This window comes from Helianthus annuus, chromosome 2, assembly GCF_002127325.2.
Source record: "Helianthus annuus cultivar XRQ/B chromosome 2, HanXRQr2.0-SUNRISE, whole genome shotgun sequence".
Classification (NCBI taxonomy): Eukaryota; Viridiplantae; Streptophyta; class Magnoliopsida; order Asterales; family Asteraceae; genus Helianthus; species Helianthus annuus.
Genome location: NC_035434.2, coordinates 124,956,374 through 125,028,462, shown reverse-complemented (window position 1 = coordinate 125,028,462; position 72,089 = coordinate 124,956,374). Strand labels below are relative to the sequence as shown.

General features: G+C 37.8%; 3 protein-coding genes across 4 annotated transcripts; 2 read left to right on the top strand and 1 right to left on the bottom strand.

Annotated features, from left to right (window-relative positions):
* Window positions 1–4,742: 4,742 nt before the first annotated feature.
* LOC110936945 ((-)-germacrene D synthase) lies at window positions 4,743–13,701 on the top strand. Of its 2 annotated transcripts, none has more exons than XM_022179352.2 (7): window positions 4,743–4,862; window positions 11,508–11,781; window positions 11,861–12,239; window positions 12,336–12,554; window positions 12,790–12,931; window positions 13,017–13,265; window positions 13,391–13,701. In XM_022179352.2, exons 1-7 carry the CDS (start codon window positions 4,776–4,778, stop codon window positions 13,685–13,687), a joined length of 1,647 nt encoding a protein of 548 aa, XP_022035044.1. In that variant the 5' UTR covers window positions 4,743–4,775; the 3' UTR covers window positions 13,688–13,701. The 2 variants fall into 2 exon arrangements, with proteins under 2 accessions (XP_022035044.1, XP_022035042.1); XM_022179350.2 differs by lacking the exon at window positions 4,743–4,862 and adding an exon at window positions 6,615–7,143.
* A 24,622-nt stretch (window positions 13,702–38,323) lies between these two features.
* LOC110936946 (kinesin-like protein KIN-1) lies at window positions 38,324–43,175 on the top strand. The gene is made up of 13 exons (XM_022179353.2): window positions 38,324–38,508; window positions 38,594–38,696; window positions 39,658–39,701; window positions 40,552–40,581; window positions 40,648–40,770; window positions 40,854–40,879; window positions 41,000–41,081; window positions 41,298–41,339; window positions 41,425–41,458; window positions 41,548–41,825; window positions 41,969–42,060; window positions 42,492–42,573; window positions 42,677–43,175. The coding sequence occupies exons 1-13, from the start codon at window positions 38,404–38,406 to the stop codon at window positions 42,818–42,820; spliced, it is 1,185 nt and encodes a 394-aa protein (XP_022035045.1). The 5' UTR covers window positions 38,324–38,403; the 3' UTR covers window positions 42,821–43,175.
* A 1,885-nt stretch (window positions 43,176–45,060) lies between these two features.
* Window positions 45,061–49,764, bottom strand: LOC110936947 (molybdate-anion transporter). The gene is made up of 8 exons (XM_022179354.2): window positions 49,353–49,764; window positions 48,556–48,700; window positions 48,285–48,453; window positions 47,617–47,887; window positions 46,812–47,077; window positions 46,059–46,274; window positions 45,542–45,644; window positions 45,061–45,445 (listed from the first exon to the last, which is right to left on the bottom strand). Exons 1-8 carry the CDS (start codon window positions 49,501–49,503, stop codon window positions 45,399–45,401), a joined length of 1,368 nt encoding a protein of 455 aa, XP_022035046.1. The 5' UTR covers window positions 49,504–49,764; the 3' UTR covers window positions 45,061–45,398.
* Window positions 49,765–72,089: the final 22,325 nt, after the last annotated feature.

The window sequence follows — 72,089 nt, the reverse complement described above, 5'->3', positions numbered from 1 at the left end:
ATGTTTAGCGGAAGCGTATTATTGTAAATCCCATAGTAAGTAAGTATCAAATATCAAAAGTGTTTAACAAGATGATCACGATCCAAGCCCCACAACGACCAGCTCCTCCGTGTGCAAGCTCCATATACCTAACGTCCTGCAAGGCATGTAACAGAGGGTCAACAACTAGTTGAGCGAGTTCACAGAAAGTAAATGCGTAATAGTAAGTTCGTTTGTAACAGGTGGCTCTACTGGGCCGTTATTACGTTCTATTGGTGGGGGCTTCCCATGTTGTATAACCACTAGACTACTCGTAACCATAGGTATCCTTCACAACCGAGGATAGTAATAAGCATAAGTATCCTTCACATCCGAGGATAGTAATGAGTATAAGTATCCTTCACATCCGAGGATAGTAATGAATATAGGTATCCTTCACATCCGAGGATAGTAATGAGTATAGGTATCCTTCACAACCGAGGATAGTAATGAGTATAGGTATCCTTCACAACCGAGGATAGTAATAAGTATATGTCTCCTTCACAACCGAGGATAGTGGTATGGTAGTCTAGTAACAGTATAAGTACAGTTCTATTCAATCCCAATCCTTCAATCCCAATTCCCGTGCCCTGGGAATCCCATGCCTTAGTAAAGGTGTGAACTCACCTTGGTTTGCTCGGTATGCTAGGTTATGCACTCACAAGTAATCAATCAAGTCCTATTGTATGCACGTATAACAAATCAGTTCATGTTCGCAATGATACGCATGTAATCTAATGTCACATAGTGCTTGATAGCCAATATCATGTATCAATCATGTATCACGTAACAGCTAACCCATTTATACAATTCACGTAATTCATGTGTCGTGTCTTTGATTACACAGTTTAACCTCACGTGGGTGTTAACCTAGTTACCACTGATAACGTACTTACATTTTATTATCGTTAATAAGCTTAACAGGTTAGTCATTATAAATCACACAGTTCATTGTTTCAAATTGAATATCACATAACATCAGACAGGGCCTTGCCCTTCTAAAACTCAGACAATATGGGGGGGGTCTCCCCTGTTCAAAACTCGGATAGCACATGTAATCATCATACAACCTCGGACATTAATCAACATATAAACTCAGACCTAGATTCTCATATAAATTCGGACATGGGTGGGTATAGCAAACTCGGTCCACCTTTAATCTATTAAACTCGGATCAATGGTGATCCATTAAACTCGGTCCAAGACAATCACCTTAAACTCGGTCCAAAGACAATCACATTAAACTCGGTCCATAACAATCACATTAAACTCGGTCCATGACAATCAATAAACTCGGACCATGTATATTCATTAAACTCGGACAATATACGATTCATTAAACTCGGACAATAGGCACTCCATTAAACTCGGTCCAATTGATAACTCATTAAACTCGGACCCTTATCAACAAAACTCAGAATCATTTGATTTATTAAGCTCGGACCCTTATTAACATAAACTCAGAATCATTTGATTTATTAAGCTCGGACCAATATCAAACACATTATACTCGGACCATATGTAAACATTATCTTCGGTCCAAAGAGAATCCATTAAACTCAGACTATCAAATCATGAATAAACTCAGATAGACAATTTCTCCTACGGTCATTGGGATCACAACAGTTACGTTTTGGTTTCTAACGTGATCATAAAACCCTAATACAGATTCCTACGGACGGCATGAACAAAGACCAATCAACCGGTGATTAACCACAACAATTATAACAAGAACAATCTATCAAGCATGTAAATCATCATCATGATCACCATTATCCATAATCAAATCAGAATCATAGGATATCATGTGAGGAACTAGGGTTTACAAACATGAATCAATCAACAATTAATCAAGAATTGATACGATCAAATAATCAACGCACAATCATTAACAATTACCTTGAACGATTCTAGAGGAAGAGGAATCAAGTGTGATGATTATCTTGTGCCAATGATAATGGTGATGATTGCTAGAGCCAAAGAAATGAAAGTACGTGCTTGAATTCTTGTGTGTGTGGTTTAGTGAATGATTTAGGGTTAAGTATAGTTTAAGTTCACTAATGGCCCTCTACACCCTTAACTAATATATTTTACAATAGTACACCATCTCAAATAGTTTCACAGTTTCACCACCAAGTTTATGCATTTGACAAGTTTATCACAATTAACACACAATTATGCAAAATCACGCAACATACTTCCTTGTAACAAAACATATACAATTCCATAACAACTAATTGTGAAACTAATCAACTATACAATACAAGAACGTGCAATAAACGCGAAATAGAAATCTTGAAATTTCGAGTTGTCACAGTGCAGACTCTGTTCGATCGATGAGCCACAACCCACAAATCTCGCTGCATAGTACCGCACACCGCACTCTTGATTTTGTAGAGGTACCTTAATTTCATTCTTCAGAAATCTAAATAAGGCTGTTGTAGAGTTGTTCCTCGGATCATCTTGATTATACTGTTTGAACTTTAAATATGAAGATTGAATATGAATTATGAAGATTAATAAGGCTGTTGTTGAACACAGCTTTAATTGTTTAACATTCAATAAAGAAATCTAAATATGATTAAATAATAAAGCCAGCCAAACCGCCTTACTGTTACTTAATGCCGTTCATTATTATAATGAAATCACTTTTTTTTATTTAATTAATTGGATCATTATTAATAGGCTTAATGAAATCACTATTTTTTGTTGATTTAATTGGTTCATTATTAATAGGCACAATGAGTAAGGATGTTAGTGCATGATTTCTCAACAAGAGGAAAGCGGTTGAAATTGGATAGAGAAAGACTTGTTTAAGAAAGAATTGCCTAAGGAAGTACCTCTAGATGATATTTTGGATAAATTTCAAAAAATGAAAACTCGTAGGGCGACATTTTAAAAATGTTTGTAACAACGTTTGACGTGTTTTTGATGATTATATAAATTTTAGTTTGATGTTCTTTTTTTACATGACCCGACCCGAACCGATTTTTTTTATGTATATATCTAGACGCCTAAATTTTTTTAAAAATTTTCCGCACCCCCATGGAAAAATTCCTGTGTCCGCCACTGCTTATGTCTGCGCCGCGCAGACCACGCGCAGACGTTTAGCTCTGAAGATCGTTTGTTTTTCAGAAGACATTTCATTAAAAAATGTCTTCAAACCTCTGCGCGTCCTCCTCCCCACGCAGACATGGTCCAATATCTTTCCACCTCTTCCAACTCTTTCGTACTCTCAAAACACTGTTGAATCAAAATCTTCATCACAGATTCGATTTCTTGTGAATCAAAGTGATTTCTTTAATCAAAGGTGAAGGAGAAACAGTATTGATTTCTTTAAACCAAAGTAATATGGTGATGTTGACTATGGTGGGGGTGGTGCTTGGTAGTTGCGGTGGGGGAGTGTGAAGAACATGCTGAGAGAGACGAGAGAGAATACATGTTTTTGGGTATATATCTTTTTCATTAGTTTACACGTAAATCCCTAGGTGTTAAATATTTATACGATGGTCCTTGTAATAGTGAATAGACAATATACCATCATATGCAAGTCACATGACCAAATTTAACAGAAACATCTAACTAGATTAGTGCTAAAGGACATAACATGCAAGATTTTCAAACATTAAGTGCAAAACTTGTCAACTTTAAAGATAAAGGACAAAACTTGCACTTCACTCATTGATTTATTGATTTTTTTGTGCTTTTAACGTAACGAACTGAACCAACATTGCTCTAACAACTTTGGTAGTAGCACTGGTATGCTTTTTTTTTTTTCAAAATCAAAAGCGTTAAAATGAAGTTGTATTCGCAATAGAGTATTTTTTTTTTTGTATTGTATTGTACCCGTGATGAACACCATCCCAATGTTATCACTACCGCATTGATCCATACAGAACAATTTCGATATCGTTATCGTGACATATATTCTTTTTTTTGGGGGGGGGGGGGGGGTTTCGGTTGCTTGTTGTAAAACACATGTTGATATTTTTTAAGCATCTCACGACCAATGTTTTAAAAACCGTTTTTTTTTTAATTGTAGTGGGTTAGGCTTAAAACCGGTTCAACCAGGTTGTACAAGACGGTTCAACCCGAGATGACTTATTAACTCTGTAATTCCAAAAAATACAATTTCAACTAAAAAATAATAATTATAAACAACGTCATTCCATAATCAAATTTCATTTTTTTCAACAAAGTTTTACTAAATAAAACTCTATAATAGGTTTATAACATTAGAGTATTGAATGCTTCAAGTTCATGACCACGTAAAAGATGAAATTCAAAATTTTAACATGGAAACGGGCGGTTCGAAGACTATATCGGAACCCTATTTATGCCGGGCTCAACCGTACCTGGATAATAACCGGTAGTTGATTCAACCGGTATAACCGGCGGGTTCAAACTGGTATTTAAAACATTGCACAAGAATGTATTTTTGGGTTTTGTATTTTGGTTACTATATAAAGTGTTGTTACCAAACTGGTACCACAATGAACTGAACAACAATCAAATTTCTGGTGCGACACATGGTTATTTGATTTCATATGATCAAGATATTTGAGCTTTGCAATGATGTTAATATGATTTTACATTTTTTGTTTTTTTTCCAGCACTGATCACAATAAAACTAATATATCACATGTGATATAGATTCAAATCTCACTCCCTCCTCTATATATACCCTTTAAACTCTTCCTAGCCTATACAGCAACTACCAGATCCTCTTACTCGTATCTTAAAATCTAGCGTAGGACATGGCTTCAACACAAGCCACGGTTAGTCGACCGACGGCTAATTTTCATCCCAGTCTTTGGGGAGATCAGTTTCTTATCTACAATGAGGTATGAATACTACAACAAAGCTTATTACTTTTAAATATTGAATCTTTCAAGAATTACATATTATGTCATGATAACACAAACATTCAAACCCAGTAAGATCAGTGGTGGATCCAGGTAGGGATGAGCAATTCGTTCCCGGTACCGGTACCGAATTTACCGAACCGGGTACTTTTTCGGTACCGACTTTTAGCATTTTCATACTGGTTCGGTATCGGTCCCGTACGGTACCTGTATTTACCGGTTTTTACCCTCAAATACCGGTACCGAACCGTATCGAACCGGGTATATTCGGTACCGGTACCCACTTTTGAGGATTTTCGGTACTGGTTCTTTCGGTACCGGACGGTACCGAGCTCATCCCTAGATCCAGGGTTTTTATGGTTCCCGGGAACCCCCTTAGTTTGGGAAAAAATGAAAAAAACAGTGGAAATTTTGTATGATTTAAAAAACAAAGTGAGAATTAGTGAAAATCTACCAAAAGGAATCTGGTTGGAAAAATTCCTGGATCCACGAATGAGTAAGATACTGATCCAGATAACATAAAACATGGTCGTGCCTTTAAACGATATGGTGTTCCAGTAAAGTATTTGTTGCGAAACTAGTGATAATGTTTTCAAGACATAGCGTTGCTAGATGCTGTGCTTCCATGTCATATATATTGACGAGATATTTTGTGACGAGCCTGTAGTTCATTTGACAGCCATTTTTGTTTTGGGATTTTCCTTATACATTTTATTATGGCAGTATATTACAATGGAAATGCTATGATATTATGATGACTAAAATGGGTTTTCATCTTATAGTTGTCATAGGATGTGTATACATGCTATTAAACAAAGGAGTGTCACTTTTTTAGTTATTTATTTATTTATTTTTAACGACGACTTTATTGTATTTGACTACCGCACTCTCTAAATTGAAGAGTCCATTGTCTCACTTCAGTCAGACTATGTTGTCTTAATCGGACCCACACTGGCTTCAGGGTTTAGCTTGGGCGTTCCCTCAGGAAATCATACCATTGGCTATCACTTGACAGTCGTTGTGTCACCACAAGATTAGAACTCTGTGGCGTAACACAAGGTGGGATGAAAACCCAGGTAGGCTTAAAATAGAGTTTGACACCTGTGCAAAGGCTAGACTCTATCTGTTATTGCCTAATCCACCAAAGTGACACAAGTGAGGATTGAACTTGGGTCTCCATTGGAGAATCCAAGCTATGAGCAATGTTTTAAATACCAAAGCAAATTTCGTTATCTTAACTAGGCCTGTCAATGAATGAATATGGAATGGATCGTGATCTGATGCATTAATGACCCGACTTAAATATATCATGATCCAATCAATGATTCAACATAATGGATCGTGATCCGATCCATCCAAATAATTTTAAATTGACGGATCACTATCCGTATCGATCCATATTAAAAAATATAATAAAAAAACTCTAAATAATTAAAAAAAAAATTTAAGCATCTCACTACCAATGTTTTAAAAACCGTTTTTAATTGTATTGGGTTAGGCTTAAACATTGGCCAACCAGGTTGTACAAGACTGTTCAACCGAGATGACTAGTTAAATCTGTAATTCCATAAAAATACAATTTCAACTAAAATTTTTTTTTATAAACAATGTGATTCCATAATCAAAATTCATTTTTTTCAACAAAGTTTTATTAAATAAAAGTCTACAATAGGTTTATAACATTAGAGTGTTAAATGTATCAAGTTGATGACCACGCAAAAGATGAAATTCAAAATTTTAACATGGAAACGGGTGGTTCGAAGACTATGTCGGAACCCTATTTATACCGGGCTCAACCGTACCTGGACAATAACAGGTAGTCGGTTTAACCGGTATAACCGGCCGGTTCGAACTGGTATTTAAAACATTACACACGAATGTATTTTTAGGTTTTATCTTTTGGTTACTATGTAGAGTGTTGGTACCAAACTGGTACCGCAATGAACTGAACAACAATCAAATTTCTCGTGCGACACATGGTTATTTGATTTGATATGATCAAGATATTTGAGCTTGCAATAATGTTGATATTATTTTACATTTTTTGTTTTTTTCCACCGCTGATGACAATGACTAATATATCACATGTGATATAGATTCAAATATCACTCCCTCTATATACCCTTTAAACTCTTCCTAGCCTATAAGCAACTAGCTAGATCTAGCGTAGGACATGGCTTTAACACAAGCCACGGTTAGTCGACCGACAGCTAATTTTCATCCCAGTCTTTGGGGAGATCAGTTTCTTATCTACAATGAGGTATGAATACTACAACAAAGCTTACTACTTTTTTTTTTTTTTTTTTTTGAACGGCCAACAAACTCAATCTCGAGCACTCTCGGGGCACCCACTGGACAAACGGAGTACTCCGAGAGTACCCGAGTCCACCACCAATTCCGGGGAAAACCCGGTAACCCACCCGCCCGTAGGCACGACAGTGAAATTACCGGTAAAACCCGTTTGGCTCAAGGATCCAACCCAGGTTTCCCTGGGTCTCCTATCATTGCCCACCAATGCCTCACTCTGCACCAAGTGGGAGTCGAACTTGCATCTCTCAAGAGAAATGCAAGCCCTCCACCACTTGATCTAGAGATCATTGGCTTGATAACTACTTTTAAATATTGAATCTTTCAAGAATTACATATTATGTCTTGATAACACAAACATAGATCAGTGACGAATCCAGGGGTGTTTTGAGGGTTCCCGGAAACCCTCTTAGTTTGGGAAAAAAATGAAAAAAAAAATAGTGGAAATATGGTATGATTTAAAAAACATAATGAGAATTAGTGAAAATCTACCAAAAGGAACCTGGTTGAAAAAATTCCTGGATTCGCTAATACGTAAGATACACTAATCTAGATAACATAAAACATGGCCGTGCCTTTAAACGATATCGTGTTCCAATAAAGTATTTGTTGCGAAACTAGTGATAATGTTTTCAAGACATAGCGTTGCTAGATGCTGTGCTTCCATGTCATATATATTGACGAGATATTTTGTGACGAGCATGTAGTTCATTTGACAGCCATTTTTGTTTTGGGATTTTCCTTGTACATTTTGTTATGGCAGTATATTCCAATGGAAATGCTATGATATTATGATGAATAAAATGGGTTTTCATCTTATATTTCTCATAGGATGTGTATACATACTATTAAAAAAAGGAGTGTCACTTTTCTATTTATTTATTTATTTTAACGACGACTTTCTTGTATTAGACTACCGCACTCTTCAAATTGAAGAGTCCATTGCCTCACTTCAGCCAGACTATGTTGTCTTAATCGGACCCATACTGGCCTTCAGGGTTTAGCTTGGGCTTTCCCCCAGGAAACCATACCATTAGCTGTCACTTGACAGTCAGTGTGCCACCACAAGAGCAGAACTCTGTAGCTTAACACAAGGGGGGACGAAAACCCGGGTGGGCTTAAGATAGAGTCTGACACCTGTGCAAGAGGCTAGGCTCTATCCATTATTGCCTAATCCACCAAAGTGACACAAGTGAGGATTGAATTTGGGTCTCCATTGGAGAATCCAAGCCATGAGCAATGTTTTAAATACCAAAGCAAATTTCGGAGTTAAATGCTTGGTTGGTCCCTGTGGTTTTCAAAAATTGCAGACTTGGTCCTAGTGGTTTACTAATTACACGCGTGGTCCCTAAACTTGTCAAAAATGCACTCGGTTGGTCCCCAGCCCTAACATCAGTTAAATTTCTCAGTTAAGTTCATGTTAAATGACCAAAATATCCTTCCTTATTAACAAACCCACTGAATCTTCATCACTATCATCATCTTCATCACCTGAGTCTCACCCTAACCATCATCATCCGACAGGTCTAGGGCCTGTCACCGCCGCCCCTCTTTCTTCCTCTCATCTCTCTCGTCTCGATTCCTCTCTCTCTCTCATTTCTGAACTGCGAGTGCGGGTTTTGTGGTGGGATTCACAGCAGGTTGGCAATTAGCACTTGTGACACTTGCTGTGGTGCCTTTGATTGCTATAATTGGAGCTATTCATATGACAACACTGGCGAAATTGTCGTCGAAAAGCCAAGAAGCTCTTTCAGAAGCTGGAAACATTGTTGAGCTGGTGACTTTCATCTGACTTCCCTTTAATAAAAAAAAAATGGTTTCAAGAAATTGGTAATTTTCCTCTGTTTTTTTATGAGATGAAATCAATCTTTAATTTGATTTATCAACCGGGAACTGGGCATATCCATGAATTTTAGCTATATATATAGCTGTGTGTTTTAGCTATTGGTAATTTAATATGAAGCCGCTCAATCAACCACGGCGGCGAAGCCTCAAATCTCATCGTCCTACCGTTCATTTCTCAAGTTCTCCGTTCGGAATTGCTCATCCGGAACTGATACCGATACCGACACCTCACGCAAGGTAATTCTATTTGTGTTTCGTTTCTTTTTCGATTAGTTTGTGATTTGATTGTGCATTGTTTGACTAGTGTCTTTATCTATGATTATCTTGCTTTGCTGTTGAATTTGATTGAGATTGTTGAAATCTTTTGGGGAGGTTTGTGATTCGTGAGTCTGCTGTTAAAGCACCGAGTTAACTGAGAAATCTTTTGGGTGGGTTGGTGATGAAGATGATGATGGTGATGAAGATGATGCAGAGGTTTAGGTTTTTAATTGTTCAAGGGTAATATAGTCATTTTACACATAGTTAACTGAGAAATTTAACTGATGTTAGGGCTGGGGACCAACCGAGTGTATTTTTGACAAGTTTAGGGACCACGCGTGTAATTAGTAAACCACTAGGACCAAGTCTGCAATTTTTGTAAACCACAGGGACCAACCAAGCATTTAACTCCAAATTTCGTTATCTTAACTAGGCCTGTCAATGGATGAATATGGATTGGATCAAGACCTGATCCATTAATGATCCGACTTCAAAATATCATGATCCGATCCATGATCCAATATAATGGATCGGTATCCGATCCATCCAAATAATTTTAAGAGTAAATTACTTTTTGAGTCCCTGTATTTTAGTGGTTTTAACCACTTGAGTCCAAAATCAAAAAGTTTAAACGTCCTGAGTCCCTAGCCATTTATTTTATAACGTTTTGAGTTCAATTTTGTTTATTTTATAACGATTTGAGTCCAAAAAATTGGACTCAAAAGGTTAAAATTTGGACTCAAAATGACTCAAATGGTTAATGAAAATGCTTATAGAGACTCAGGTCGTTAAACTTGTTGCTTTTGGACTTAACTAGTTAAAACCACTAAAACACAGGGACTCAAAAAGTAATTTACCCTAATTTTAAATTGACGAATCACTATCCATATCGATCCATATCAAAAATATAATAAAAAACTCTAAATAATTAAAAAAAATCACAAACGATTCTAAAAAAATAAAAAATGAAAAAACTCTAAATAAAAATTAAAAAAATTAAAAAATCAAAACGATTCTTAAAAAATAAAAAAAAAATCTAAAAAAATTCACAACAAAAAAAAAAACAAAAAGATTCTAAAAACCAAAAAAAAATACTAAAAAAATCAAAGAAATAAAAAAATTCTAAAAATTCTAAAATATCTTAAAAATTTTAAAAATAAAAAAATGTAAAAAACTAAAAAAAAAAATCATATTATTGTAAAAAATCAAAAAAAAATGAAAAAAATAAAAAAAATCTCAAAAAATAAAAAAAAACAGAAAAAATAAAAAAAATCTAGAAAATAAAAAAAATCTAAAAAATCAAAGAAATTCGAAAAAATTAAAAACAAATTGTAAAAAATGATAAATAAAAATTTGTAAAAATAAAAAAGTATCAAAAAAATTAAAAAAATCTCAAAAATAAGAAATCTAAAAATATTTCATGAAATTTTAGTTATTTTTTAAATTTTTTTAGAATTTTTTTATTTTGTTTATTTATTTTTAGAATTTTGTGAGTTTTCAGAACTTTTTGCTTTTTTAAAAATTTTCTGGTTTTTTTGTTGTATTTTTTTATTTTTCAGATTTTTTTGAATTTTGTGATTTTTAGGATTTTTTTTGAATATTTGAATTTTTTGTTTATTTTTAAAACTTTTTTGATTTTTATGGATTTTTTTGAATTTTTAGAATTTTTTAGATTTTTTTAATTTTTTTGAATTGTTTTATTTTTATGGATTTTTTTTTATTTTTAGAATTTTTTAGATTTTTTTTTTTTTTTGAACTTTCTTGATTTTTTTGGAAGGCTTTGAAATAAATTTTCCTTTCTCTACTTTAATTTTAATTAGTAGTGGATCGATCTGGATGTATCATGGATCCATCCATATAATTAATTGTATAAATTGATCGACCTATTGGATTAATTAATGGATTAGTGGATATTTTTTATAATGGAGTAAGTAATTTAAATGGATCAGATTGGATTGGATATGGATCAATATCGAACCCATTTACAGGCCTTACTTAACTACGAAATCCGCTGTAATATAAAAATAACTCCAACTGTCCAGATTTGGTTAGTTTTGAATGGAGCTTAATTATTCCCGTTGGAAAATCCACCAGTAATTGAGGATAAAAGTTTCGTTGGTAACTAGTAGAACCTAAATGTTTTTACCAAAAAAATATCTTAGAATTCATTTACAATGACTTAAATCATAAACTTTGAGTATTTGTACTTTGTAGCAAGATGGACAAGCTGAGGTAGAAAAAATAATCAATGATTTGAAAGAAGAAGTGAAGAAAGAACTATTGGTATCTTTGAATGATCCAGCAGAACATACAAATCTATTGAAACTGATCAATGCGATCCAACGCCTCGGCATAGCTTACTATTTTGAAAAGGATATTGAGCAAGCTTTGCAACATATATATGATGTCTATGGTGATGACTGGAAAGGTCATAACACATCACTTTGGTTCCGAATCCTACGTCAACAAGGCTTTTATGTTTCCAGTGGTTAGTGCATATAGATTTTCCTTACAAATCGTCATGTTTACGAACTACAGTAAATGACTGTACATATGAATCAATACAGATTGTTTTAATAAGTATAAGGACATGAATGGAAACTTTATTGAACCGTTAACCAATGATGTTCACGGCATTCTTGAATTGTATGAGGCGGCGTATATGAGGGTGCCAGGCGAAGTTGTACTCGATGATGCTCTTGTTTTCACAAAAACTCATCTTAATAACATAGCAAACGACCCTGGTTGCGAGGTTATTCTTTCGAATCACATAAAGGAAGCGCTCGAGAGGCCTATACGAAAAAGGTTGCCACGACTAGATGCATTATGCTACATACCTTTCTATGAACATGATGTTTCTCACCATAAGGCTCTACTAAAACTTGCAAAGTTGGGATTCAACCACCTTCAATCCTTACACAAGAAGGAGCTTAGCCTGCTTTCCAAGTATAAACTAACAACATTTGTTTGTCCTCTTCCACCTTAATTTCTATGCTCAATCCATCTCTTATTTGTTATGAAACACATTTATTGTTTTTGTAGGTGGTGGAAAGACTTTGATGTCCCAAATAATTTTCATTTCATGAGAAATCGATTGGTTGAAAACTATTTTTGGGTACTCGGTGTCTACTTTGAGCCTCAATATTCTCGCGCTAGAGTTTTCATGACAAAAGTGATGGCACTTTCAACAATTTTAGATGATGCTTATGATGCTTATGGTACTTTTGAAGAACTGGTTATCTTCACCAAAGCAGTTCAAAGGTATATATACACAAACAGTGGCGGATCCAGGAACTTCTTTCAATGGGTTCGTTTTGGTAGATTCTCACTATTTTTTCCGGATCATACAAAGTTCTTACTATTTTTTTCCAACCCGAGTGGGTTCATGTGAACCCATAAAACAGGGCTGGATCCGCCACCGTACACAATCTTGTTCTTGTAGCTTGATTACTTTATGATATAAAAGATGGCTTATTCTATTATATTAATATTACAGGTGGTCAATTACCTGCATGGATGAACTTCCAGCTGATTACATGAAACTGTTATACAAAATCCTCTTGGATGTTTATGATGAAATGGAGATTGTCATGGCAAAGGAAGGAAAAGCCCATCATGTTAACTACGCCAAAGAGGCGGTTAGATTGAATTAAGGCCTTTCATATTCTATTATCGACCACTTAATACATATATCGATTTCAATATTTAATTTCTCGTATATAGATGAAAGAGATGATTAGGAATTTCATGACGGAAGCAAAATGGAGAAATGAGGGATATATACCAACAGTGGAGGAGCATAAATCAGTTTCATTCATGAGTTGTGGCTACAAAATGCTTACAATAGCCGCTTTTGTTGGTATGGGAGATATGATCACAGACAAGTCATTCGAATGGGTTCTCACTAATCCTCCACTTATCAAAGCTTCAAGTCAAATTTGTAGGCTTATGGATGATATTGTTGGTCACAAGGTATATCCAATATCGATCTTAAATGTTTTATGGTACCATATTTAGTCTTTTATGATTATATTGCAGCCTAACATGCTTTGATATATACATACATATTTGTAATATTTTACAAATATGACTTGTAGGAGGAGCAAAAGAGAGAGCATGTTGCATCAGTGGTTGAATCCTACATGAAAGAACATGATGTCACAGAAGAGGAATATGTCTATGATGTGTTTAAACAACAAGTAGAAGAAGGATGGAAAGATCTGAATAAAGAATCACTTAAATGTAAAGATGTTCCTCTTCCTCTTTTAATGTGTGTGATTAACCTTGCACGCGTAATGGATACCTTATATAAATATGATGATACTTTTACGCGTGTTGGAGAAGAACTGAAGGGTCATATCAAATCCTTATTTGTTCATGCTATGAGTTTTTAACTTTCGAAACTTCATACATGGCGGGTTAAAAGATGGAGGATTATGGTGTCTTTACAACTAATAATATTTTGTGTTTGGTTTCCAATTACAGTGTTCGAATAAAGCTAGAAGAATTTAGCATGTTTGTAATAGGGTGCATCGTTGTATTTACTTTATTACTACTACATATACATTAAGATGAGGGAAGAGTGAACCAACTTATTTTTAATTTAATTTTATTTCTAGTTAAAAATTATGATTTCGTCCTTTGTTTAAAATTACATTTTTAGCCCCAGTTCAAAATAAAATTATAACTTTGCCCCTAGCTTAAAATTACGATTTTGCCCTCAGTTCAAAAACCCATTTTTTTCCCAGTTTAAAATTACGGTTTCGTCCTGCGATTAAAATTACGTTTTTACCCCAGTTTAAAATTAAATTATGTTTTTGCCCCTAGCTCAAAATTACGATTTTGCCCTCAGCTCAAAATTACGTTTTTGCCCACAGGTCAAAATAAAATTATGTTTTTCCCCTAGCTCAAAATTATGATTTCGCCCCCAGTTCAAAATATAATTACGACTTTGCCCTCAGTTCAAAATTATGATTTTGTTCTCATTTCAAAAATTACAATTTCTCCCCCAGTTAAAAATAAAAATTGTGATCTTGCCATCATTTTACTTTTTTTTTACAAAACTATAATAGTGTTTTATTTTGCTTGGTTGACTCAATATAACTTTTGTTGTGTCAAGCAGTTGTCTAACACTCGCTCATTGGTCCTGACAAATTAGTATTTTACCCCAGCTCAAAATTACATACATGTCATCGTTTTAATTTTTTTAGCAAAACTATGGTAGTGTTTTGGTTTAATTGGTTGTCTCGATGTATTTTTTTAGATCGTGTTATAAGTAGTATGTACAAGTAACCTAAATACATGCATACATCTTATGAAATTAAGAAATATTCAATTTAACGCCCCGCAACGCGGGCGGGCATAAGTGTAATTTTTATTCGTCCATGCATGCCTGGTACATGCTCATTTGTCTTGAAAAATTACAATTTTGCTCCCAATTTAAAATTATAGTTTTTCCATCGTTTTATTTTTTTAGTAAAAGTATGGTAGTGTTTTTGTTTTAATTGGTTGACTCGACGTAATTTTTTTTAGATCGTGTTATGATTAGTATGTACAAGTAACCAAAACATAGACATACATGTTATGCGAGAGAAATATTCGGCTTATTGCCCCGCAACGCGGGCGGGCAAAAACTAGTTGTAATACATATTCACGTTACAACTGTTTATTTTTAGTGTCTGCTGCAAATATGAAATCGTCGTTCAGCACGTTCACCTCACTCGGCTCTCAAAATTGAAATTTGAATCACCAGTTTCGAGTTCAAATTCTCAAAATTAACTAACGAAGTCCATTCATGAAATCAGTTCATCCCTTTATAGTAAATTGGTATTCATGATTCACGAAAATGAAACTGATTCAACTATTCAAAATCGAAACTGATTACATTGGTTCATTTGCAGAAGTTTGCCATCGTTAAGTTCTGATGGGCTAGGATCAAATTTTGGCGGATCATAGGGCTTTAGAGATGGAGCTAGATACCAGGTCAGTTTATGTTTTTCTTTTGTTAAGGTTCAATTTTAAAGTGTTTATGCTATTGTTTCTTAGCTATGTTTCGGTTGAACAAGTAAAAAGTCATTGATTACTTTTCTTTTTGTTTTCATTTATAATGACACGGTAATTCTTTTGTGTATTTTCTAATGATTATATATTTTATTATGTTATCTGCCCTGCCCAACTCGAAAATTCTAATATTTGGTTGAGAAATATGATCAGTAGAAATATATGACAACATAAGAAAAAAATCCAGGACCCGCCGCTGATCATCTTCAACCTTATACTAAACAACCACTACCACGATTACCATCTTCGTCAATCTTTTATAAAAAGTGTACATTGCCGCACCTCCTAACTTGTTAGATGAGCATCATAATTCACTTTGTTCACGAAGTCATTCTCGATTACACTAAAATATTTAACATCATACAGGCCCTTCGCTTCCTTATCACCATGATATCACCACCATCGTTACCAGATCATAACCACATCACCACCACTCTCCGTCTCTATTTCCGGGAAGGATGTCAGTGTAGGTGTCTGTCCGGGGGCCATGGCCACCCTTCTCTGACTCTCTCTCTGGTCTCTTTCATTTCTCTCTCTCATCTTTTACTTTCTCTCTCTAACTTTTAGAGAAACAGAAAGGATGAAGTATGGATGTCGGTAGGGGGGTAGTTCTGACCCAAAGTCTTTGATATGGGTCATTTTGGGTTATTTATAAGATACTATGGGTGGGTTTGGGTAACTTAATTTAAGTCAAAGGGTCAAAACTAGGTTATTTAAAAAAAACAAAGAAGGTATATACGGGTGAATCCGGGTTGAGAATTTTAAACGAATGGGTTCTTTAGGGTTTCTGTATCAACCACGGGTTAGTGAACAAACATCATCATTCATCAATCACTCATCAGTCATCAGCGACGCTCCAATCTCCACCCTCTCCGCCGTCTCCTCCGCCACAAACCCCCCACCGTCTCCGTCGTCTCCTCCGCCACAAACCCCCACCCTCCGCCGTCTGAACGACTGAACATCATCACTTCATCAGTGACGGCATCTTCGATTAATCATCCTTTTTCGGTGAAGATACCATCATCACTTCATGAGCGCCGTTGTAATTTCTTTTTCTCTTATGATGATGACTTAATGATTGAATATATGGTCATTGTTTAAAGAAATTTGATGATTTAAATGGCTGATTGTTTTGACAAACAAGAAAAACTGAATGCTGTAAAAACCTGTGGTTTGATAGTTCAATTCCGTGATTGATGTTTTATAAGTTCAATTCTCATGGTGACAAACAACAAAAACTGATGATTTCAATGGCTTTTCTTAAACAAACATTAAAAATTATTCTGTTTTTCTAATTTTAGTAACTGTTGAAGATCTAATGCCTTTTTCTTTGATGATTATGAATCAGTTGGTGAATATCTGTTCATTTTAAAAGAAAATCTTGATGATTTGGTAAATAGCATACAATGGGTATCTTTTTTAAGTTACATTGGGTGAATTTGGGTGAGGAAGTTTAGTTAAGGGGTTCAAATTGGGTTATTTAAAAAATAAAAAGTTTTATTTACGGGTTAAACAGGGTTGAGAAAATAGGACGGGTCAGTTAGGGTTGAAAGTTTAGTTAAGGGGGTCTAATTCGGTTATTTAAAAAATTGTCTGTTTGATGTGCGGTTTGAAAAGTAATTACAACTTTCATAATTTGTTCAATATTTTAGTTGTTTTGATGTAGGTAGTTGTAGTTGAAAGGTATGCCAAACAACTCAGAATTTGGACAACATAGTATAGAAGGGGAACAAGAGGATGAAGGCAATTCATATAGTTCGGGTAAACATCGTTCTTATGTGTTCTTATGTTTGGAACTATTTTGACCTATTACCAGTTGCACTCAATGGGGACAAAAAAAAAAGCAAAATGCAGTGCTTGCGGACAGGTGCATGTTACGAATGCAAGCTGGGGAACATCTAACTTAAGATGATATATCCCTAAGTGTTTTGATATTGATGAGCCTGGTCAGGTGGAAAAACAAAAACACGCCCCTTTAGATCAAGCGATGTACAGGGAGAAGTTAGCAATTTCAATTATCAAACATAACTACCCTTTCAGCTATGTTGAACATGAGGAAACAAGAAATTCGCACATATTTCTACATGGTTATGTGAAATTCAAAACAAGAAATACTGCAAAGGTGGATGTCTTAAAGATATACGAGCGAGAGAAGATGATTCTTAAAGACAAGTTAGAAAAGGTAACCGGTAGGATATGCTTGACTTCTGATTTATGGAGTTCGATCACGACAGATGGATTTATGGCATTGATAACTCATTATGTTGATGAGAACTGGAATCTAAGGAAAAAAGTGCTAAACTTTAGAGTTATACCCCCTCTACACAGTGGTTCCATTTTAGCAGATCAATTTTTTAGCGGATTGGGGCATCAAGAAAAAAAAAATTTACCATCACATTAGACAATGCAATATACAATGCAATATACAATGACATATTAGTAGATCGTTTAAAAGATCATTTGCGTTTGAATAACGCATTAGTATGTGAATGTGTGATGGAGATTTTACTCATGTGCGTTGTTCAGTGCACATGTTAAATCTTATCGTTCAAGCCGGATTGAAAGTAATTGAAGGGGCCATTGAAAAAGGTTCGAGAGTCGGTGAAATATGTGAGAGCAAGTGCTGTTAGGAAGTATAAGTTTGCGGAATGCATACAAATACTTTCACTACAGTGTGGGAAGCATGTTCTTCAAGATATTGTAACGAGATGGAACTCTACATATCTTATGCTTGATTGTGCATTAGCTTATCGACGGGCTTATACTCGGTTACCTTAGTTGATTCAAGTTTTAAAACTTCTTCATCAAAAGAGGAATGGGCAAGGGTGGAAATAATCATACGACTTTTGAAACCTTTTTATGAAATCACGACTTTGTTTTCTTGAAGCTCATATCCTACCTCGAACTTATATTTTCATCAAGTGTGGAGAATTCAGCTGTTTATTGAAGAGGAGATGTGCAATGCGGATCTTGTTATTAGTGACATGGCGAAAGACACGAAAGAAAAGTTTGATAAATATTGGAAAAGTTATTCCATGATTTTGTCTTTTGTGGCTATTCTAGATCCTCGGTACAAGGTTAAGCTTGTTGATTATTGTTTTTCGAAGCTTAACATGACATTTAAAGAGCGTGAAGTGAAATTGAAGCGTATTGTGGATGGTATGCATAAGCTATATGATAAGGAGTATAATATTCAATCGGAGACAATGCATGATTCTTTAATACCCGAGAGTTCAAATGTTGGTGACAATACGCTCGACAAGTTGGATGCGTTCGATACATTTCAAAGCCAATACAAAGTTGTTGATAATGAAAAGTCACAGTTGACATTGTATTAGCCTTAATAGAAAAGTAGAACTTGATGTTTTACAGTATTGGAAGGATAATCAAGTAAGGTATCCAAAACTGGTTGTAATGGCTCGCGATATATTAAGTATCCCGATTACTACTGTTGCTTCTGAATCATCTTTCAGTATCGGAGGTCGGGTGTTAAGTAAGTATCGAATTTCATTGTTATCATCAAATGTTGAGGCATTGCTATGCATACGTGATTGGTTATTTGATTTAGAAGGTATTAAAGTTCATTCTCTTTGCAACTTAATTTTTAGGAAAATTGGTATTTAATAAACCAACCTTTAACCAGTTGGTAAATAATAATCCTACCTACAGAATTGGTATAGAATAATCCTACGTTTTAACTTGTTGGCTCTGAACGAACTTCTCTGGTTAAAAGTTAACAGAGTTATTGTTTTTGATGATGTGGCTAATTTTTTTGATTATGTGGCTAATGGGTGATGACTATGCATAGCTTATGTGTTTAAAACATTACCTAGTCTTGAAATTACCATTTTAACCCCAACCCTTATAAATCCCCTTCTTCTTCTTCGATCACATAAACCCTAGAACACCCGATTGAAACAAATGCCTTCTTCATCTTCTTCAAACACATCTCAATCGCATAAAGCTAGGATTTTTAGTGTTGATTTGGAAGGCAATGTGTACTGCCATCATTATCGGCTGGCTGTCAGGAGGGTTGCAGGGCATCGTAGTTCAAGAGCAGGACATGAGTTTTATGGATGTCCACTTTGGCCTGTAAGTTTAGTAATTCTTTCTTCAATTTTTCAATTCTAGCAACTGACAACATTATTAATCCTCATAGAGAGAGGATTGTAAATTTTTCATATGGAAAGAACAGGTGGATGAAACACTATCATGTGGAGTGAACATCAGTCAAACAAACAGGTACATAATCCAAAAGAATGAAGCTTTCGAATTTGGAAATGGAGAAGTTGATGTTGGAAGAAGAAAACAAAAAATTGAAGCACAAGTTGAAAGTGTCAAAATGCCCTGCTAGCCCTTATGTGATAGTATTAGTTCTGTTGTTTGTTTGTTTTAAATGCATCTTTGGTCATTGAAGTGTATCACAATTAGGGAACTGAATATGTAATGGTTATGTAATGTATTTTGAAATGTAATGGTTATGTAATGTCTTTTGAATGGTAATGGTTATGAAGTGTCTTATGAAATGTATTGAATGTTGATGGTATATGAACAAATGTACATGTTAATTTACCACTTGAATGCTATATGACCAAATGTACAGGTTAATTACAACTTGAATGCTATATGACCAAATGTACAGGTTAATTACCACTTGAATGCTATATGAACAAATGCATGCTATATGACCATATTGACCAAATGTACATTAAACATCCAAAATACCATTCCATTAAACATCCAAAACATCGAAAACATCCAAAACATTACAAACATCCATTTGTTTAAGACATTAAATACCATTCCATTAAACATCCAAAACATCATGCAAGGTGAACAACTCCTTGACTAGGCTGCTGAGTGGACACAGTAGATTGTTGAGTACTGACCTGACCAGCAGCATTTTTCCTTGGCCTTCCCCTGCCTCTTTTTGTTCCAGCAACAGCATCTTTCCTAGGCCTACCCCTTCCCCTTGCCCTTTTTGGTTCACTAACTACCTTACCCTTTTCTGGACATCTCCTTTTGTTATGTTCCTTGCTCCCACAACCACTGCAAGTCATTGTCATACCATGCCTGGTCAGCTTCCCTGGTTTCTTTGGATTTTCATGTGGATCCTTTTTCCTGTTCTTCTTTGGTCTTCCTGGGCCTATTTTATTAGGTGGGGGGTCCAATGGAAGGTCAACTACAGGCCAGTATTTCTCTGATGGTAAGGGAGGTATTGTGTAGTCATATGCTTTGAGGTACATCTCCTTTTTATAGCTTTCATGAACAAATTCCTCAGCCTCCCTACCCAAGAAACCAGCAACAGCATACATATGGTAATATGGCAACCCAGTCAAATCCCACTTCCTACAGTAGTGCTCTTTCATTGACCCATGCAACTTCCTGTGTGCACTCCTCTTTGTGTTATAAGCAAACCAATTATTTACTATTACCTTGTACTTCTCCTTAACTGCATCTTGAATCTCCTTAGCTGGCAGATAGCTTTAAACACTTCCAAAAACTGGTCTGCTACAAATTCTGATGTTAGTTGTCTATTCTTGGCTATGTTTCTCTGACAAGTATGAGTGCTGGAAACAGTTCTAACCAAATAACAACCCTTCCTATCATAAGATGTACCATACAACTTAAATGGACAATTTTTGCTGCAAATCACACCTATCCTACCATGCCTTTTCTTATCACTGACAGATATTTTCAGATCTCTACCATTTGCTACTGCATACAACTTAATTGCAGCCTTGAAAGCCTCTCTACTAGCAAATCTAGTCCCAGGCACCCACTCCCACTTAGTCCAGTCTGTACATTCGGTTGTAACTGGCACATTTACCTTGTGTTTCTTACCAAGGATATCATCATCTTCACTTTCACCTGGGGAGTTTACTTCACCTTCAGAATCTTCATAACTACTGTGGTCACTTGCTTGGTCAACAGTTCCTTGTTCTGTTAGATCTTGCAAGGCAACAGCTTCAGGTGCATACAACAACTTGTTTAGTAATTCATTCTTCAATTCCTCATCTTCTTGTGTTACTTTTCGAATAGTTGCAACAGATTCTTTGTACTCATCATCATCTGTATCTGCTTCAGAACCAAAATCATCATCTAAACCAGCATCATCTTCAAAACCATCATCAACTCCTACACCAACATCATCTTCTAAACCATCATAAACTCCTACACCAGCATCATCTTCAAAACCATCATCAACTCCTACACCAACATCCTCTTTGTACTCATCATCATCTGTATCAGCTTCTGAACTAACATCATCTTCAACTACTGTTGGTGTTATAGGTGGTGTAGGTGTGACAACTGAAACCCTTCTAGCTAAGGATTTGGTTAACTTACCTGTAGGTCTGGAAGTTGTAGTGGGCTCATCTGGGCTAGGGTTTGTTAGTGGGCTCATCTGGATCTGGGCTATTTCTTTGGGCTTTTCATTTGCCTTAACAGAACCACCATCAGCATAAAGGTAAAGCAAACGGCTGAAGTCACCACCCAAACCATTTAACATTTCCATTACATCTTTGTCGTTCTTCAGCACAACTAACCCATTATCCAATTTCTTTCCAACAGGCAAGTATTGCAGTTGAAAATCATCTTTTTCATATGATTTGAAATCCATTACAAAACCGGTTAACTCAAAGTATGAAATTTTATCAATCTCAACTTCAAAATAGTCAATTAACCCTCCTACATAACTTAATTTTTCCCCCTTTTTTTTGAACATACCTCCATGCGATAGCTGTACATACATACGGTCACGAGCTGCCATTAAACCCTAAAAAAAGATAGAACGAGATGATCGAAATTACCTTCAAAAACGAAAATGATGAACTCGTTAATGGAGAAATGGAGAGAGTATTACCTGAGAGAAGATGAAGATCGCTTGAAGGTGAAATGAACCGTTCAATAATGAGACTTTAGGGTTAAAAAGTTAAAGTCATATTTTATATAGGGGAGGTACTCTTAATTCCACATTAGCTATGCTTAGTCATCACCCATTAGCCACATAATCAAAAAAAATTAGCCACATCATCAAAAACAATAACTCTGTTAACTTTTAACCAGAGAAGTTCGTTCAGAGCCAACAAGTTAAAACGTAGGATTATTCTATACCAATTCTGTAGGTAGGATTATTATTTACCAACTGGTTAAAGGTTGCTTTATTAAATACCAATTTTCCTAATTTTTATGATTATAAATTATTTAATAATTCAACTTTCAATTTTTTACGTGTTCAGATGAAAACAAGAACGAAATGGATGAAGATCTTTTTGAAGACATTGAAGCATTGATTCCAACTTTTGGCAACTTTTAGGTAATTAATTTAGACTATGTTAAACAATTAAACTATGTTAAAACAAAATCAATTTCGGACTTCCCGTTATAACACAATGGGTTGAAATTGCCAAATCTAGTTATATTTATTTACAATAAATTTGACCCGTCATAATACAGGGATTTTAAAGGAAGCATCCGTGAAGTAGCGCAGTTCGTTAAGACGTTATGTTTGTTATTGAATCAGATCTTTTTGTAATTTCAAGGAACCGAACTAGATCTTTTGTAATTTTCAGTTTACTTAATGGTTTGCAACTTTAGTTTTATGGTTCTGGTTAAATTTTTTGCAACTTGAATAATTTGTAACCTGACTTCTATGATTATTATCTTTAGTTTTATTGGTTCCGGTTTGATTTTTTGCAACTTTAGTAATTTGTAACCGAACCAGTCTCTTTTTAAACAAAATCATTATCTTTAGTTTTGTGGTTCCAGATTGATTATTATCTTTAGTTTACTCAAAAACAACCACGGAAAGACCCCGGTTCTCGACATAGGAACCCTTGAGAAAATCCAGTCAAGCAACATAGCGGTCGTGCCCGGACTCAAAAGGTTCACAGAGAAAACAGTAGAGTTAGTCAACGGTGACATTCTGGACATAGATTCAGTCATTTTAGCAACTGGGTATTTCAGCAACATCCCATTTTGGCTTCATGTAAGGATCAGAATTCAATCTTTTTACTATTTAGATAATCTTTTTGATTAAATGATCATATTAACTAACTGAAAGTTGACCTTTTTATTAACAGGAGAAAGAGTTCTTTGCTGAAATGGGTTCCCAAAAACACAAGTTCCCAATGGTTGGAAGGGGAAATGAGGGCTATATGCTTTAGGGTTTACAAGGAGAGGGTTTTATGCAGGTTCTAAATGTCGAAAATGCCCCTGACTGAACGTAAAAAATGGATGGAGTTAACAAGTCGCAAAAGTAGTCGAACCTTAGGGACGAAAATGACATTTCACACTTTGCAAAATAATAAATTTTTAAATCAAGGGTATTGTAGTAATTTCACAAGATTGTAACGTTGTGATTTCTTTCAGGTACTAATTCAATAAGGAGTGTTTGGTAATTCAATGTTCAGGAGATAATCCGAACAGCTTGGCAAGTTAAACTTATTATCGTTTTTTACATTTAATATCGTCAAATGGGTTAATCGTCATATTCTTTGACTTGTGAAAGTCAAAATTGATACATATATACTAAAGGGAAACAAAATTTGACAGGATTAACGACAAATACAGAAGGGGATTTGGCAATCAGTCTTGGCACCAGTGATACGATACTGTAAGTTTAAGTGGATCGGGTAACGAGTTAAAAGTAGTAATTTTTTGGTACAAGTTACAAAAGATGGGGTCGGCTTGACTCACTTTTTGTGTTACACCCCCAAAATACTACATGCGGATCTCACCGCGAGGACAAGAAACGTCAAGGTGGGTTGATCCAATTCTTTGTTGTGACACATTGGGATTGACCCGCCCGTTTTAATTCTTTAAACTAGAAATCTTGTTACTTGATTTATATGATTTAAATATTTATCTCGGATTTATAATTAGTGAATTAGTTAATTACCTTGTGTGAGCATATTGCATGGGGCTATTTGTACTATTAAAACACTAGGATAAAAATTGTCCAAATTATTAGAGCCCACTCCTTTTGATCGGCCCAAGAGACACCTTCTAGATACCCTAATAGAGTCGCACAAGGGAATGTGAGAGCACACATGAATTGTGCGATCCAATCAAGTGAGTGTATATAAATACTCCTAGCCGACAACCTGGGAAAACTTTCCAATCAATACATTCTTCAGCAAATCCCAAGGCACACCTCCTTCTCTCTTCTTTGTTTCCTCCTCCTCGAAAATACCTGCAACACCCAAAACTCACCTCCACCGATCCACCTCCGGCAACCCCCATTCTTCTCCGATAAAGTTCCGATTAACTCGACATCAGCTCTGTTCCTCCTCTTCAGCTGAACACCGCTCGCTCACCGGAATATTTACGGCAGCCGATAGCCTCATCTTCCAACTTATCCTTGAAGATCTCCATCTTATACTCTTGTACCTTTAAGCTCACACTTTTCAGGTTAGTAAGAACCTTAACACCGTGATATCTGTCGATGTGGTATGTTGTTTCATGATTTCTATGATTTCCGTTTAATAAATGATTGTTCTTATTTGAGGAGATTTCTGTGCTAAGAAAAAGGAGCTTAGATAATAATGATTCATGATTTTGCTCACATTGATATTAAATCTATTCATGTTGGATGTAGTGAAGCTGGGTTTTGCATACTTGTATGTGTAGAGATGAAAAATGATTGTCTGTGTTATATATGACCACTTAAAATCATCAAAATAATGTAGAGTTATGAAAAGAATCTGGGTTTTCTTTTGAATGTTGTCACTGTGTTCTTGGTGGGTACAACTGTGTATGCGCAAGGTACAACCTGGTTAAGCACATTTAAATGTTTAACATGATGATCATGATAGGGATTACTAGTCGTTTAGATGATGCAAAATTGTGAGCTTTAAAAGTTTTAATGATCCAGATTTGCAAGAACATGAAACTAGATGTAATTTAATGAACTGGGTTTTTTTGTTTGAATACTGTTGTCATGCTTTCATGGTGGTACAACCAGTTCCGCTTAGAATACAACCTGGTCTTGCATTTTTAGTGATATTGTTAATATAATTCGTATGCCTGCAATATTGTTGGATGAAATGATTTGCTAAAAGTGAGGAAGATGATAACTGTTAGTGGGATATGGGTTTTTCATGAATGTACAAGTAGGAGTGCGAATGGTACAACCCACATGAGTGTTCCATAATTTGAATCTTGTGTGCTAAATTGTTTGTCTTTTCCTGTTGATCTGAATGAATAAAAAAGAAATGCATGTTAAGGCTGATCGCATAATTAATGTCGGGGCCTACCACCAGTCCTGCATGTTTGTAGTGCTCGTACAAATTGTTTCAAACGCACAAATGAAGGAGCTGGCCCCACCACCTATTTTGTAATTCATGACATGAATCGCACAAGGGAACAAGGGCCCCACGACTGCACGTTTAACATTTTAAAAATATGGATCACACAAATTTTCCAACTAAACAACATCTCACCAATCGCACAATTTAAGGACTGGCCCCACCATGTGTTTGCACATGTTATCAGGAATCGCACAAGTGGGTATTGATCGCACAAGTCATTTTGTTGGGCTGCACAACTCGGGCCAGGGTGTTAGTCATGCACTGATTAAAAATTCAAACCTACTTGATTGACATACGTGACCTACTTGAACCTATGACTAACTGGTACTGTATTGAATACTCATTAGTGTGCATTATCAAGCTATACGATTACTTGACTTAATAATGTGTATGAAATACGTGACTATTTGATACGTGTATGAACTATGTGTTATACGTGAACTACTTGCATACGGTCCTAGCAAATGGTAACCGTTATAGGATGCGGTTGACCAAGTTTAGCATAAACATTATTATCTACCGAGCAACCTAAGGTGAGTTCACACACTATAAGCATGCGTCCCAGGGAGGGACACGAACAAACTAAGGAATTCTTTCAAACTAATATTTCCAGGGGAAATGCGATTGGGTATAATTTAAATTACTATTTCTGGGGGAGATACGTTTGGATAATATTTATATCACGACTAGCAAAAACTAAACGGATCTCTATCATATAAAGTCCCTGCTTATTGTACCGATTAATCGCCGGGGGCGAACAAGTTATTAGTTGATAGCGCTATTAGGTTTGACAACCTCACACCGTGACCGGGGGAGATCGGGCGCGAACTAGTAGACCTTGCATCTTGGTCAATGACGATAGACATTGACCTGGGGCACAAAATCTTCTCGTCAACAGTATCGGTAACGCCAGTTTAGTAGCTTTCATATCGGGTAGCTCCCCATGACGTGATTATCAATGCTTTATCTAAACAACCTACATTTTTTGAAAAGTTAAAAACTGGACAAACTCGTGAAATCGCCAACATTATGTTGATACCCTACTGCATGCTTTGCAGGTACCCAGTGACTCAGGAGCTTGCAGCTTGGGGATGTGTAGTGGTCGTCTTAACCCGTGTGTTGGGTCCTAAATAAACTTGAACTATGAACTCTGTTTTAAACTGTTTTGCCTATGCTTCCGCTACTTACTAGAACTGTTATTTGAACTTAAAACTTTTGAACTTTGATTATGATATTTGCTAACCCTGTGGTTGGTGAATATTACTTATGTTATAAATTAAATTACTCAGTATAATTGATGGCTGGATCCTGGTCATGTCACACACCTAGCGGTGGTACTCTGCATGTGGATTTTGGGGGTGTGACAGATTGGTATCAAAGCCATTGGTTATAGTGAACTCGGTTTATAAAGGAAGTCTTTTTGAGAAAACCAGACTATAACCCGTGACTCGTGACGACACTACACTCCAAGTGCAAGGCTCAACACATTAAACCTCATAGCTCGGACTTGTGTTTACCTGCTTGTCTACCTTATGCTTTATGCTCCACTATACGTACTAGTGTGCCTAGTTAGATAAATGCACCCCTCTTCTATCCCATTCTCGTTACGTTACGACATCACACTCATACTGTGTTTTCTGGTTATGAAGACAATGAGCGGACGCAGAAGAGGCAATGTCCACATGACTCAGGAGCAGTTTACGAACCTGATCAACACCGTGGCTGCAGCTTTTGCAGCCCACCCTGGAGGTAAACTAGTCATTCTAGGATGATTAGGTCCTCCTCCCGTATTGTCTTGTCGTTCTCAATTCTGTTCGCTTCGTGCTACATGACAGGGCATCCTGCGCCTGCGCAACCACGTGCTTGTACTTTCAAAACCTTCATGGATTGCAAGCCTCTCCCTTTCAATGGCACTGAGGGTGCCATAGGTCTTCTGCACTGGATCGAGAAGGCCGAAGCTGTTTTCGCTGTCTGCGAGTGTCCCCCTGCTAATTGGATGAAGTTTGCTACTGGTACACTTGAAGGAAACGCGCTTTCATGGTGGAAAGCGCAGATTCAAATGCTTGGTTTGGAAACCGCCAATGCTACTGCATGGGAAGATTTCAAGGACATGATCAAGGAAGAGTACTGTCACAGGGATGACATCCACAAACTCGAAAATGAGTACTTTGAGCTCAAGATGGTTGGATCAGAGATCGAGACCTACACCAAACAGTCCAGCGACTATGCTGCTCTGTGCCCAAACATGTCTCGACCTATGTATCGAAGGATTGAATTGTACATCAAGGGTTTGGCCCCAGAAATCCGGAGCCATGTGACCTTAGCCAACCTCAATACCATTCAGCCAGTCGTCCGTCTTGCTCACAAACTCACTGATCAGGCTGTGGAACAGGGCAAGTTGCCCAAAAGGATCAGTGCTACTGCTGGAACTTCTGGTGATAACAAGCGTAAGTGGGAAGGAAACCAAAACAAGGATGCTAACCCCACTCAGGTCCCATCTCAGCAAAGGAAAACTGAAAACAACAAGGGCCCTCAGCAACAGGGTGGCTATCGAGGGAACCACCCCAAGTGCAACAAGTGTAACCGACACCACAGTGGGCCTTGTGGGAAAAGTCAGTGTCAGCGATGTAATAAGATAGGGCATGAGGCCAAGGACTGTAGGAGTCCACGTCCCGCAGGGCAGAACCAACAACAGCAGCAGCAACATCATGGGAATGTCAAGGGTTGTTTCCAGTGTGGAGCTGAAGGACACATTAAGAGGAATTGCCCCCAGCTGAATCAGAACGGCAACAATCAGGGCGCTGGGAACAACACTCAAAACAACAACAATGCTGGGAATGGTGCTAGAGGAAGGGCTTTTGTCATTGGGGCTGGAGAAGCGAGGAATGACCCCAACGTCGTGGCGGGTAAGTTCCTACTTGATGATCGTTATGTTTCTGTATTATTTGATTCTGGAGCCGATGCTAGTTATGTATCCCTACGTATTAGTAAGAAGCTTAAGCGTACGCCTACAATATTAAGTTCTAAGCATATCATTGAGTTAGTGAATGGTAGGAATATCGAAGCCTCACACATTATCAGTAATTGCAAACTAGTGTTGTCTGGTCAGACCTTTAGCATCGATCTTTTCCCTATCGTTCTTGGAAGTTTCGACGTCGTCATTGGTATGGATTGGTTATCCAAACATCAGGCTGAAATTCTTTGTCAAGAGAAAATGGTACGTATTCCCCGTCATTCTGGCAAACCCCTCATCGTTCAAGGTGACAAAGGCGGAGAGGTCACGGGCATCATCTCGTTCTTAAAAGCCCAGAAGTATTTACGAAAGGGGCGCACCGCTATCTTAGCACTTGTCACCAACACCCAGGAAAAGGAAAGGAGGATCGAGAATTTTCCAGTTGTACGCGACTACCCCGAGGTATTTCCTGAAGAACTACCTGGACTCCCTCCTCACCGTCAGGTCGAATTCCAAATCGAGCTAGCTCCCGGAGCAGCACCTATAGCTCGTGCGCCTTATCGACTAGCTCCCGCTGAACTGAAGGAACTTTCTACACAACTACAAGAACTGTTAGACAAAGGATTTATCCGTCCTAGTTTGTCGCCCTGGGGAGCATCAGTGCTCTTTGTCAAAAAGAAGGATGGCACATTTCGAATGTGCATCGACTATCGTGAGCTGAACAAGGTTACCATCAAGAATCGTTACCCACTCCCACGCATCGACGATCTATTTGATCAGTTGCAAGGATCGAGCTACTACTCTAAGATTGACCTGCGATCAGGTTATCATCAGCTGAGAGTCCGTGACGAAGACATCTCCAAAACTGCATTTAGAACCCGTTACGGTCATTACGAGTTCCTCGTCATGCCATTTGGAATGACTAACGCGCCTGCGGTTTTCATGGATCTCATGAACCGAGTGTGCAAGCCTTACCTCGACAAATTCGTAATTGTGTTTATCGACGACATTCTGATCTACTCGAAGAGTCAAGAGGAGCATGAACAGCACCTGCGTCTTATTCTCGAACTCCTTCGCAATGAGCAACTGTACGCCAAGTTCTCGAAATGCGACTTCTGGCTTCGAGAAGTCCACTTCCTTGGGCACGTGGTTAATAAGGACGGAATTCATGTCGACCCAGCTAAGATCGACTCTATAAAGAATTGGCCTACACCTAAGACTCCGACCGAGGTCCGCCAATTCTTGGGATTGGCAGGATACTATCGCAGATTCATCAAGGGATTTTCGAAGATTGCTCAGCCCCTCACGACTCTCACCCAAAAGGGTATTGCTTACAAATGGAATGATGCTCAGGAGTCTGCCTTTCAGAAGCTAAAGGATAATCTCTGTAGTGCTCCTATTCTCTCGTTAGCTGAAGGTACCGACGACTTTGTGGTTTACTGCGATGCGTCAATTCATAGGCTCGGTTGCGTGTTAATGCAACGCGAGAAAGTTATTGCTTACGCTTCTCGACAACTTAAGACTCACGAAAGAAACTACACTACGCACGACTTGGAATTGGGAGCAGTGGTTTTCGCTCTTAAGATATGGAGACATTACCTGTATGGTACCAGGTGCACCATTTACACCGATCACAGGAGTCTCGAGCATATCTTCAAGCAGAAGGAATTAAACATGCGACAACGTCGATGGGTCGAACTCTTGAATGATTACGAATGCGCAATCAGGTACCATCCGGGCAAAGCCAATGTCGTGGCAGACGCCCTCAGCCGAAAGGACACTACACCCAAGCGCGTGCGAGCACTACAACTTACCATCCAGTCTAACCTCCCTACTCAGATACGAGGTGCTCAGGTCGAAGCATTGAAACCAGAGAACGTCAGGGCTGAGTCCCTGCGGGGATCGAGGAATCGTTTGGAACAAAAGGGAGATGACGCTTACTATGTGACAGGGCGCATTTGGGTTCCACTCTATGGAGGTCTACGTGAACTTGTGATGGACGAAGCCCATAAGTCCCGTTACTCAGTACATCCTGGTTCGGATAAGATGTACCATGACTTAAAGACTACATATTGGTGGCCTGGCATGAAAGCCCACATAGCAACATATGTCAGCAAATGTTTGATTTGCGCGAGAGTCAAGACTGAGTATCAGAAACCAGCGGGCCTACTCCAGCAACCAGAGATCCCGAAATGGAAATGTGAGCAAATTTCCATGGATTTCGTTACTGGCCTACCTAGATCCCAACGAGGAAATGACACTATTTGGGTGATGGTGGATCGATTGACCAAGTCTGCACACTTTTTGGCTATTAAAGAAACAGACAAGTTCTCTACCTTGGCAGACATTTACTTAAAGGAAGTAGTGTCAAGGCACGGAGTGCCAACCTCCATTATTTTCGATCGAGACGCACGTTTTACTTCGGAGTTGTGGCAAGCTATGCACAAATCCTTTGGCTCACGTTTAGACATGAGCACCGCCTATCATCCACAGACGGATGGGCAGTCTGAACGCACCATCCAAACCTTAGAAGACATGCTTAGGGCATGTGTGATCGATTTTGGCAAGAGTTGGGAGAAGCACCTACCACTAGTGGAATTCTCGTATAATAACAGCTACCACACCAGCATTCAGGCAGCACCCTTTGAGGCATTGTACGGTCGTAAATGTCGATCACCTCTTTGCTGGGCGGAAGTTGGTGACAGTCAGATCACGGGTCCAGAACTAGTGGTAGACACAACGGAAAGGATTGCCCAAATCAGACAACGCATGGCGGCAGCCCGTGACCGTCAGAAAAGTTATGCGGATAAGCGTAGGAAACCGCTAGAATTCAAGGTCGGCGACCGGGTTCTACTTAAGGTCTCACCCTGGAAGGGTGTGGTTCGTTTTGGTAAACGGGGCAAGCTGAATCCGCGATATGTTGGACCATTTGAAATTACCGAGAAGATCGGTAAGGTTGCTTATAGATTGAATCTGCCGGAAGAACTGAGTGCGGCGCACAACGTCTTTCATGTGTCTAATTTGAAGAAGTGTCTGTCAGATGAAACACCCATCATTCCTTTCAAGGAACTCACTTTTGACGAACAGCTACACTTTACTGAGGAACCGATTGAGATCACGGATCGAGAGATCAAAACCCTCAAACGTAGCCAGATACCTCTCGTGCGAGTTCGTTGGAACTCGCGATGTGGCCCAGAGTTTACCTGAGAGCGGGAAGACCAGATGAAGCGCAAGTATCCCCAGCTGTTCCCAAACGAAACCCCCAGCACTGAAGCTACAACCGAATTTTGGGACGTAATTCCAAACTAACGGGGGGATGATGTGACACCCTGTGAAAACACTTAACTTATTAGCTTGACAGTAACTATACGCTAAATTTTGGGACGAAATTTCCTATAACTTGGGGATAATGTGACACTTTGGGATTGACCCGCCCGTTTTAATTCTTTAAACTAGAAATCTTGTTACTTGATTTATATGATTTAAATATTTATCTTGGATTTATAATTAGTGAATTAGTTAATTACCTTGTATGAGCATATTGCATGGGGCTATTTGTACAACACTAGGATAAAAATTGTCCAAATTATTAGAGCCCACTCCTTTTGATCGGCCCAAGAGACACCTTCTAGATACCCTAATAGAGTCGCACAAGGGAATATGAGAGCACACATGAATTGTGCGATCCAATCAAGTGAGTGTATATAAATACTCCTAGCCGACAACCTGGGAAAACTTTCCAATCAATACATTCTTCAGCAAATCCCAAGGCACACCTCCTTCTCTCTTCTTTGTTTCCTCCTCCTCGAAAATACCTGTAACACCCAAAACTCACCTCCACCGATCCACCTCCGGCAACCCCCATTCTTCTCCGATAAAGTTCTGATTAACTCGACATCAGCTCTGTTCCTCCTCTTTAGCTGAACACCGCTCGCTCATCGGAATATTTACGGCAGCCGTTAGCCTCGTCTTCCAACTTATCCTTGAAGATCTCCATCTTATACTCTTGTACCTTTAAGCTCACACTTTTCAGGTTAGTAAGAACCTTAACACTGTGATATCTGTCGATGTGGTATGTTGTTTCATGATTTCTATGATTTCCGTTTAATAAATGATTGTTCTTATTTGAGGAGATTTCTGTGCTAAGAAAAAGGAGTTTAGGTAATAATGATTCATGATTTTGCTCACATTGATGTTAAATCTGTTCATGTTGAATGTAGTGAAGCTGGGTTTTGCATATTTGTATGTGTAGAGATGAAAAATGATTGTCTGTGTTATATATGACCACTTAAAATCATCAAAATAGTGTAGAGTTATGAAAGGAATCTGGGTTTTCTTTTGAATGTTGTCACTGTGTTCTTGGTGGGTACAACTGTGTATGCGCAACGTACAACCTGGTTAAGCACATTTAAATGTTTAACATGATGATCATGATAGGGATTACTAGTCGTTTAGATGATGCAAAATTGTGAGCTTTAAAAGTTTTAATGATCCAGATTTGCAAGAACATGAAACTAGATGTAATTTAATGAACTGGGTTTTTTTGTTTGAATACTGTTGTCATGCTTTCATGGTGGTACAACCAGTTCCGCTTAGAATACAACCTGGTCTTGCATTTTTAGTGATATTGTTAAATATAATTCGTATGCCTGCAGTATTGTTGGATGAAATGATTTGCTAAAAGTGAGGAAGATGATAACTGTTAGTGGGATATGGGTTTTTCATGAATGTACAAGTAGGAGTGCGAATGGTACAACCCACATGAGTGTTCCATAATTTGAATCTTGTGTGCTAAATTGTTTGTCTTTTCCTGTTGATCTGAATGAATAAAAAACAAATGCATGTTAAGGCTGATCGCATAATTAATGTCGGGGCCTACCACCAGTCCTGCATGTTTGTAGTGCTCGTACAAATTGTTTCAAACGCACAAATGAAGGAGCTGGCCCCACCACCTATTTTGTAATTCATGACATGAATCGCACAAGGGAACAAGGGCCCCACGACTGCACGTTTAACATTTTAAAAATATGGATCGCACAATTTTTCCAACTAAACAGCATCTCACCAATCGCACAATTTAAGGACTGGCCCCACCATGTGTTTGCACATGTTATCAGGAATCGCACAAGTGGGTATTGATCGCACAAGTCATTTTGTTGGGCTGCACAACTTGGGCCAGGGTGTTAGTCATGCACTGATTAAAAATTCAAACCTACTTGATTGACATACGTGACCTACTTGAACCTATGACTAACTGGTACTGTATTGAATACTCATTAGTGTGCATTATCAAGCTATACGATTACTTGACTAATAATGTGTATGAAATACGTGACTATTTGATACGTGTATGAACTATGTGTTATACGTGAACTACTTGCATACGGTCCTAGCAAATGGTAACCGTTATAGGACGCGGTTGACCAAGTTTAGCATAAACATTATTATCTACCGAGCAACCTAAGGTGAGTTCACACACTATAAGCATGCGTCCCAGGGAGGGACACGAACAAACTAAGGAATTCTTTCAAACTAATATTTCCGGGGGAAATGCGATTGGGTATAATTTAAATTACTATTTCTGGGGGAGATACGTTTGGATAATATTTATATCACGACTAGCAAAAACTAAACGGATCTCTATCATATAAAGTCCCTGCTTATTGTACCGATTAATCGCCGGGGGCGAACAGGTTATTAGTTGATAGCGCTATTAGGTTTGACAACCTCACACCGTGACCGGGGGAGATCGGGCGCGAACTAGTAGACCTTGCATCTTGGTCAATGACGATAGACATTGACCTGGGGCACAAAATCTTCTCGTCAACAGTATCGGTAACGCCAGTTTAGTAGCTTTCATATCGGGTAGCTCCCCATGACGTGATTATCAATGCTTTATCTAAACAACCTACATTTTTTGAAAAGTTAAAAACTGGACAAACTCGTGAACTCGCCAACATTATGTTGATACCCTACTGCATGCTTTGCAGGTACCCAGTGACTCAGGAGCTTGCAGCTTGGGGATGTGTAGTGGTCGTCTTAACCCGTGTGTTGGGTCCTAAATAAACTTGAACTATGAACTCTGTTTTAAACTGTTTTGCCTATGCTTCCGCTACTTACTAGAACTGTTATTTGAACTTAAAACTTTTGAACTTTGATTATGATATTTGCTAACCCTGTGGTTGGTGAATATTACTTATGTTATAAATTAAATTACTCAGTATAATTGATGGCTGGATCCTGGTCATGTCACACACCTAGCGGTGGTACTCCGCATGTGGATTTTGGGGGTGTGACATTTGTTCAAAAACGTAAAACAATGTGCTATGCATACGAGTGGTCTCAGCTTTTACCTCATAATTTGAGTGTTGCAAATTGGTATTAATTAATCCTGGCTGCAAACTTGCAGATTATATCAAGAAAAAGCATCTTCTATAGGACTGCAAAGCCTTTTTTTTTTGCTGACAACTCGCACAGCAGACTGGTATGATAACGGAAATGGGTTGTGGTCAAGTGAACAAGGGTTCGCCATTGGAGGACAAGAAAGGTTGAGTTGATCGAACATGTATTTATCAGAGTTAGTTGCTTCCGCTTTTGTCTTTATTTTCTGAACCCTGCACCATCTTCAATTGGGGGAAGTCTGATCTCAATTTTGGGGAAGTCTGTAAATTAGGGTTGAGTTTATTTAATATTGAGTGAAATGTTCAGGGAGAGGCATTAAATGACATATCTACCCTCACGTGACTTGCACATGGTCACATTTAACTGAAAAAACAAAGTGGGTTATGCAAAGGACAAAACATGATGAATTTTAAAACATAAAGTACAAAACTCATCAGTTTTGAACATAAAGGACATCGCGTGAAAATATGTATAAAGATAAAGGACAATCCTTGAAATTCACTCTTTTTGTAAAATAAAAAGAAAAAAACCATTTCAAATTTTGTTTAATTGTATTTTCATTTAATTTAAATAATAAACAAAATAAAAAATTAAATAATAAAAGATTTTAGTTTCTAATTGAAAAAGAAAATCTAGATTTGAAACTAGGAGAAAACGAAAATACAGTAAAAAACAGTAAAAAACAAAAAGAAAAATGAAAATATTAGGTGGGAAAGAAAAGGAAAGAAAAATCAAATAAAATAGGCTGAAATGCCTTATGCAATAATCGAAATTGAGAAAATTGATCCAACTCTTTTAAGAGGACGACAAAGGCCAATAGAGCAAGCTTCCAATTATTTTTTTTGAACGGCCAACTAAATCACCGGATAAACATCCTGGGATGCTCTCAATCGAGCAAATGCATCGCCTCCTCCATAACGGTCAGAGTTGGATGCATACCCGAGCCACCAAGCCACCAGTTCCGGGGAAAAACCCGCCGCCCGAAGGCCCACTACGGTAAAACCCGGTTCGGCTCGGTTTCAAACCGGTGACCTCCAGAGAGGCCTAGTTCTAAACTTTATTGCCACCACCATTGTCCTTCAAAGTGATGCTAGTGAGAGTTGAACTTGGGACCTCAAAGAGAGAAACCAAATGACTAACCACTAGACCAACTTGTCAGGACGCAAGCTTCCAAATATTAACAGACTTGAAACAGAATGTTTATAAACACTTAATGTGTAATTAATAAAAACAATTTGGGCCCCCGGAGGGACTGGGCATTGAGCGCTGCCCTTCCCTATGTTGCGCCCCTGATAGGGTATATAACCAAATCTCATACTCATCCTAAATCCGCAAAAAAAAAAAAAAAAAAGTTAATCACATAACCGGTCCCATACCTGATAACCCGACCTCATACCTGCCTCAAATATTTCGGGTTTCGACTTTACCCATGATGTTGGTTAACTATTGCCATCCTTGTCGCTTGTAATTAACAAAACAGAAAAAGTCGTCATTAATCACTAGGGCAATAAAGCATTTTTATATTTTCAACTACTACAAACACTAGTGTCGGCGGGAATGGTTCAGGCCTTTAATTGGGTTAAATGGGCGGCAGGGGAAATAGTGCCAGGCACCTAGCTTCCTGGTACTCCCCTATTGGCCCATCAAATTTACGATTTTATCTCCCTTTAAATTTACGATTTTGCCACCAGTTCACAATTATGTTTTTGCCCCCACTTAAAAATAAAATTTACGCTTTTACTCTCAACTAAAAATTTCAATTTTGCCCCCGGTTAAAAATTACGACTCTGCCTTGTTTCAATTTACAGTTTTGCCATCAGTCTTTTTCCATTATAATTACAATTTTGCCATCAGTTCAACGTTATGTTTTTACCCCCACTTAAAAATAAATTAACGCTTTTGCTCCCAGCTAAAAATTCCAATTTTGCCCCGTATAAATTAATAGTTTTGCCATTAGTTTTTTTTTCTCACAGGCAAGTTATGATTTTGCCCTCAACTTATATTTACATTTTCTCCATCGTTTTTGTTTGTTTTCCTGGTGAAACTACAATTTTGCCACCAACGTAAAATTACAGCCATGCCGGCAGATTCCTGGCACTCCCCCATTGGTCCATTTAATTTACGATTTTATCCCGGAATTAAAATTATGATTTCGCCCTCAGTTAAAAGTTATGTTTTCCCATCGTTTTAGTTTTTTTAGCAAAAGTAGAAAATATTTTTTTAATTGGTTGACTCGATTTAATTTTTTTCCGTGTCAAGGAGCCGCCTAACACTCGCTTATTAGTCCTGAAAAATTACAGTTTTGCCCTGATCCGAAAAATATCATTTTAGTTTTTTTTACTTGCAAAATTATAGTAGTGTTTTTTTGATTGATTGAAAATTATTCGATTATCGCCCTACAACACGAACATGCATCAACTAGTTATTCTACATTCTACACAAATATCATATATCTTCCTTTGAACGAGCACACACCAGTAAATCTTCTTTTAAAATTCATTCATCTAAAAAAAATAATGGGTCAAGTTATTCTACAAAGGCTTCTAAATTGTAAGAAGTGTAAGAAGGATTTATAGAGTGACAAGTGTCCAATAACCTAAAACTAAACCCACTACATCACCATCAAAAACCTAAACACCCACCCCCACCCAACCCCACCACCACCCAAAAACCTAACCCCCCCCCAACCAAAAAACCTAAACCCCCCACCCCCCACCCCCCCCCACCCCCGGCAAAAAAAAAAAAAAAACAAAAAAAAAACTATACCTCACCAAAAAACCCCCCAAAACCCCACCCCCCAAAAACCTAAAAAAACCTAACCCCCCCCACCCCACCCCACCCCCCACCCCACCCCACCCCACCCCCCTAAAAAAAAACCTACCCCCCCCCCCACACCCCCCAAAAACCTAAAAAAAATCTAAAAAAAAACTAAACACCCACCCCCACCCAAAAACCTAAACCCCCACCCCCTCGGCAAAAAAAAAAAAAAAAAAAAAAAAAAATTTAGGGTGGGTGATGTGGGGGGAGGGGGGGTTTAGATTTTTGGTGGTGGTGGATGTTTAAGGGTTTTTTTTTTGTAGTGGGTTTTTTGTGTAGTGGGTTTTTTTAGGTTATTGGACACTTGTCACTCTATAAATTCTTCTTACACTTCTTACAATTAGAATCCTTTGTATTTGATCATAATCCAAAAAATAATAAATAAATAAATAAACCATACTGAGTCACTAGACCAAATACGCCTGCCCGACCCGACCCTGCCACACTAAAATCTGGGCCAAGGGGGAGGCGGGAACCTTTTAGGAAGTACGGAAATCATCTGAAAATATTAAAATAGGACTGTGAAGCTATATACCTTGCAGCACACGTTACATACGCCCTAATCATGGCGAACATTCGAGTCTGCGCGAGGTTCAGGCCTGCGATTCTACAAGACGACGGTGAGGTTTTACACTTCGCACGCTCCGATTCTCGAAGTTTCACTCTCCAGGTTGCTAATCAACTTATTCGCTTCAATCGTTCTCCGTGATTATGTAATATGCACTTCATTTCTGTAATTTTCGTTACATTTGCAGGATGAGAATGATGAACATCATACGTTTAGCTTCGATAAGGTGTTCTACAAAGATTCCGAACAAGCCGATGTCTACGAGTTTTTAGCTAGTCATCTTGTTAGAGGTGCCATTTGCTGATTTCTCTACTTTACTCAACTGTGATTTTTTCTAATTTAACGGCATTTTAGTTCAATTTTTCACTAATTTATGATAGTCTTAATAGCTAAAGCTTCACGTTCCTATTAGATCTCGTAATGTATGATAGTTTAACGGTAATTAGAGCTAAATATTCGTTTTCGTTGTAGGCTTCTTAATATGTTATAGTTTATCGGTAGTTGAAGCCAAAACACACGTGTTCGTTCTAGATCTCTTAATATATGATAGTTTAATGGTAATTGAAGCTAAATCTCCGTGTTCGTTCTGGATCTCTTAATATATGATAGTTTAATGGTAATTGAAGCTAAATCTTCGTGTCCTTTCTAGATCTGTTAATATGTGATAATTTAACGTTAGTTGAAGCTAAATCTCCGTGTTCGTTCTAGATCTCTTAATATGTGATAGTTTAACGTAATTGAAGCTAAATCTTCGTGTTCGTTCTAGACCTCTTAATATATGATAGTTTAACGGTAATTGAAGCTAAATCTCCGTGTTCGTTGCAGACCTCATAATATGTGATAATTTAACGTTAGTTGAAGCTAAATCTCCGTGTTCGTTCTAGATCTCTTAATATGTGATAGTTTAACGTAATTGAAGCTAAATCTTCGTGTTCGTTCTAGACCTCTTAATATATGATAGTTTAACGGTAATTGAAGCTAAATCTCCGTGTTCGTTGCAGACCTCATAATATGTGATAGTTTAACGGTAATTAAAGCTAAATCTCCGTGTTCGTTGCAGACCTCTTAATATGTGATAGTTTAACGGTAATTGAAGCTGAATCTCTGTGTTCGTTGTAGACCTCTTAATATGTGATAGTTTAACTGGAATTGAAGCTAAATCTACGTGTTACTTGTAATTTTTCATTTGTGGCTATTTGAGTGAGGTTTTCATCATAATAGTCCGTCTGAGTGTTCAATTTTGTGTAACAGATGTTGTTAAAGGAATTAATGGCACAATCATCACATACGGAGAGGTATGTATCGCATCTAATCTAGTAAGTTAGTTATGTGCATTGGAGACAGATGATAAATTGAAATACCTTGTTATTATTAGCAATGAAGTTTGTTATTTGGTTATTGCTATTATTATTTGTTCGATCCATAATGATTTTGATTGTGATAGATAGAAAGTATATGTGTGTGTGTTGTCGTGAATATAAGTGTGTGTGTGTGCAGAAAGTTTGATTGTATGTAAAGTGCACATGGTCACTGTAATTCAAGAACATACGAATTACATATATTTTCGATTGTAATCTTTAAAGAACATACGAATTACATTGTGTTGGCGTGAATATAAGTGTGTGTTTGCAGAAAGTTTGATTGTATGCAAAGTGCACATGGTCACTGTAATTCAAGAACTTACGAATTACATATATTTTCGATTGTATTTAAATGACATACGCATTACATTGTTTGGCCATCTATTTATACGAATTGGAACGACACCAATAAGGGACACGCCTTTCCGTTGGATTGTCTCCTAATAACCGGACAAATTAATTTAATAACTGCCTAACTTATGTTTTGTTACCAATGTGACACAATTACATAATAATTAAATGCAAAGTATAGGTTTAATCCTCTGACATTATTGACCATGATATACGGACTTAAAACTCGCTCTAATTTAAGCAAAAATGGACTCTAGCAGTTCCCTTTGAAAAGTTTATCTAGTAGTCACTTTAGTATTTCATTGCTTAATAATTAATATCATGAAGACATGAGGACTTTAATCTTTCTGCATTACTTTAAAATGTTGTACAATGTGTTTGGAAGAAATAGATGTAGAATCAAACTGATGAATTATCATATGCACTTTAACAGACAGGAGCAGGGAAGACCTATACAATGGAGGTAATTAATGTGCATTATAGAAACATAAAATATTTTTCAAAAATAATTGCTTATATGAGTTGACAGGGAGCCAACATAATGGAAACCGAAAACTACAAGAAAGGATTACTACCTAGAGTGGTAGATGAACTCTTTGAGGTTATAAGCTTGTGTGGTGAAGCAACTGCTTACAAAATCAAACTGTCAATGGTACGAGAAAACTCTTTTCTTGACATTTGGATTGGAATTTGTTGTAGTTTCAAACAAGTTTAACTCGCTATTGTGACAAACAGGTGGAGATTTATATGGAGAGAGTAAGGTTAGCCACTGCTAACTAACTAACTGATTGTTTGTTTCTACTCCTAAGCAAGTACCTCCTAATTATAATGCATAGATGATAGATCATCTTACTGTATTTTTATAACTGAAATTGGGCCAGGGACCTTTTGGATTTATCAAAGGACAATATACAGATCGAAGAGCATGAAGAGCATGGAATGTTGTTGTGTGGTTCAACAGAAGTAAGTTTCCATATGGACTCCTTTTAGTCTTGTTACATCATATTGATACACATTGCTAGTAGAACTTCATGATGGTATCAATCAAGAGGATTTACAGTTCCCTTTTATCATTATGAATACAACCAAACTTAATGACTTATGGTTTTGATATATTATTATTAACTCACCACTGCCGTTAATGCTTCAAGATCAGTTACTGATCTACCCTTTTTACAGATCTTGATATCAGATGGTGAAGAAGCATTAAAACTCCTATCTGTAAGATCATAAAATTTTCTACCCTAATGCATGCTAAATTACTAGAGTATCTAAGAAAACTAAATCTTAACATTGGAAAATGCAGAGCGGGATAGCAAACAGAGCAGTTGGAGAGTCTAGTTAGTATTCGTCTTTTATGACTCTCCAGTTCCAAGTTCATGTATAGGTGGCCGACATATTTATGTTACTTGTTTGCAAACTCATGTAGAAACGAACAAGGCGAGCAGTAGAAGTCATTGCATCTACATATTTACTGTTGAGAAAGAAGTAGCAAACGAGAAAAGGGTGAGCACAGGAAAGCTTGTTCTTGTAGATTTGACAGGATCTGAGACGACGGATGCAGACGGTAGAGCTCTTGAAGAAGCAAAAACCATTAAAAAATCACTTTCTGCACTTGAAAATATGATTGATGCTTTGATCTCCGGTCAAGAAAATCACATCTCCTTTCGAGATTCAAAGATTACTAGGATCCTACAGGCCACTCTTGTAAGTACTAGGATGATAACTAAATTTCTGATCAGAATGCTTTAGGAGGTAGTATCAAGTATGTATGTTTAAATTGCCACCTCTAGCTTAGCTTCATCACATCATGCTTCTCGTATTATTTTGCGTTTCTATTACTTGTTTAGGGAGGAAGCTTCCAGACTGCATTACTTTGTTGTTGCTCACCAGGCCTTTGTCATTTTCCAAAGACTCTATGCACTCTACTGTTTGGAGCAAGGTATGTCACTTATTGCAATGTTTTCATAACCGGGCACACTGCTGCTTTGCACGGTTGGGCCACCTGGCCGGTTTAGGCAGCTGGCGGTTGAACCGGGTTTGAATGTATATAACTTTTTCAGAGTATGAAAATAAAATGCTTTCCGATTCCTCTAATCTCCTTTTTTCAAAAAAAAAAAAAAAAAAAAGGATTCTCATTATTTTTGTTTGTTTTTTTTTAAGAAAACAATATGTTTATTTTACATTTTAAATAACAAACATAACAACATAACTGTATAAAGCTTTCAATTTAATATAACATTTAAGTTTTATGTAATACTTAAATATGTTTAGAAATAGTTATGATGTCATCTTGTTCTTGAGTCTGATGACCGATGAATCAATATCCTTTTTTAATTCTTGTTTATTTACTTCTTGTTATGGTTTCTCAAGAATAAAGGCATTATCAGCTTTTAATGAAGCAATGTCCTCAATGAAAGAAACAACAGAAAAGCTTGTTTACACTACTGCTGAGGTTAGTACTATTTTATACCATGTGTGTATGTAAGTCGTAAAGTGTATATGTATATAGATTATGGTATTAGTAAGGTAATATTGCAATGTTTTTGGGATGGCAGCTGTTGAGAGAGAACCAGAGGCTGAAGCAAATTATGAGGGAGATGTATGAGGAAGTGATGCATGTGAACAAGAAAATGGTAGTGGATTGTGAGGAGATTTTGCACTTGATCAAGAAACATCAAGAAACTCCAGGCCAGATTTAGAACATCAGAAGATTATAATTTCCGCTTGGTAGTCTGCTTCTTTGTTCTAGCCTGCGCCGTCTTTTTACTATATTAGCTGTGTCGTTTTCATCTTGAGGGATCACAACTCACAAACGGTGGATGATATCACATGTGGCTTACTGAATGTGTGCATTTTGGTGAAGAAACTATTTAGTTGAAAATGTTTGTGTGATCTTGAATACAAAACATCATCTCTCCATTGTTCAAATATATGAACAGATGCAGGGTCAAACGAAAGAATTCTCTCTCATATGCATTTTAACAGACATGAGCGCCAGCGGGTTGTGTTTGTAGGTTGTTGGATCAAATACGATGCATAATTTTTCTTTTTGCATATTAATAAAGTTATAAATTTATAACAAAAGATACACATGAATATAGAATAGTCACGTTTAAGCTATACATGTTGATGTTAATTTATTTTTTTTAAACTTTGGTATAAATACCCAAATATTTTTAACATATGACATAAAAACACATCTAAAAAATAATAATAAAAAAGGTTAAACATGTCAACCCAACAAATCAAGTCAAACAGAACAAGTTTACCTAAATGTGTTCGCTTGTTTGACCTAATCTAATTCTGTTAACTTTTAAATTTTATGTTAGGTTCATGTCATGTCATAAATGCACACCTTAAAATGATATAAATGTTGTATGCTATAAAAGGTGGGTGGTGTATGAATTTCTGGCACAATTGTAATACTATTACCTTTTAACGGTAATAAATGATAAATGAGACTAGGCAACACAATATTACGAGTAGAGCAACTAGTACAATAATTGTACCGAATAAATCTCATCAACAGCCAATGAAATAACTAATTTAGGTAATTTTGGTAGGCCTTGAACAAGCATGTGGGAGGTATGTTCTCACTCACTTCAGTCGTAGTTTCATAGACATGGCCGGGCATGTGCTTGTTTGACTTTTAACTGTTTTGCTTCAATTTATTTATGACTTGAATATATTTTTATATATAAAAATTTTATAATAATAACTTTAAAAACTTAAGATGAGCGGATTAGTCAAGATTTACTAGATTTGCACCTCTTTGAGGACATGGTCGAGGACATAACTTCGTTGAGACGTAGGATTAAGGTTAAGGACTTTTAGGAGTTTAGCCTGGTTTTTGGTTCAGGTTCTTGTCTTATGAGTTTAATTTTTCACTTTCTATGAGGTGTGATATAGCTTTCACCTATTTCCGGGGTCGTAGTTTTACTAATAAATACTTATTTATTTGTGTTTATTTTTATTATTTTTCTTTACATCTTTTTTTAGTAGTTGTGTGCTTATATATATTTTTCCAGAAGCTTATGTCTTGGTTATGGTTTTTAGAGGCGGGGTGTCATTGGTCGCAACCTCTTTATCCACTAGGATAGAGGTAAAGTTTGCCTATATCCTACCCTCCTCAGACCCTATCAATAGTTTCGCTATATGTAGGATTATACTGGGTATGATTGTTGCTGTTTCAATTTATTTGCTACACGTTAAAACAAAAATTGAAGATTCAGTTACGAAGTCTCGTAGACATGGACATGTGCTTGTTTGACTTTCCTTCACCTCACTACTTGCGATGCTTTAATAAAATACACAAAAGGCTTTATGTACATGTGAGTTGTGACACAAGGTTTCAATCGGGATTTGTATTTTTCTAAAGATGTTTTAGATTCGAACAGTGAGGTTCAAAAAGGTGCGGGTTTTGATAGGTGTTTTAAATTTAAATAGAGGTGCAAACGAGTTACAATCGATTGGCTCGTTAAAAGCTCAAATCGATCCACAAACCTATAATAAGTCTTGTTTAATAAACGAGCCCGAACATTAAATTCACTTATCGAGCTCGAGCTGGCTTACGAGCATACAAGCGTACAATTGATATAAATTTTTTAAATTATTTTGAATTACAAGCATAAACAAGCCTACAATTGATATATATTTGTTAAATTATTTTGAATATATTTTTATATATAAAAATATTATAATAATAACTTTAAAAAACTATATGATGTTACGTGTAAAGATTGAAATTTAAAATATAAATAAAATAGATTAAAATGTAGTACATAAATTAATTGATAAATAAAACGAGCCAAGCTCGAGCCTAACTATGCTCGAGCTAGCTCAACACGGCTCGTTTACGCTCCACTGTATAGTTTTTAAACAATCAATCAAGTAAATGAAGACAAAGAAATAGGAATAATAACGACTTAACAAAGGTATATATCAAACATGTTGGGTACTAGATCAAATGTTTCCTACTGACTAAACATCATTAATGTTGATAAAAATACACATATAGATCATCATAATTAAAATGTAGAAACATCTTAGATTAAAAATAACCATTGTTAATGTTTTAATCCAACTATGAAAACTATTATAATAATGGTATACAAAATTCCTTATTTTAAAAACAACTTCTAAATCTGTCATTCATGTTCTTCTTCTTCATCACCACCACCTATGCCCTCCAAGAGACAAAATACATTGCACACATCTTTAAATAAGAATTGATTTGTTGACTTTGACCATTTCTTTAAAAAATTCCCTGATATTTTTTTAAATATTGAGTGGTTCAGCCTCCAATTCCCTCACTTTATCTTGCCCTGAAACCAAAACATATTAATTTAGTAACTTAACAACCAACTTCAGTTTAGAAATGAAGTAATGGTAGAATATAATTGAGATAATATAGAACATACTTGATCTTTCTGCAACCCCCAAAAGGCGCCTTTGCAACATAGATGCAAGGAAGAGGAAAGCGGAGCACATTCCAAACATCACAGTGATCGGGAATGCATCAACCTTCGAAGAAATTATTAAAATAAATACGATTAATACTGACTGGCTCAATTGTATATGTTGATGGGTTGAATCGGTGAATCTAAAAACGACCCATATACTTATTCGTGTCAAAGACATTAATGCTAAGTCGTGTACCCCACACATGACACGTGTAACCTATTAATCTAAATGAGTTAAACGGGTTGTAAACAAGTTAAACACATTAAATAGATCATAAACGGATTGGCGGGTTGACCTGTTTAATTAAACATGAGAACCCAAGCACGGCCCGTTTAGTTAAACGAGTTAACCGGAATACGACCTATTTAATACAATTAGAAATGACAACTGAAAACTTGCTTATTGTCATGTTTCGGGTCGGGTCAGTAACTACCACCACTAACATGCGCATATACAGAAAGAGAGAATACTCACGTTGTAAAGCACGATGCACACAAAAATGTTGAGGGGAATTCGGAAAAAGTTCATAATTGTGCTTCTAGCCTCTTCTGGAATGTATTGAGACCTCATTTTCATTATAGATGGCCAAAATAAACCAACACAAGCCTCAAATACACAGAATCCAAGCAGCTGGATACACCCTGCAAACTTTATGCTTCCACCCTTCTCTTTAGAAGGAGCCACCAAAAACTGTTCAAAAAACAAACAAATATATTCATATATATTCATTTTCTAAAATCTATTTTTATTAATTTATATATATATATATATACACAGAGAGAGAGAGAGAGAGAGACCGCTTAACGTACAAGACCACCTTATCGTGCGATGCGTACACGAGCATCTCAACCGCACATCTGATCTAATCTAGGCCTTCAATTTAACGCGGTGGCATAATAGTAATTAATTTTGCATAATTACGCATGGGTTGGGTTAGCCCTAATTACGCACGTTAGCGTACCATCGCACATTAAGTGCCTTTTGTATTTAAACCTTTCACTATATATATATGTGGATAATACAGTTATGCAATCATATTCAAGACATTAATTGTTTATAAACTCAGAAAAAAAAAACAAACAAATAAAATGTTGGCAGGTCAACCCAACCCACTTTGACCCACAATAAAATGACCCATTTTGACATGTCCCCGACCCGCTTAATCAGCCCTTTTCCCTACCTCTAGTAACATAAATTAAGATTAACAGGAGAGAGTGTGCCACATACACTTGTGATGACAGGAAGCAAGAGAGATGCAGAAGAGATGACAAAAACGATTTGCATGTAGCTTTCAACTTTAACTGACGCGCGGGCCAAAAGCCGAGAAGCCAAAGAACTTCCCAACATGGATGATAGCATGAAAATTGAGAAAATAAAACCATGTGGAATATCTTCACCATTCGGGCTCAAAGCAGGAGTCCACAAAAACACAAAAGTGTACATGGAACCTTCAAATAAGGATTGAATCGCACCCAATAATGCTATCTTTTCATCTGATTTCACAAAAAAAATATATATATAATCAATATTATATTAAAAAATTAACTAATTTAAAATAGATAATATATGTATATATATATGTGTGTGTGTGTATAGGGTGAGGATCCTGAGAGAACCACAAGTTATTTAAGAACTTGAGAGAACCACTATCAGCCAAGTAATTTTTTTTTTATTTTTTTTCAACGTTTTTTTTATTAAAAAGTTATTATTGTAAAAATAGAAAAAAAAACAAAAAAAAATATGTAGATTGATGATATACACATTTGTAGCATGCAAATGTACACATGTGTAAATACATACATATATGGTTTACAATGTACGTGTATGTAACCCACTGATCTACACATATTTTTTTTCAAATTTTCTTTTATTCGGGTAATGATTAATAATAAATAACTAGAAGTAGAAAAAATCTTTAAAAAATTGCTTGGTTGATAGTGGTTCTCTCGGTTCGCAAATCTCCGTTTGGTTCTAGTTTGATCCCAATCCTCTCTGTGTGTGTAGAGAGAGAGAGAGATATATATATACATACCAGACGCAATTGCTACAGCAGCTCCCCTGAATTGGGTCAATAAATCTTTGCTTTCTGACGGGTCACCGTAATTTTCGGTCCAAGAAGCTAGAATGATAGCCATGCCAATGGCAAGAAAGATGGAAGCTGCATCAAAAGGAGCCACTGGCCCCATAGCCAACGAACCGACTAACAGATTCCCAAATAAACCAGCCAATATAGCAACGAGCCCGTTTCCAAGAAATATCGCCTTCGAGAATGTTATTGATAGCCATTGTTGCTCAAAACCCCTCTACAATATAACATTAGGATCAAAAACATTGTTAAATAATATCACCTCATACCATAAATCTTTTATTATAAACTGATAATTTTAATTATTATGAAACCAATTACCAAAATATTTTATCTGAATTTAAAGTTTTGATAAACAGATTCAACTTGTTTTCTGAAACAATCACTTTTATAAATCCATCTGTTTTGAACAAATTTCACAAACTTTTTTCGTTTTTTTCTTCACAAAACTGCATTTTTTTGGTAATTTTATGTGTTATTTCAATGATTGTATCTGCATTTTTTTTTCTAAACACGATCTTTTACTATCGATTTTGTTACAGCTTATTAATAGATTCGGATTATTCAATTATTAAATTAATCAATTTCAAAACACACATCCAAACGTCACTCACCTTGTTGTGTTCAGCAACAAGCCATGACTCAAAAGCCGAAAACAGAAGCGAAGTGGCAATCCCTCCCAAGATTCGTCCCACCATCAGAATTCTGTACTCAGGTGAATGCTTCGTGATGCAACTCAAAATGTAAGTTATGCAGTACGTAACCGAAGCCCTTTTCCGACCACTGAATTTTAAAACAGCACGTCTCAAGTCAAATTCACCATAACAATTACATAAACTTGAAAAAAAAAAGACAGTGAAACTTTGAAGGGAAATGCAAAATTACTGTTTATCGGCTAATGATCCAACAATTGTCCCAAACAGCATGGAAGATCCGAATCCAGCAATAAACAGCTGCCCAATCTCTCCTTTACCGAAACCGTACGTTGTGTAAAGGTAGTACACATAAGGTCCCTGCAGCCAATCACCAGCTACAACCACCATAGAATTTGCACAAATAAGCTCAACATTTTCCAAAAATATCACATTAATAATCATTTTAAAATACCCTCATCAATTCAACCGGTGCACAAACCGGTTGTTTTCTAATTTTTGCTTTAGCTGGTTATTGATTTAACCGGCTATTACTTTAACTGGTTTGGTTATTCACTTCAACCTGTTCGGTTAATAACCGGTTATTTTCAAAAAATATTATTCGCAATTAACCAGTACATCAGTTAAAAACCAGTTAAAAATAACCGGTTAGTTTTAAAAGATCCCTAACCAATTACTGACCTACGGTTAAAAACATCCACTAATCGGTTACTCCTCAATCAACTATTAACCAGTTACGGTTTCAGTTAATAACCGGTTATTTTGTGCACATCTACCTACACATTATAAATCAAAAAAACGCATCAAACTATCACACTCAACAAAATCAACCCAGATCTTGAACAACCCAGATCTAAAAAAGCTATAAACTTTATCAACATTCACAACAAATCTTGAACAACCCAGATCCAATTCATCATAATAACCCTCAAATCACAAGAATCAACACAAATCAAAAACAATTGACAACAACCCATTACAGATAACATGAAGATAAATGTAGCACCAAACAAAAGTAAAAAAATTTACCCATCATGAGAGAGTAGACAAGGAGGTAATTGTTCTTGAAAGAATTGAAAGCAGAGGAAGTATTGATCCGATCTTTGTTATTCTTGCTGAGCTCCATTGTTGCGACAACAACAGCAAGACCCCCAAACACTATCAAGTAAAAAAGCTCCATTGTTGTTGATTCTGATCTCAAAATGGATTAAGATTTCGATCTCGATCTGGGTATTTTGGGAGAGTGTGAATGGAAAAAGGGTAGACCAGAAAGCAGAGAGAGATCTTTACAGAAATCTCTGTTTGAAGTGTGATGGAAGAGTGGATAGATAGATATATATATTTATATGTATATTGACACTCTGTATGGGGGATCCAAATCTAAAAGCCCCTCAGCCAAAGGGTGTCGGTGAAGGGTATGTATGTGATCTACATTATTTTTTTGTTTCCTTGAATAAGTACAAAATACTGAAATAGTAAACGCGTTTATGTTCTAAAAACAAACATTGGATGTTTTTCTAATCATTTTAACAATTTAAGTTGTCTAAAAAAATAAATAGGTGCGGAATCAAAGGGTCAAGAGGGTCAGCTGACGTTTCGGTCATCAAATTTGTTAGAGAAATTATATATAAAAGTTGAGATTTTTCTATAAAAAACATGATTTGGACCCTTATTTGTAATCATTAAAAGACATAACCTTATGATAATCATTTGGTAAAAATATTATGGTTCCGTCACTCTTACATAAAATATCACACTCATGCCTGGTACACACTAATAAATGTACATGATTTATGTGTACTTGAGATAATTTAGACGCACCGTTTTAGTGGTTTGGATGTGCCATTATAGTCGAATAAGTCGTTCACGTGGCAAATTGGGGTCGTTCACATGGCAAATTGGTACACCTTGGATGCACCAGTGTATATTAAATGAACATTTGTATTTGAATTGACACATCGTTCAACTAGGTAGGAAGAAAAAAAGAAGTAATTAAACCATCATTTTTAATTAATTAAAAATGAAATATACGATGAATCAACATTTATCGAATTTGATATAAATAGTTAGAAGAGATGGTTTGATCTTATTTTTTCAATCCTAATGCATATAGATACAAATGATCCACTGAGAGCAATAATTTCCAGGAACATTTGAAACATTTCGTTTCTGAGTAGAAGAGCCGTTTTCAAGTATCGATTACGTATTAATCCATATTCGACTGATTGGTCTGAGGTTATCGACAAAAAAGATTCGTCAAAGCCACTTCGTTTATTTTTGTCCAAGTTGCTTCTTTTTTTTGTCTAGCCCGCTTCCTTTTTTGTTTGTCGGTTTCGGGAACATCCCCATTCATAGGTCTGAGATCTACATCTATCAATTGAAAGGTCCGAACAATCCACAGTTTTTTGAATCAGTAGGTCTACAAATCTGTGACAACTGGCAAAAATAATGGTAATTCCGTACAACTTAAACACTGGATTTAACGTTTAATTTCTCTCATTACGATTTAATTATTGCATGATTAGGTCGTATAAAGTCTAGCAATCATAGGACATGGTTAAATATGCTAAACAATATTAATACAATCGCCACGTCGCGAGAAAACTGCAAACTATTTCCTAATATGTTGGCAAAATGTTGAAAACACTGTTCACCTGAACACACTATTCATGCCAGCAAGTTCCGGAAATTGTCTGAACGAGCGACGAAGGGCATGAACGCACTTGGTAGATGAAATACAAATAAAAATCCCTAACTATGGGCACCAAATGATAAAACATATAAACTTTCCAAAAAATGTATATTTATAAAGTGTCCGTTCTTCGCCAAACTGTAACAAAATAACATGTCCGCGGCACTAAAATTTAGCATTTGAATGTTCGTAGGACTTGTTAATAATATATTACACCCTAAACAAGCTTGGGGATATCAATGGGATACCCGAAACACAAACTCCCGGTGTTACGCCGCAACTTTCACACATTGTCCAAATTCGAGCTGATAGGCGAATAAATTAAATTTCTACCATCCGATTGCCTAAACCAAAAAGCTAGCGAACTAGTTAGCCATATTTTAGCGTCGTAAACGCCTTGAATAAACGCTATAGTGTCGATGGTAAATTAAAACCATAGCTCCGGGTATTACACTACAACTTCGTGTATCGCCCGATATCGAACCGGTGAGCGAACTAGTGGTATTTTTACCATTCAAAATCAATACCCATTAGACTAATAAACTAGTTAGACTTTATTTAAAACCCTAAACTATTATTGATGTGCACAAAATGCAACATATAAATTACATCAATTGTGGCTTAAGCTAACCCTTTTTTAGTACTAATTTTGGAAAAAGTATGCTTTTGTCTTCCTTTTGTGTTTTCAGGATTAAATGATCTCAAAATAACAAAAGAAGCAAAAAGACAGCAAAATCTAACAAAAATACAAGAAAAGGAACAAAAGTGATATGCCCGACCCCTCGACAGCATCTCCCCAAGAAAAACAGAGAAGCCAGAAGACTGAACACGCCCCGTGCTCAGCGAGCACGGGGCCGTGCCCAAGAAGCAGCAGAAAAGACAAACCTATAGAAGCTTCTATTGCCCACCACGGGGCCATGCCCAGCGGACACGGGGGCGTGGTCAGGTTGCTGCAGGCGTATTTATTGTAATTGCGAATTACAATTAATGAAGAGAGAGAGTGTCAGATGGTGCCCAGCGGGCACGGGGCCGTGCCCAGGCTTCTGTTCAGCCTATAAATAGGAGGGCTTGGACCATTTCAACTCATCTCTTGGCACACTACCTCTCTCACACTTCACCCACCACTCACCACCACCATAACACCATCATCCACCACCATCATCCATTGTCCATCATAGAGTGTGTGAGTCGTCTCGGGATCCAAGATTGATCGTAAGAGTTCTTGACAATTAAAGGCCATGTTTGCCTAAGTCTCTTACATCACTTGGTGAAGACAAGTGTTTAGTGTAATACTTTTTATTTTTAATCTTTTGCACTTTTTAATTGGTTTTGTATTAATGACTTTAATTACTAGTTTCTTATGTTGAAGGTAATTCTTCCTTATCGTTTGTCCGTGATGTCTTGGCGTTATTTTACTGTATATATAAAATAAAAGATTTTCACCATTCATATCTCCACGGTCTATATGGAGGTATGTTGGCTGCCTGGTCGGGGGTTAAGGGAACGGTTTGGTAAGAGTCTTGCCATTGTTCAGTGTATAGATCCTTCAAAGGACCTGGATCAAATTTAGTAGGACCTCCTTCAATACCCAAAGGTATTGGATGGCAGGGGTTCAAACTCTTTGATCCCCTCATAAGTTAAACTACTATTATTAAACTACTATTAAAACTTTAACCCGGCTACTTAGGACTGTATCCCTGCTAACTCAGACTACTTAGCCGAGGGTAACGTCGCCTTCAAAAGAGGGGCCTACCATATTATGCATTAATAACTTAATTAATTATCTTTCAATAATCCGACCCTTTAGGATTGTATCCTTGCTGACTCAAACTACTAGGTTGAGGGTAACGTCACCTTCAAAAGAGGGGCCTACTACAATAACTAAGATAATCTCTTAAACAAGTGCAAAAGTGCGAAAATAATCAAAGGTTACACTAACACACGAGTCGGATCCAAGTGATTCATCTTGTCTATCTGTTTTTATTTTTATTTTATTTTCAGAATTTTAGTTAGTTTTATTTTCTTAGTTTAAAATATTTTTCTAACATTTTGATTTGATTAGACGTTGAGGATAAACCGGTACTAAAAGCTCTTGTGTCCTTGGACGACCTCGGTATCTTACCAACACTATACTATGTTCACGATGGGTGCACTTGCCCATATGTGTGTTTAATGTTAGTAAATATCGTGTTTTATAAATTTAAAACTTGACTAAAAGTGTAAAAAGAGCTTAAAATATACATCTAATATATATAACACCTTGCACACATCAAGTTTTTGGCGCCGTTGCCGGGGACACAAGTATTTTAAGAAAGTTAGGAATCAACGGCCTAATCATTTTTTTATTTTTCTTTTTATTTTTAGGATTTTCTTAAATTTTTCAGCTTCTGCAGAACTCAGCACGGGGCGTGCCCGCTGAACACGCCCCCGTGCCCAATCATTGGAACTGGCAATCTTATTTTAAGTCAGACAGTAAGCTGAACACGGGGCCGTGCCCACTCGACACGCGCCCGTGCCCAAGATTCAGTTACTGAAAACAGAACCGTAAGATCCTGACGGTTGGTAATTTCTGACACAAAAATGAGTGATAATGATTTTTACTTTCGGCACTCTTATGGTACGTGGTGTCAATTATGTGGAGGCGGACATAAAGAATTAGAATGTTATTTTCTAAATTATAAGCCCCACTATATAGACTCACCGTCTACCTATAACCTTAAGAGGGGCGAAAGTAAAAATAATCACTATCTCTCCCTCGAATGCGCCCAACCAGATATTCTAGGAGAAATGCTCCTTGACGAGTTATTTCAATTAGAAAATCTAGTTCTAAATTGGTTAGAAGAGCTTAGGAAGGATTTCATTAATCCATCCCAAGACAATGACCAAGAAGAAGTGTTGGGATCGCATTCCAACAACCTCGTTGCTCCAAAAAATACCTTCAATTCTAGCGAAGACTTGGACGATAGTCGTCCCTGTGCCGATTGTGCCGTGAAGGACTCTCCATCGACTTCGTTCGATGCATTCATAGACCTGAACGATTCGGCATACACTTTCTTTAACGAGAGCCTGGAAAAGGGTTGGACTTGTCCACCTACATATAACATAGGAATCACCCTAACCGACAACCTCTTGCGTTCTCGTCTTAACTTAGATCAATTAAGGTATCTTAGGCACTTTGGGGTTGTTCCATCCAGTAAGGAACCACCCGATCCGAATAGATTCCTTAGAAATAGACAAACTTCATAATCAGCCCCTCGACACGGGGTCGTGTCCAGCCAACATGCCCCGTGTCCACCAAAAGATTCCCTTCTGACTTTTACGTCAGAATACGGACAAACTGTTTCTGGATTCTATCTGCACACGGGGCCGTGTCCAGCCGACACAGGGCCGTGTCCAGCACGCTGTCGTTTTCTATAAATGCAGCCAAGAATTCTGCACATTTGGACCATCCAGGGACAGAGATTTGAAGGGATCTTCTCTCCTACCATCCTAGGTATGTTCTAAAAAAAGGTTCCAACAACCATCTTGTCCTTTCCTCTTTTATCCATTTCCTCTTCTTCATCTTTCTCCAAAAACCTCCATTAAAGTTTGAGAATTCAAGCTTTATGGCAAGAAATATTGAGTTTTGTTCAAGGAATCGTGTTAAAAATAAGTTGTATAACATTGTTTTAAGTTACTATTGTTCAAAAAGGCTTCACAAGTTAGAAAAATAACTTAAAACTTCAAGATTCCTTGTTTCAAAATTCTGCAGAAAGGTGAACACGGGGCCGTGCTCCCTGAGCACGGGGCCGTGTCCAAGATACTGTTTCATTAAAATAAGCTGTTTTCGGTTTATTTTCACAGAATGGCAAGTGAAAACAGTGAAACATCGTTAGTGCATTCAAGAAACAGTAGAAATGGAAGAAGGCCTTCCATTGAAGCTACCCTTGTACACTACGTCATGGCGCTACGGGAAGCTATCGATGAAATGACTTCGGTAGAGGAGGTCCTAATAGACCGTATAAATTATCTTACGGTGGGGCTGGAGAATAGTTTTCAAGAGATTAACCTCTTGCACCAGAGGTTAAATATTCTTGTAACACCTCCCATGGAACCCATCCTCCCTCAAGAGGATTGGAACCTAGCACTTGGAGTCAATAACCCTACCTGATGGGATGATATTCCAGCGGAGCCTCCTCTTGAAAATCTGCAAGAAGTCCCGTTGGAAGTTGCACCTCCTCAAATCGATGCCAACGAGCCCTCCTTTCTCCTCCCGAGCGAGATAGAGGAATGGATCGCCGACATATGAGGAGTCCATAACCGGAGAAAGGAGTTCTATGGAGCCACATTCAACCGAGACCACTATCTTCTCGAAAATTTTGCTAATTAGAATAACTTGTAGGCTAGGACTCCTTGGGTTAAAGCTTCTTGTGCTTACTTATCTAACTTACTAGTATTTTAGGACTATGTAATTCTCTCTATGATTTTTAATGAAATGATGGTTTTAAGGTTTGGATGATGTTGTAGTAAATAAAACACACTCTTGGTGGTACAGAATAACAATGGGAAACGAGAAACATAGCCCCATGCACGAAAACAGGGCCGCCCGACAACAATTCCTTCATTACAGCAAGATCAGCACGGGCCGTGTCCGCCCAACACGGCCCCGCGCTGCACACCCTGTAGAAAATTGCCCAGTTCAGGTAACTGGACACGGGCCGTGTTCGCTGAACACGCCCCCGTGCCCAAGCTTCTGTTTCTTTTCTTTAATTTTTGTAACTGGCACCTGAACACGGGGTCGTGCCCGGTCCCCACGGGGCCGTGTCCAGACTGCCAGTAACATAAAAATTTGCTTTTAACACCATTTTACACATTCAATCAACCTAAAACTTATTTTTGGGACACATTGAGGACAATGTGTAATTTAAGTGTGGGGGGGATGCTAAAACCTTGAATTTTGCAAGTCCTAATAACAAGCCTTACACAAAACTCTATTGGAACCGCTAATCACCCCAAATTTTTTTCCAAAAATTTTCATTTTTTTTACTTGTCTAAGTTTAAGTTGGGAATTAAAATCTTAACAAGGTTATATTTTTACAAGTTTACAACCGATAGCGTCGTGATAAAAAGAACCAACATAAGAAAATTATGAAAAGACATGACAAACTTAGTTAAAATTTGATTATATATACTTGATCACATAAAAACCCTTTCCCACAAAAGTGAGTTTTGAGCCTTTAACGAGCATACAAATACATATCTTTACACTAAATGCTCATTTTTCGTTTCTTGTGTGAATAGCCGCTTGGTTCGTACGACTCTAGAACTTGCCACAACAATACATTCCCGATCCTTACCAACTTAAACCCAAGTAAGTAAATGATGGAGGCATTAGGACTAACCCTTTTTCTTTCTACACCATTATTTTTCATTTTTTTACCACCTACCCAAAATCCCCCTACTTAACCCCTTTGAGCCTAAACCTTTTCATTTCTTAACCAAAAAACCATCACCCTTTTTACCCACCTAAACCTTTTTATTTTTAACCCTTTATTTTAGTAACAACGTTCGGTTTTCTAATGACTCTATTAAAAAAAAAAACTATATATTTTGATGAAACCAAACAAACAAACAAGTTCATCAAAAATAACCTTGTTTGAAACAAATGGTTCATCAAAATAAAATAAAAATGTATAAAATAAAAAGTCTTTTGAAAAACCAACGTTTGTTACGTTTTTCGCCCTTTTTACTAACCACTAACCCAACCACCCACTTTTAGCCCAAGCCTAACCCTTCACCCAAAAAGTACTCTTGATATTTACAAAGGTATATCGTTAAAAAGGAGGAGGATTGATTGCTTGGCAAACTTATGGTAGGAGTAAGTTCCATGCCGCTCTCGAGTGATTCACAAAAAAAAATACACCTTCGGGCGAGTGTTGAGTGATTCCCCCGTGAGGTATGTGAACTTGTATATAAATGGAATTTTAAAAAGGTATGTTATGCCCTAATAAATAATTTATCTTATGAAATGTTTTTAATAAATCATGACGAATAGGATTGTAAATAAATAAAAATAAAAGCTAAATAATCTTGGAATTCCCGACACTCTATGACAAGCCTAAAAACCTTCTCTTCTACCATTCCATTTGGGAGTGAATAAAGCCACATTATAAAGAGTTTTGCTTGAGGACAAGCAAAGATTCAAGTGTGGGGGTATTTGATGTGCACAAAATGCAACATATAAATTACATCAATTGTGGCTTAAAACTAACTCTTTTTTAGTACTAATGTTGGAAAAAGTATGTTTTTGTCTTCCTTTTGTGTTTTCAGGATTAAATGATCTCAAAATAACAAAAGAAGCAAAAAGACAGCAAAATCTAACAAAAATACAAGAAAAGGAACAAAAGTGATATGCCCGACCCCTCGACAGCATCTCCCCAAGCAAAACAGAGAAGCCAGAAGACTGAACACGCCCCGTGCTCAGCGAGCACGGGGCCGTGCCCAAGAAGCAGCAGAAAAGACAAACCTATAGAAGCTTCTATTACCCACCACGGGGCCGTGCCCAGCGGACACGGGGGCGTGGTCAGGTTGCTGTAGGCGCATTTATTGTAATTGCGAATTACAATTAATGAAGAGAGAGTGTATCAGATGGACACGGGGCCGTGCCCAGGCTTCTGTTCAGCCTATAAATAGGAGTGCTTGGAGCCATTTCAACTCATCCCTTGGCACACCACCTCTCTCACACTTCACCCACCACCCAGCACCACCATAACACCATCATCCACCACCATCATCCATTGTCCATCATAGAGTGTGTGAGTCATCTCGGGATCCAAGATTGATCGTAAGAGTTCTTAACAATCAAAGGCCATGTTTGCCTAAGTCTCTTACATCACTTGGTGAAGACAAGTGTTTAGCGTAATACTTTTTATTTTTAATCTTTTGCACTTTTTAATTGGTTTTGTATTAATGACTTTAACTACTAGTGTAACACCCCGTGTTTTCCAAAGTCAAAGTCAAAGTCAAGTGTTGACTGTTATTGGAATTAAAGATTAATAAAGATTAATTTCACTTTAGTTTCATTTTGATTTTCGTATTATTTGGAGTAAGTGTTGTATAATCAAACTAATCGACCGATAATCGAACTGTGAATCAACGACCAACTGTGGATGGTAGGAAGTAACAACGCAATAAAGCTAGTCAATCAGTAATCAAGCTAATCAAATCAATCATCGAACTCAAGTGTGGGGATTTTTGTACTTTTTATACGTGTGTGTGTGTGCCTTATGTGTTACTTGGGCATGTTTACTTTTATGTTAAAGTGTGTGGTGAATCAAACAAATCAACCAAGACTCAAAGGTGAATCAAACCCAATGGAAATCGAACCCGAAATGGTTGTAAGGATGCTTGTATGTAGATATAGTAGTTGGAACTAAAAGTAATTTGATTAGGAATTCTATCATCCTCAAATCATCGTTCATCGAACTCGAAATATCGAAAATCATCGCAAAACACTCAAAAACCAGGCAAGCCGATCGAACAGGGCAACCTGATCGAACAGGCTAGCCGATCGAACAGGCTGTTCGATCGGACAGCTGCTCGATCAGGGATGCTGTTCGATCAGCAGACCCTTTCCTCTTTTGGAAGCCTATAAATAGGGCTGTCCTTGTCAAGCTTTCCACTTTTGGAAAAGCTCTGACCGACCAGCCTCTTCTTCTCACTAAATCTCAGATTTCTCTCAAACCGGTAAGTATTTCGTTCTAATCCTTGTACGTTTTTGTTCATTAATCGATTCTCCATCTTTCTATCTTTCAAAACTTGGATTTCATCCATGAAATCACCAAGATCTAGGTGTTCTTGAGTGATGTCATCATGGTGTTCTTGGTGTTCATCAAGAACTTCATGTTCTTGACTTCATTCAACCATGAATAAGCTAGATCTAACCGATTTCCACATAAATAACCTAAAATCTTCCAAAGATCTTAACATTTCACGGTAGAAAAGGATTGGAAGATGAGTTTTCATCTATCTTTCAACTCTTTTACACTCAAACCGGTGAAAACGAAGCTTGAACCGATTTACAAATCAATCTAAACGAACACATGGTTCAAGATTCGGGTTCTACCGAGAGATATACCGATTCCGGGTTAAACGTTAAACTTGGGTTCCAAACCGTCTCTGATCGAGTTTGAGTGATTCCTGCTCGAGTCAGTAGACTAAATAGGGACTTCAGCTTGGTGGTTCAACTCGTAGTCAAAATATCTCTAAAACATCAACAATTCACGGGAAGAAACAAGTGTTAAGTGATAGGTTAACCAAATCGAGAAGCTGGCCGAACGGCTAGGCTGTTCGATCGAACAGCCCAACCGAACGACTATGCCAGCCGATCGGTTAGGCTAACCGATCGACTAGCACTTAGACCCACCAACTCACCAAAAGTGTAGTATTGACGAGGTACTGTTCGATCGACTACGCCACTCGATTGTAATCATTACTGCTCGGATCATGAGATACTATACTTTAAAACACTTAGACTTTTCGAAACATTGGAATGTCACCCGATCGAACATGCCAACCGATCGAGTGACATATTTGAAAACAATGCAATGCTAACCGATCGGTTGGGCTAACCGATCGAACAGCTGTTCGATCGGCCAACTTGAAAGGTAGTACAAACCATCGTACACAAACACATCCTTCACATCAAAGGAAGAAACAATCCACTTGAAGGAACCAGCCGATCGAGCCAGCCAGCCGATCGAATGGATGTTCGAACGGACCTTCAAACCAATCGAACAGCCCACTCGATCGAACTGCTGTCCGATCGAATGGCCTACTCGATCCAAGTACATTGTTTACTTTTCCGCGTTACTCATCGTTGTGTTATCGAACTATTCAGGCTAACCTATTCTCAGTGCTCCCTTCAATCCACAATCAACCACTGTGAGTATACTCGATCCCTTTTTGCTTTCAGCACTTTTGGGTGTTACATACGTAATCTATCAAATTCACGAACAACACAAACTATTTGAACGCTAACCTACTTGCATGTATTACTTGTCTAAATGATTGCTGTTTATTATGTTTACACGTGGAGTGCTATCTACCTGCTTTAGCAACGTAGTACTATAGTTTGGACTCAGCACCCGTTCACACGGGGGTTGCTAAGGACAATTACTTGCATGGATTACGGTGGTAATCATGTATTGCGAACTGTCTCGGACAGTCAACCCGCAGTCGTTGGTATCGATGGTCCCATGTCGATAATTTACATGCATCGTTTGCCCTTGTGTACGTGCTTGGTTATGCGTAAACTATTCGAACTCTATATGCTATATCAAACTTGTGTACTCACCTTTACATTATATGTATTGACTGTTATTTTAACGTATGTGACAGGTGTTTAAGCTACTAGCGTGCTAGGGAAGCGAGGCAATAATAAGCTTCTAGGAGCCAGTGACCTTAGGACAGTGTCCACGTACCTGTTCCAGGGCCATAATTATCTGTAGATCTTGTACTGGCACCTGTAGTCAGTAAGATTTACGGATAGACGTCTAGAGGTCTTAGAACAATATTTACTTTCGGTTTGTAATAATTAAGAATTTGAGTTGTCGGAACAGTTCCCATATTGTTTGGTTGATTTCTATGATAACTTGTTATTATTTGGGACACGGTATGGGACGTGTTATATAACTGAATTGTATGATAGTTGTTGTGGAAACTACTGAACAATCTGTTTCGCTCAGTGCCGCGCCCCGATGATTCCGCCATCGGTTGGGGTGTGACAGATTGGTATCAGAGCCATAACTATAGGGAATTAGGTTGGGCACGATCTAGTCCGGATCGCTGTCTTAGAGACCTAGACTATAGTCAGGAACCAAGAGACCAAGTTTATGTGCTTATTTTATGTTATGTTGTATCAGTACATCCGAACTCCGAGCCAAATTTTGTAATTTGGACGGGATTAGGAGTGAAACCCGCAAATTCCTGCCTAAATTACAAATTTTTGTCGATTATTTTGTGCGATTTTCTAACAAAAAACGGGAGAAAGTTATACCAAATTCGGGGCTGAAACCCATAAATTGATGAAAACTTCCTCTAAATTTTCTAAAAACAAGGAAGAAATTGCTAAGCTAGGGGTGAAACCCTAACCTTGGCAGTTATTCCAACTTTATTTCATCTCGCCAAGGCAATTGACGGACTCCAATGACCTGAACTCACGAGTATGGCCTAGAATGCGCATGCATAATGCCCAAGAATCGAGGCAGAAACATGTCCCCTAGAGTCGAAAGTGACGACAAGTCAACTGTGAATAGTTAAATTGCCATGGTTAGTCAAAGTCTAGTAGCCGCAGACAATCCATTTTCCGATTTTGAGTGTTGTTTTGTTGATTTTGTATGAATTACCTGTTTACGTGTTTTGAGATTTGTTGGTTACTCCATTTGTTATCAATCTGCGAGACCTTTGTTGCTATCCTATCTCGATTCAAATCCCTGTTGATGTGATCTAAACGAAACCAGTGTGCTATGCTACGCTATACGACTAAAATAGACGATACAATGTGATGCTATCCGATACGCAAAACGAACGACACTCGACTTGTGGTTATAGGTTTTTGTTTTCTGACCGCCTCTGTGATAAAAAATTGCGTACGTGTTTAGGAAATTAAGTGCTCTACTTGCTTAATTGCTTATGTGCTCTAATTGCTTCTGTGCTTATGTGCCCTATGATTATGTGCTTATGTGACTATGTGTGTTACGTAACGAGAAATGCGACGTGATTCTAAGCTTTAGAGATCTAAGAACGTGTGAGACTCGAATTCGTTGTGTTGAGCCTGTGACGATGTCTATTGCAGACCATGTCGTCATCTGGACAACCTAGATCACGCTCGCGTCTTACCCGCCAGGAGAAAAGAGATCGACGTCTGGCTGCTATCATCTCTAAGACCCTGGCAAAAGCCGTCAGTGATGTGTTCGAGAACGCAAGCAAGTCATCTGAGGAATCCCGAACCCTCACGCCCAAAGATCCCAACAAAGCTACTTTTAGCTTCAAACAATTCAAGGCATGTGGGCCAAAAGAGTTTACCGGTGAAGATGGCCCTACGGCTCTGTTTCATTGGTTTGACTCGGTAGAAGTCACCCTTCGTCAAAGCGGATGCCCAGATCACCTCCGTACTCTCAATGCTACCGGTGTCTTCCAGTCACGAGCTTTGGACTGGTGGACCGCAGAAAGGAACAAGCGCGGGAACGACGCTGCATACGAGCTGACGTGGAAGGAATTGAAAGCAATCATGATGGACGAGTTCTGTCCTCCCCACGAACGCCAAAAGTTGGAGGATGAGTTCTGGGGTATCAAGCAAAAGGAGGGAGACAATGCTGGTCTCACTGCCCGTTTCAAGCAATTGAGTATCATATGTCCCGACCAGGTCAAGACTTCTGACATGACCATCAAGAAATACATCCGTGCTCTTCCGGATTGTGTCGCAGATTTCGTTCACGCCTCCAAGCCCGCAACGATCGAGGAAACCTACCTACTCGCCGCTGAGATTAATGACAAGCGGGTGAAGGCTGGTTTCTGGGATAAGCAAGTCAAGCCCCTGCATCAAGTCACCGCCGCATCAATCGATAACACCACTGCCCAAGCCTCCAAGTCTTCGAGAAGAAGAAAGAAGAACAAGAATTGCGCCGCCACAACCAATGCTGCTCCTCTTCAGTCAGTACCGCAACAACAGCAACAACCACAGCGCACTGCGCCAGTGATCAATGCGCCGCCAGCGAAGCGTGCGTACACCGGCCCCCACCCACTCTGTGCTACATGTTCTTATCATCACCCGGTGGGTGTGGCCTGCCGATTCTGTGCCCACTGCAACGTTTACGGGCATTTCACTGCGAGTTGCCGCTATGGTCCCCGTCAAGCTCAAGCTCAAGCCGCTGTCAACCAGGCTCTACTCCCTGCTCCTCAAGCTCCTCAAGCTGCACAGGCCCCGGCAAACAATGTTCGGACCTGCTTTGCATGTGGTGACCCTAACCACTTCGCAAACCGGTGCCCGAACAGAGTGGTGAAACAAGAAGCTCAACAACCCCAGCAACAACAACAACAGCCTCAACAGCAAGCAGCTCACGCCAGAACCTTCAACATCAATGCACGTCAGGCTCAAGCTGACAACAACGTGGTCAATGGTACGTTCCTTGTGAATGGTATATATGCATCATGTTTGTTTGATACTGGAGCCGATAACTGCTTTGTGTCATTTGAATTTGAGAAGCTTCTTAGACGTAAGCGCTCTTATCTTTCGACGCCTTTCGAAGTAGAAGTCGCTACCGGAAGAACCATTGCTGTCAATTCTGTGCTCCGTGATTGTACCCTCAAGCTCAACAATCATATATTCCCGATTAATCTCATCCCAATGCAACTCGGAAGTTTCGATGTCATAGTAGGCATGGACTTTCTTCGTGAAAACCATGCTGAAGTTGTGTGTGCCGATAAGATGATTCGTTTTGTGCTAGCTAGTGGTGATATTCTTTGTGTTTATGGTGAAACTACTGCGAAAGATCTCAAGCTCATGTCCTGTCTTCAAGCTCGCAAATATCTCCGCAAGGAATATCGAGCCTTCTTGGCCAACATTGTTGTAGCTGAGACGGACAAGAAAAAGAAAGTTGAAGTCAATGATGTTCCTGTTGTCCGAGAATTTCCTCAGGTGTTCCCTGATGATCTTCCTGGATTACCCCCAAGTCGTGATATCGACTTTCGAATCGACCTTATTCCAGGAGCTAACCCAGTGGCCAAAGCTCCGTATCGACTCGCTCCATCTGAGATGCGAGAACTCTCAAACCAACTCCAAGAGTTACTTGAAAAAGGCTTCATTCGCCCGAGCACTTCTCCTTGGGGCGCACCAGTCCTTTTCGTCAAAAAGAAGGACGGGTCGTTCCGAATGTGCATCGATTACCGGGAATTGAACAAGCTGACCATCAAGAACCGATACCCCTTACCAAGAATCGATGATCTGTTTGACCAACTACAAGGTGCTCAGTGCTTCTCCAAGATTGATCTACGTTCAGGCTATCATCAGTTGCGGATTCAAGAGGAAGACATACCCAAAACCGCTTTTCGAACCCGATACGGCCACTACGAATTTGTTGTCATGCCTTTTGGTCTGACCAACGCACCCGCGGTCTTTATGGATCTGATGAATCGCGTGTGTAAACCGTTCTTAGACCGTTTCGTCATTGTATTCATCGACGATGTCCTGATCTATTCCAGATCGAGGGCCGAACATGCGCAGCATTTGCGATTGGTTCTCGAGTTGCTTCAGGGAAACCAACTCTACGCCAAATTCTCCAAGTGTGAGTTCTGGTTGGAGGAGGTTCAATTTCTGGGTCACATTGTGAATAGTCGGGGTATACACGTTGATCCCGCAAAGATTGAGGCAGTCAAGGGATGGGTTACGCCAAAGAATCCGTCAGAAGTTCGCTCTTTTCTCGGATTAGCTGGTTACTACCGGCGATTCATCGAAGGATTCTCCAAGATTGCTGTACCACTTACCTCCCTTACTCATAAAGACAAGCCTTTTGTGTGGGGAACCGCGCAGGAGACTGCTTTCCAAACCCTCAAACATATGCTGTGCCATGCACCAGTTCTTACACTGCCGGACGGAAGCGATGACTTCGTCGTCTATTGTGATGCTTCAAACCTTGGACTTGGCTGTGTTCTCATGCAACGAGACAAGGTTATAGCTTACGCATCTCGACAGCTCAAAATCCACGAGAAGAACTATACAACCCATGACCTCGAGCTAGGCGCAGTTGTCTTTGCCTTAAAGATTTGGCGACACTACCTGTATGGTACAAAGTGTACGATCTTCACAGATCACAAGAGCTTACAACATATCTTTAACCAGAGAGAACTCAATATGCGTCAACGCCGATGGGTAGAACTTCTCAACGATTACGACTGTGAGATCCGTTATCACCCAGGCAAGGCGAATGTAGTTGCAGACGCCCTCAGCAGAAAGAATTACGTGATAGGTGTTCGAAACATTCAGGCTCAGTATAACCTCGAAGCCCTCATCCGCGAAGCACAACACGCTTGCTTTAACGAGCGTACGTTGAAGAAAGAACGAATCTATCACGATGGAACTCAGCTCGTGAGCAAAGCCAACGGAATATTCTATTATCTGGACCGAATCTGGGTTCCGAGGAGGACAGATTTGCGAAAGATCATCATGAACGAAGCCCACAAATCCCGATATTCCATTCATCCCGGTGCGGACAAAATGTACCAGGACCTTCGCTACAAGTACTGGTGGCCTGGGATGAAAAGGGATATTGCTCTTTATGTTGGTAGCTGTTTAACTTGTGCAAGAGTCAAGGCTGAACACCAAAGACCTTCAGGCTTACTCGAACAACCGCCGATACCCGTATGGAAGTGGGAAAGCATAGCTATGGATTTCATAACTAAGCTTCCGACCACGCCATCAGGTCACGACAGTATTTGGGTTATAGTCGACCGTCTAACCAAATCAGCCCACTTTTTGCCAATACGAGAAGACTACAAGGTGGCCAAGCTAGCCCAAATCTACACCGACGATATCATTAAGAATCATGGTACGCCTCGAGACATCATTTCTGATCGCGACGCTCGGTTTACATCGAGATTGTGGGAAACTTTTCAAGCAGCTCTTGGTACGACGCTGAATTTGAGTACCGCATTCCACCCGCAAACCGACGGGCAGACTGAAAGAACGATTCGTACTATTGAAGACATGCTCCGTGCGTGTGCTATCGATTTTGGTGGTAGTTGGAGCAAACACCTACCATTAGTCGAATTTTCGTACAATAATAGCTATCACTCCAGCATCGAAATGGCACCTTTCGAAGCCTTGTATGGTAGGAGATGTCGCTCGCCTATTGTATGGCACGAGGTCGGTCATTCGCAATTGACTGGGCCCGAGATTCTGCAAGAAACGACTGACAAGATCCACCAGATAAGGGAAAACTTGGTAAAGGCCCGGGACAGACAAAAGATGTACGCCGATAAACGACGCAGGCCCCGCGAATTTGCAGTTGGCGACTACGTGCTCCTAAAGGTATCACCTTGGAAGGGAGTAGTCCGATTCGGCAAAAGAGGGAAACTTGCGCCTCGATTTGTTGGACCTTTTAAGATTCTGGAAAGGATCGGTAAAGTTGCCTACAAACTCGAATTACCGGAGGAACTCAGCAATGTCCACCCGACTTTCCATATTTCAAACCTTCGAAAATGCGTAGCCGACCACGACGCGATAATACCACTCGACGATCTTCAGGTCAATGAGACGCTACACTTCGTGGAAAAGCCTGTCGAAATCATGGACCGACAGACCAAGCAACTCAGACGCTCTCGCATTCCTATTGTAAAGGTACGGTGGGAAGGCAAACGAGGCGCGGAGTTCACTTGGGAACTCGAAAGTGACATGAAGGCCAAGTACCCGCAGTTATTTAGATAGATCTGAAGCATCAAATAGGTAAAATCACACGGCGATGTACGGTTCTCGGCCTAATTTCGGGACGAAATTCCCTAAAGGAGGGGAGACTGTAACACCCCGTGTTTTCCAAAGTCAAAGTCAAAGTCAAGTGTTGACTGTTATTGGAATTAAAGATTAATAAAGATTAATTTCACTTTAGTTTCATTTTGATTTTCGTATTATTTGGAGTAAGTGTTGTATAATCAAACTAATCGACCGATAATCGAACTGTGAATCAACGACCAACTGTGGATGGTAGGAAGTAACAACGCAATAAAGCTAGTCAATCAGTAATCAAGCTAATCAAATCAATCATCGAACTCAAGTGTGGGGATTTTTGTACTTTTTATACGTGTGTGTGTGTGCCTTATGTGTTACTTGGGCATGTTTACTTTTATGTTAAAGTGTGTGGTGAATCAAACAAATCAACCAAGACTCAAAGGTGAATCAAACCCAATGGAAATCGAACCCGAAATGGTTGTAAGGATGCTTGTATGTAGATATAGTAGTTGGAACTAAAAGTAATTTGATTAGGAATTCTATCATCCTCAAATCATCGTTCATCGAACTCGAAATATCGAAAATCATCGCAAAACACTCAAAAACCAGGCAAGCCGATCGAACAGGGCAACCTGATCGAACAGGCTAGCCGATCGAACAGGCTGTTCGATCGGACAGCTGCTCGATCAGGGATGCTGTTCGATCAGCAGACCCTTTCCTCTTTTGGAAGCCTATAAATAGGGCTGTCCTTGTCAAGCTTTCCACTTTTGGAAAAGCTCTGACCGACCAGCCTCTTCTTCTCACTAAATCTCAGATTTCTCTCAAACCGGTAAGTATTTCGTTCTAATCCTTGTACGTTTTTGTTCATTAATCGATTCTCCATCTTTCTATCTTTCAAAACTTGGATTTCATCCATGAAATCACCAAGATCTAGGTGTTCTTGAGTGATGTCATCATGGTGTTCTTGGTGTTCATCAAGAACTTCATGTTCTTGACTTCATTCAACCATGAATAAGCTAGATCTAACCGATTTCCACATAAATAACCTAAAATCTTCCAAAGATCTTAACATTTCACGGTAGAAAAGGATTGGAAGATGAGTTTTCATCTATCTTTCAACTCTTTTACACTCAAACCGGTGAAAACGAAGCTTGAACCGATTTACAAATCAATCTAAACGAACACATGGTTCAAGATTCGGGTTCTACCGAGAGATATACCGATTCCGGGTTAAACGTTAAACTTGGGTTCCAAACCGTCTCTGATCGAGTTTGAGTGATTCCTGCTCGAGTCAGTAGACTAAATAGGGACTTCAGCTTGGTGGTTCAACTCGTAGTCAAAATATCTCTAAAACATCAACAATTCACGGGAAGAAACAAGTGTTAAGTGATAGGTTAACCAAATCGAGAAGCTGGCCGAACGGCTAGGCTGTTCGATCGAACAGCCCAACCGAACGACTATGCCAGCCGATCGGTTAGGCTAACCGATCGACTAGCACTTAGACCCACCAACTCACCAAAAGTGTAGTATTGACGAGGTACTGTTCGATCGACTACGCCACTCGATTGTAATCATTACTGCTCGGATCATGAGATACTATACTTTAAAACACTTAGACTTTTCGAAACATTGGAATGTCACCCGATCGAACATGCCAACCGATCGAGTGACATATTTGAAAACAATGCAATGCTAACCGATCGGTTGGGCTAACCGATCGAACAGCTGTTCGATCGGCCAACTTGAAAGGTAGTACAAACCATCGTACACAAACACATCCTTCACATCAAAGGAAGAAACAATCCACTTGAAGGAACCAACCGATCGAGCCAGCCAGCCGATCGAATGGATGTTCGAACGGACCTTCAAACCAATCGAACAGCCCACTCGATCGAACTGCTGTCCGATCGAATGGCCTACTCGATCCAAGTACATTGTTTACTTTTCCGCGTTACTCATCGTTGTGTTATCGAACTATTCAGGCTAACCTATTCTCAGTGCTCCCTTCAATCCACAATCAACCACTGTGAGTATACTCGATCCCTTTTTGCTTTCAGCACTTTTGGGTGTTACATACGTAATCTATCAAATTCACGAACAACACAAACTATTTGAACGCTAACCTACTTGCATGTATTACTTGTCTAAATGATTGCTGTTTATTATGTTTACACGTGGAGTGCTATCTACCTGCTTTAGCAACGTAGTACTATAGTTTGGACTCAGCACCCGTTCACACGGGGGTTGCTAAGGACAATTACTTGCATGGATTACGGTGGTAATCATGTATTGCGAACTGTCTCGGACAGTCAACCCGCAGTCGTTGGTATCGATGGTCCCATGTCGATAATTTACATGCATCGTTTGCCCTTGTGTACGTGCTTGGTTATGCGTAAACTATTCGAACTCTATATGCTATATCAAACTTGTGTACTCACCTTTACATTATATGTATTGACTGTTATTTTAACGTATGTGACAGGTGTTTAAGCTACTAGCGTGCTAGGGAAGCGAGGCAATAATAAGCTTCTAGGAGCCAGTGACCTTAGGACAGTGTCCACGTACCTGTTCCAGGGCCATAATTATCTGTAGATCTTGTACTGGCACCTGTAGTCAGTAAGATTTACGGATAGACGTCTAGAGGTCTTAGAACAATATTTACTTTCGGTTTGTAATAATTAAGAATTTGAGTTGTCGGAACAGTTCCCATATTGTTTGGTTGATTTCTATGATAACTTGTTATTATTTGGGACACGGTATGGGACGTGTTATATAACTGAATTGTATGATAGTTGTTGTGGAAACTACTGAACAATCTGTTTCGCTCAGTGCCGCGCCCCGATGATTCCGCCATCGGTTGGGGTGTGACAACTAGTTTCTTATGTTGAAGGTGATTCTTCCTTATCGTTTGTCCGTGGTGTCTTGGCGTTATTTTACTGTATATATAAAATAAAAGATTTTCACCATTCATATCTCCACGGTCTATATGGAGGTATGTTGGCTACCTGGTCGGGGGTTAAGGGAACGGTTTGGTAAGAGTCTTGCCATTGTTCAGTGTATAGATCCTGCAAACGACCTGGATCAAATTTAGTAGGACCTCCTTCAATACCCAAAGGTATTGGATGGCGGGGGTCCAAACTCTTTGATCCCCTCATAAGTTAAACTACTATTAAAACTTTAACCCGGCTACTTAGGACTGTATCCCTGCTAACTCAGACTACTTAGCCGAGGGTAACGTCGCCTTCAAAAGAGGGGCCTACCATATTATGCATTAATAACTTAATTAATTATCTTTCAATAATCCAACCATTTAGGATTGTATCCTTGCTGACTCAAACTACTGGGTTGAGGGTAACGTCACCTTCAAAAGAGGGGCCTACTACAATAACTAAGATAATCTCTTAAACAAGTGCAAAAGTGCGAAAATAATCAAAGGTTACACTAACACACGAGTCGGATCCAAGTGAATCATCTTGTCTATCTGTTTTTATTTTTATTTTATTTTCAGCATTTTAGTTAGTTTTATTTTCTTAGTTTAAAATATTTTTCTAACATTTTGATTTGATTAGACGTTGAAGATAAAACGGTACTAAAAGCTCTTGTGTCCTTGGACGACCTCGGTATCTTACCAACACTATACTACGTTCACGATGGGTGCACTTGCCCATATGTGTGTTTAGTGTTAGTAAATATCGTATTTTATAAATTTAAAACTTGACTAAAAGTGTAAAAAGGGCTTAAAATATACATCTAATATATATAGAGTTAATTACACAAACGGGTCCTGTGGTTTATATCTAATTTCGCCTTTGGGTACTAACTTTATTTTTTAACAGTTTTAGGTTCTATGGTTTCAATTTTGTAACACCTTTGGGTACTAACACCAAAATTAGTTAATTAATGACTAAAATACCCTTGATTTTTTTAAGTTTATCAATGTAACACATTTGGGTATTAACACCTATTTTATTTAAGTTTAAATCAATTTTACAAAATTTATTTATTTTTTTTATTTTCATCTTTTTATTATATCTCTTAAATAACATAAACTATATTTATTTTTTTTATTTCCATGTTTTATTAAATTTCTTATTTAACATAAAATCTATTTGTTACACCAGTATTTTTTTAAGTAGATGTCTTAAATAAAATCTACTAACTATATAGTTTTATGTAAATTAAATTTCTTACTCGTTTTAAATAATGTAAACCTTACTCGTTTTCAATTTTGGATTGAAATGATTGATAATAATAAATATCTTTCATGTAAAAAAATTTAAGCCTTTTTTTACCTCGTTTTTTTTTTTCATTTACATTTTACTATTTTAGAAAGATATTTAATTTACATAAAACTATATAGCTGGGTATTTTAGATAAAACTAAAAAAGCTTAAGCCTTTTTTTAACTCGTCTTTTTGTACAAAAGATATTTAATTTACAAAAAACTATATAGCTATTAGATTTTACTGGTGCAACTAGTAGATTTTATGTAAATTAAATATCTTTCTAAAATAGTAAAATGTAAATGAACAAAAAAAACAAGTTAAAAATGGCTTATTTTTTTTACATGAAAGATATTTATTATTATTATTATTATTATCAATCATATATATCCAAAATTGAAAACGAGTAAGGTTTACATTATTTAAAACTAGTAAGAAATTTAATTTACATAAAACTATGTAGCTAGTAGATTTTATTTAAAAAATCTATTTAAAAAAATACTGGTGTAACAAGTAGATTTGATGTTAAATAAGAAATTTAATAAAAATATGAAAATAAAAAACATAAATAGACTTTATGTTAATTAAGAGATATAATAAAAAGATGAAAATAAAAAAAACAAATAGATTTTATAAAATTAGTTTAAACTTAAATAAAATTAGGTGTTAGTACCCAAATGTGTTACATTGATAAACTTAAAAAAATGCAAGGGTATTTTAGTTATTAATTAACTAATTTTGGTGTTAATACCCAAAGGTGTTACAAAATTAAAACCATAGAACCTAAATTTGTTAAAAATAAAGTTAGTACCTAAAGACGAAATTAAGTATAAACCACATGACTCATTTGTGTAATTAACTCATATATATAACACCTCGCACACATCAATTATTAACACCCTAATTACCCTAATTAAATTAATGGCAAAAATATCTACAAGTTTGTATTTTCATCACATGTTCTATATGTTTAAAATATATATATAACATAACCACCATACTTTTCCCCCATCGGCCATACCCCTAAAATACTAGACTTTATGATGTTGAAGTATGGTGAAAATCATGCTTTTGACTAACTAAACCTTGTTGGAATTATAATATATTTCATACCATATTTTTACAACACTTTCAACACCAAACAACCTCCCTTTTTTCCACTCTTCATTTCGGTAACCCCAACACCCCCAACATCTTCCTTTTTCATTTACTAAACCCACCATATTTGGTCATCAAAGGCTATTCGAAGTTGGTTTAAGGAACTTACAAGCTTGGAGGACCATTAGAGGTTGTTTTGGAGCTCTCTTATTGATGTGTGTAAAATGCAACATATAAATTACATCAAATAAGGCATAAAACTAACCCTTTTTAAGT

Excerpts from the sequence above, each read along its gene's own strand:
- LOC110936945 (XM_022179352.2), top strand. The coding sequence starts at position 4,776 with ATGGCTTCAACACAAGCCACGGTTAGTCGACCGACGGCTAATTTTCAT. Across the intron at positions 12,240-12,335 it reads GAGCTTAGCCTGCTTTCCAA|GTGGTGGAAAGACTTTGATG; the intron begins GTATAAACTAAC and ends TTGTTTTTGTAG. Across the intron at positions 12,555-12,789 it reads TTCACCAAAGCAGTTCAAAG|GTGGTCAATTACCTGCATGG; the intron begins GTATATATACAC and ends TTAATATTACAG.
- LOC110936947 (XM_022179354.2), bottom strand. The coding sequence starts at position 49,503 with ATGGAGCTTTTTTACTTGATAGTGTTTGGGGGTCTTGCTGTTGTTGTC. Across the intron at positions 47,888-48,284 it reads TTGTTGCTGAACACAACAAG|AGGGGTTTTGAGCAACAATG; the intron begins GTGAGTGACGTT and ends GTTATATTGTAG. Across the intron at positions 46,275-46,811 it reads TGCTTCCTGTCATCACAAGT|TTTTTGGTGGCTCCTTCTAA; the intron begins GTATGTGGCACA and ends TTTTTTGAACAG.
- LOC110936946 (XM_022179353.2), top strand. The coding sequence starts at position 38,404 with ATGGCGAACATTCGAGTCTGCGCGAGGTTCAGGCCTGCGATTCTACAA. Across the intron at positions 41,082-41,297 it reads TGTTGTGTGGTTCAACAGAA|ATCTTGATATCAGATGGTGA; the intron begins GTAAGTTTCCAT and ends CCCTTTTTACAG. Across the intron at positions 41,459-41,547 it reads CAGAGCAGTTGGAGAGTCTA|AAACGAACAAGGCGAGCAGT; the intron begins GTTAGTATTCGT and ends AAACTCATGTAG.